This window comes from Papio anubis, chromosome 4 (assembly GCF_008728515.1).
Source record: "Papio anubis isolate 15944 chromosome 4, Panubis1.0, whole genome shotgun sequence".
In the NCBI taxonomy this organism is placed as follows: domain Eukaryota; kingdom Metazoa; phylum Chordata; class Mammalia; order Primates; family Cercopithecidae; genus Papio; species Papio anubis.
In genome coordinates this window covers 128,066,250-128,130,004 of record NC_044979.1, presented here as the reverse complement: position 1 = coordinate 128,130,004, position 63,755 = coordinate 128,066,250, and the positions used below count along the sequence as shown (strand labels likewise).

The following is a 63,755-nucleotide window of genomic DNA, read 5'->3' as shown; positions in this document are numbered from 1 at the left end:
ATAACCATATACCATACCTGGATATAGACACACATAAAGATTTCTTTGTCAAAACTGGGGGCTCAAACTATGTGTATGTTCTGCAACTTCCTTTATTCATGTGACCTGTCATGAGCATATTTCCATGGCGTCACTTATTTTGAATCCCAATGTTTATATTAAATCACATTTTAAACTGTGTTTACTGTATTCTTCTAAGACATTTATGCTATTTTAATGTACTGGTATTTATTTATTTATTTATTTATTTATTTATTTATTTATTTAGCGATAGAGTCTTTCTCTGTCACCAGGCTGGAGTGCAGTGGCATGATCTCGGCTCACTGCAACCTCCGCCTCCTGGGTTCAAGTGATTCCCCTGCCTCAGCCTCCCTAGTAGCTGAGACTACAGGTACGTGCCACCATGCCTGGCTGATTTTTTGTATTTTAGTAGAGATGGGGTTTTGCCATGTTGGCCAGGATTGGTCTCGATCTCCTGACATCGTGATCCACCTGCCGCAGCCTCCCGAAGTGCTGGGATTACAGGCATGAGCTACTGCACCCTGCCAGAAATGTATTGGTATTTAACATATTGATATGAAATATTACATTTGTTAGCAAATATTTTACACACACAGATACAAAAAGCGTCTGTACACCTACTGTCCTACTTAAAGGAACATCGTTATTATAATGCCGTTGATTAACTCTACATACCTTTTCTGAATCTCATTTCCTTCCTTCCTTTCAGAAGTAACTACTGAACTGAATTTTATGTTGGAAGTTATCATTTATGACATTAAATGATATTCTCTTTTTAAAGTTTCCAGTGGCGATTGGAGTACCACAGTAACTGAGAATGTTCACAGTATTGCTGTGAACATTCTTATATATGTGGCTCCTTGAATCATACAAGTTTCTTCTCTTTTTTTTTTGAGATGGAGTTTTGCTCTTGTTGCCCAGGTTGGAGTACAGTGGTGTGATCCCAGGTCACTGCAACCTTAGCCTCCTGGGTTCAAGTGATTCTCCTGCCTCAGCTTCCCAAGTAGCTGGGATTACAGGCCTATACCGATACACCTCGCTAATTTTATGTTTTTAGTAGAGACGGGGTTTCTCCATGTTGGTCAGGCTGGTCTCGAACTCCCGGCCTCAGGTGATCCTGACGCCTCAACCTCCCAAAGTGCTGGGATTACAGGTGTGAGCCACTGTTCCCAGCCTCTTTTTCTTTTTGAGACAGAGTCTCACTCTGTCACCCCGGCTGGAGTGCAGTGGTGTGATCTTAGCACAGCCTCAACCTCCCAAGCTCAAGCCATCCTCCCAACTCAGCCTCCCAAGTAGCTGGGACTTGAGGCATGTGCCACCATGTCCAGCTAATTTTGTTTATTTTTTGTAGAGAATAGGCCTCACTATGTTGCCCAGGGTGGTCTTGAACTCCTGGGGTCAAGATCCTCCCACCTAGGCCTCCCAAAGTACTGGGAATAGAAGCATGATCCACCCCACCCAGCCTACTCATGCAAGTTTCTCCTGAGTGTCTTCCTCAGGTGGGATTGCTGGGTCATAGAAATTGCATGTGTTCAATGTTACTGAATAAACCATATTGTTTTCCAGGGGGCTTGTTCCAATTTACTATACTTTAGAGGTATCAGCACAGAACCTTTTTTTAAAAGGTATGATTCTAACATAATTAGCCATTAGAAATTTGTGGCTGGGCATGGTGGCTCACTCCTGTAATCCCAGCACTTTGGGAGGCTGAGATGGGCAGATCACTTGAAGTCAGGAGTTTGAGACCAGTCCGGCCAACATGGTGAAACCCCATCTCACTAAAATACAAACTTGGCAGGCCCTTGTGGCTCAAGCCTGTAATCCCAGCACTTTGGGAGGCGAGGCGGAGTGGATCACGAGGTCAGGAGATGAGACCATCCCACAGCTAACTGCGGTGAAACCCGTCTCTACTAAAATACAAAAACTAGCCGAGGCGTGGTGGCGGTAGCCTGTAGTCCCAGCTACTTGGGAGGCTGAGAAGCGGGAGAATGGCGTGAACCCGGGGAGGCGGAGCTTGCAGTGAGCGAGGGTCAGCGCCCTGCACTCCAGCCTGGGGCGACGCCTGTGAGACTCGTCTCAAAAAAAAAATACAAAACTTAGCCAGGCATGGTGGTGCACAACTGTAATCCCAGCTACTCGGGAGGCTGAGGCAGGAGAATCGCTTGAACCTAGGAGGCAGAGGTTGCAAGATTGCTCCACTGCACTCCAGCCTGGGTGACAGAGAGCAAGAGCAAAATATATACAAGTTCTTGACTAGATTGTTATTATTTCAGACCCTGATTAGGCACCCCCCCCCCATGAATTGTATAATTTTTTTATCTCATTATTTCAAAATGTCAGAATTCATCCTCTGAATCCTTTATCAGAACCACGTCCCATAGACTTGGTGTTATGGTAAACTGAGGAACCGAGAGACTGATATGGGAAAAGAGAAGGATATTCATTTTAAGGTATGCACTGGCTCAGTGGATTCTCATCTAAAAAGCTGAGCACTGAACAAAGACAGAGCGGGGTTTTTATAAGTGGGCTTACAAAAGCAACACAAAGGCAGTTAATCATATAGTGCATAACTTGTGGCCTTGCATACCTGGTGACCTTGTAGCTGGGTCGAAAGAAAAACAAGAACTGGCCAAATACATTTGTAAAACATAGTCATGCTTAAGAAGCTAGGGAAAAGAATGGCTGGGCGCGGTGGCTCATGCCTGTAATCCCAGCACTTTGGGAGGCCAAGGAGGGTGGATCACATGCGGTCAGGAGTTCAAGACCAGCCTGGCCAACATGGTGAAACCCTGTTTCTACTAAAAAGTACAGAAAAATTAGCCAGGCATGGTGGCACACGCCTTTAATCCCAGCTACTCGGGAGGCTGAGGCAGGAGAATCGCTTGGACCCAGGAGGGAGAGGTTGCAGTGAGCCAAGATCACGCCATTGCCTTCCAGCCTGGGCGACAGAGTAAGACTGTCTCAAAAAAAAAAGAGCGGTGGCAGTGGCTCAAGCCTGTAATCCCAGCACTTTGGGAGGCCAAGGCAGGCTGGATCGCAGGAGTCAGGAGATCGAGACCATCCTGGCTAACTGCGGTGAAACCCTGTCTCTACTAAAAATACAAAAAAACTAGCTGAAGGGTGGTGAGAGCCTGTAGTCCCAACTACTCGAGGAAACTGTGAGGCAGGAGAATGGGAAATGCTTGCTTGGGAGGTGAAGCTTGCAGTGAGCGAGATCCGGCCACTGCCTCAACCTGGGCAACAGAGCCAGACTCCATCTCAAAAAAAAAAAAAAAAAAGAAGCTGGGAGAGGAGTAGCAGTAAAGGAATTTGTCTCTCCTCTCTCTCTCTCTTTTTCTCTTTCAACATTGCTCTAGAGCGGGAGAGGTGTCTAGGAGCCTATTCCCTTTGTGTGGCTTTTAGGACAGTGTTGTTTATAACTTTTCCTTTAAATTGAAGGAAAGCTTGTTTCTTTTCTTTTTAACCTTTGTCTTGCCTGTTACTTTTCTTGGAGTGAATGAATGCATATTTATTTTTAAATTTTCTGCCTCACTGGCAGATATTAAACTAGATGTCCCCAAAAACCTGCAACCATTTTCTTACTAATAAAATCTGGAAATATTATTTATTTAGTTAGTTTTATAATAAAGACAGGGCCTTGCTTTGTTGCCCAGGATGGTCTTGAATTCCTAGGCTTAAGCGATCCTCCTGCCTTGGTCTCCCAAAGTGCTGGGATTACAGGCGGGAACACCGAGCCTAGCCTCAAAATCTGAAAGTATTGAATTTAGGACACATCCAATCCAAGAGCATCAGGCCTCTTGTTACTGGATAGAATTGTGTTTTGGTGGCCAGGCATGTTGGCTCATGCCTATAATCCCAGCAGTTTGGGAGGCCAAGGTGGCTAGATCACTTGAGGTCAGGAGTTCGAGACCAGCCTGGCCAACATGGTGAAATGCTGTCTCTACTAAAAATACAAAAATTAGCTGGCTGTGGTGGCGTGCACTTGTAATCCCAGCTACTGGGGAGGCTGAGACAGGAGAATCACTTGAACCCGGGAGGCGAATGTTGCAGTCAGCTGAGATTGCACCATTGCACTCCAGCCTGGGTGACAGAGGGAGACTCGGTCTCAAAAAAAAAAAAAAAAATTGTGCTTTGGTGGGGAGGGTCCTGTAGCTAAGGGCAGGAACACTGTGACCAAGTGTCCTGCCCCACGGATTGCATCCTCTGCGTGGGTGAGGAACTTAGAGTGAGCCTGGAGTGCAGACTGTCAGCCTCTGAGGTTTCAGGTTGTGTTTTAGACTGGACCTCAATGCCCAGCTCCACCCAGCTAACTCCAGTGGTAAATGTTTGGCGGAAACACCTCTTATTTGTTGCAGTTAACATAGTTAACATACAAGGAGCTGGGCAAGTGACACGGGGGAATAAATTTTTTTTTTTTTTTTTTGAGACAGAGTCTCACTCTATGCCAGGAAACATTGTAGTGCAGTGGCATGATCTTGGTTCACTGCAACCTCCTCCTCCCAGGTTCAATCAATTCTCCTGCCTCAGCCTCCCAAGTAGCTGGGACTACAGGCATGCGCCACCATGCCCGGCTAATTTTTGTATTTTTGCTAGAGACAGAGTTTTGCCATGTTGTCCAGGCTGCTCACAAACTCCTGATCTCAGGTGATCCGCCTGCCTCGGCCTCCCAAAGTGCTGGGATTACAGGCTTGAGCCACCATGCTCGGCCGGAAAATTTTTTAAAAGAAAGAAATAGGCTGGTCGCGGTAGCTCACATCTGTAATCCCAACACTTTGGGAGGCCAAGGAGGGAGGATCACTTGAGCCCAGGAGTTCAACACAGCCTGGGAAACACAGTGAGACCCCCTCATCTCTATTTAAAAACATAAATAAAAAATAAATAAAATTAAAAATAAAAACAAGGTGCAAAGACTCATTTTGTTACTCATGGTTGCATTTTAATTAAGAATATAAGCAGTCTTTGAAGTTCTTTTCGGACCTACACTGCTACAAGCGCATAATGTCAAACGTAGATTTCAAAAGAGGCCCCCCACGGGGGGTTCATTAATTGCAAAATCAGAGCAGAGGTCCCTTGCTTCCCTCACCTACCCTTATCCTAAGTGGTGGTGGCAGCAGCGCGGAGCAGCTTCTGAAAGTCCGGGAGCTCTTTTATTCCTCCTCTGCAAAGCAAAGGTGTCACAGGGCGCGGCTTTGCCAGAAAGCGCACTCCAAACCTTGCACTTCTCAGTCTGCAGGCGCTGAGCCCCCGGAGGAGGAGGGGCGGGGCCAAGGCCTCCTCCCAGCCCGGCTTTGCAGAGCAGAGATCTGATGTCTGGAGTCTACAGAAGCACTTGCAGAACTGATCAGAAGCCACCCCGCTTATCGGCAGATCTTAGGAGAGTGTTCGGTGGAGGCCCTGCAGGTCTGCGCAGCTCACCTCCCTGGGAACTGCTCGCCTGAGCGTCGGAGCCGGCGCTGGCACCCTGCAGTCAGAAAGTTGCAGCCGCGGGAGCCCCGGATGCCTAGGACGCAAGGTAAGTCGCGGCCTTTTGCCTTCCCTGCGCCAACTTTCTGATTTCGCCGACTTTACTTTTCCTCTTCCAGGCTTGCTCTCTGAGTCTACATTTATTCTTAATCGCGTAGGCAAATCATTTCCTAGAATCTCCAGGCTTGCTTTCTATTGATTTATTTTTTGGGTAGCTTCACTGTCTAATCTTACAGCCGCTGCCTGTTTCCAAACAGCACGAATGAATGATACAGTCCTGCACAGGAGCACCCTCAGTGCAAGATTGGTGCAATCCCAATCTTGAAGTGGAAGTGAAGTGTCCGACTTTGTCGTCGTCTCCTTTCCCATTAGAATTAGAATTTTAAAATAAGTACCTACCAGGTACATTGTTATAACGATACAACTTCAAGTTGAGAATTAAATAAATCATGCTTTCGTTCATTAAATGTATTTACTATCTTTTCTTTTCTTTCTTTTTTGAGGCAGAGTCTCGCCCTGTCGCCCAGGCTGGAGTGCAGTGGCGCGATCTTGGCTCACTGCAACCTCCGTCTACTGCGTTCAAGGGATTCTCCTGCCTCAGCCTCCTGAGTAGCTGGGCACATGCCACCATGCCCAGATAATTTTTATATTTGTAGTACAGACAGGATTTCACCATGTTAGCCAGGCTTGTCTCAAACTCCTGGGCTCAAGCGATCCACCCGCCTCAGCCTCCCAAAGTGCTGGGATTACAGGCATGAGCCACCTGGCTGCTATATTTTCTTTATGTATGTTTGCATATTATTACTTTTTAAATATTTGATGACTGATAATTGGAATGAAAATCAGGGAGGAAAATAATGAAATCCAATATTCCTGTATTACAGTGCCAGGTAGGTTTTCAATATCATGACCATAGTCCTGTCACTTTCATGTTGGTGAAACAAAGTAGTCAGGACTTTAAAAATTTTCAAATGATTTAATATATGCCTGATGCCTACCTTCCTTTCCTTCCTTCTTTTCTTTGTTGTTTTAAGAGACAGGGTCTCACTTGGTCACCCAGGCTGGAGTGCAGCGGTGCAATCATAGCTTATTGCAATCTCAAACTCCTGAGCTCAAGTGATCCTCCTGCCTCAGTCTCCCAAGTAGCTGGGACTACAAGTATGCAACCACCATGCCTGGCTCATTTATTTTATTTTTTGTAGAGATGGCGTCTCACTATGTTGCCCAGGCTGGTCTTAAACACGTGGGCTCAAGCAATCCTCCCACCTCAGCCTCCCAAAGTACTGGGATTAGAGGGGTGAGCCCCCATGCCTGACCTTTTTTAATTTTATTTTTTAGAAAATACTTGGACTAGCTGGGCATGGTGGCTCGCGCCTGTAATCCCAGCACTTTGGGAGGCTGAGGCGGGTGGAACACCTGAGGTCAGGAGTTCGAGATCAGCCTGGCCAGAATTGTGAAACCCTGTCTCTACTAAAAATACAAAGTTAGCCAGGCATGGTGGTGCATGCCTGTAATCCCAACTCTCGGGAGGCTGAGGCAGGAGAATTGCTTGAACCTGGGAGGTGGAAACTGCAGTGAGCTGAGATTGCGTCATTGCACTCCAGCCTGGGCGACAAGAGTGAGACTCCATCTCAAAAAAAAAAAAAAAAAAAGAAAATATTTGGACTAGAATTAGGGTGAAAGGGATCCTCAAGTTTGCCTAGACCAGCCTGTTATCAGAGACTTTTTTAAAGCCAGTGTTTTATTGCTATATAACTAAATACAATAAAATGCACTTTTCAAGTGCACATTTTGATGAGTTTTGACAAATTTATTCATACTTGTAATCATCACCACAATAACATTTCCATCACCCAGAAGTTTCCTAGGGCCTCTTTCCAGTCAGCCCCCTGTTGCAACTCCTATCCCTACTGATCTGATCGTTGTCATTACAGCGTTTGTATTTTCTAGTGTTTCATATAACTCAAACAGTATGTGCTCTTGTGTCTGGCTCCTTTCCATCAGTATAATTTTTTTTTTTTTTTTTTTTTGAGATGGAGTTTCGCTCTTGTTGCCCAGGCTGGAGTGCAGTCTCAGCTCACTGCTGCTACCTCCGCCTTACAGGTTCAAGTGATTCTCCTGGCTCAGCCTCCTGAATAGCTGGGATTATAGGCAAGGGCCACCACACCGGCTAATTTTGTATTTTTAGTAGAGACGGGGTTTCACCATGTTGGTCAGGCTGGTCACTGCTGACCTTAGGTGATCTGCCCACCTTGGCCTCCCAAAGTACTGGGATTACAGGTGTGAGCCACTGTGCCTGGCCTTCCATTGGTATAATTGTTTGTTTTTTTTTAGACTGAGTCTCTCTGTGTCCCCCAGGCTGGAGTGCAGTGGCGCAATCGTGGCTCACTGCAACCTCTGCCTCCTGGGTTCAAGCGATTCTCCTGCCTCAGCCTCCCAAGTAGCTGGGACTACAGGCGTGTGCCACCATGCCCGGCTAATTTTTTGTATTTTTAGTATAGACGGGGTTTCACTGTGTTAGCTAGGATGGTCTCAATCTCCTGATCTCGTGATCCGCCCACCTCAGCCTCCCAAAGTGCTGGGATTATAGGCATGAGTCACCAGACCCAGCCCTATTGGTATAATTTTAAAAATATTTATCCATGTTGTAGCATGTATCAGTAATTCATTTTTATTACTGAGTAGTGTTCCATTGAAGGGATATACCACAATGTGTTTAGCTATTTATCTGTTGATGAACATTTGGATTTTTTTCTAGTGTCGGGCAGTCACAAATAAAGCTGCTATGGATATGTTTTCATTTCTTTCGAATAAAACTCCAAGATTGGGATTGCTGGGGTTTTTAAAAATTTTTATTTTTTGAGATGGAGTTTCACTCTTGTTGCCCAGGCTGGAGTGCAATGGCACAATCTTGGCTCACTGCAACCTCTGCCCTCTGGGTTCAAGCAATTCTCCTGCCTTAGCCTCCCTAGTAGCTGGGATTACAGGCATGTGCCATCATGCCTGGAAATTTTGTATTTTTAGTAGAGATGGGGTTTCACCATGTTGGTTAGGCTGGTTTTGAGCTCCTGACCTCAGGTGATCCACCTGCCTCAGCCTCTGAAAGTGCTGGGATTACAGTCATGAGCCACTGCGCCTGGCCTTGCTGGATCTTATGGTAAGTATATGTTTAACTTTATAAGAAACTGCGGGCCCAGTGTGGTGGCTCACGGCTGTCATCTCAGCACTTTGGGAGGCTGATATGGGAGGATCCCTTGAGGCCATGAGTTTAAGGTTAGCCTGGGCAACATAGTGAGACCCTGTTTCTACAAAAAAAAAAAAAAAATTAGCTGGACATAGTGGTGTGCATCTGTAGTCCCCGCTACTCAGGAGGCTGAGGCAGAAGGATTGTTTAAGCCCAGGAGTTCTAGGCTGCAGTGAGCTATGATTGCATGCTGCACTCCAGCCTGGGCGACAAAGACCGTGTCTCAGACGTGCGTGCGCGCACACACACACACACACACACACACAGCTGTTGTCTTTGCTCCCTTGTAATTGGGCAGCAGATCCTGTCTCTGATTCATCATGGAATGCTGTTGTCTCTGTCCCGTTTTTATTTATTTATTTATTTATTTATTTATTTTTGAGACGGAGTCTCGCTTTATCACCTAGGCTGCAGAGCAGAGGCACGATCTCGGCTCACTGCCAACTCCGCCTCTGGGATTCAAGCAATTCTCCTGCCTCAGCCTCCCAAGTAGCTGGCACCACAGGCATGTGCAACCATACCCAGTGAATTTTTTTTTTTTCTTTTCTTTTGAAACGGAGTGTCTCTCTGTTGCCCAGGCTGGAGTGCAATGGCGTGATCTGGGCTCACTGCAACCTCTACCCACTGGGTTCAGCGATTCTCCTGCCTCAGCCTCCCAAATAGTTGGGATTACTGGCATGTGCTGCTATCGCCTGGCTAATATTTTTGTATTTTTAGTAAAGATGGGGTTTCACCATGTTGGCCAGGCTGGTCTGGAACTCCTGACCTCAAGCGATCCACCAGCCTTGGCCTCCCAAAGTGCTGGGATTACATGCGTGAGCCACTGAGCCCTCCTGAGTCTGCTTCTTTGTCTATGCGTTTAGTTCTCCCAAGAGATTCTCTTTCCCTCTCCCTCTCCCTTGTCTTTGTACCCTGCTAATCAGGTATGTGTGATTTCCTGTCAGACCTGAACCTTGCAGAATTGAAGCTACAGAAAAGAATACGTTGACTCTGCAGTGCTTGAAGGGGGTAAAAGTAAAGCATTACCCAGAGGAAGCAGGGTTAGGAAATTTTGCCTCTGACCCTTTTTTGTGCCAGTCCCACCAGGAGAGAGTGAAGCCAGATAGTCTCCCTCTTTCCTGTTTTGTGTCTGGACTTTGATGTTCATTTCCTCATTCTTTCTAGGCTCTTGCTCTTGCAGAATCCACAGGTCTTTCTTGAAGAAATCTGTAGTCAGAACTTTGTGCTGCATTTTTATCTAGGGAAGGAACAGGACAAGAGTGTGGTCTCCTAGAAATCTAGCACTGGAGAAACGTGAGTCTGATTTGTCTTTTTTTGGTCTTGTTTTGTTTTTTTTTGCTGTCATTGTAATATTTTTATGCATTGGACTGTTATATGTTATACTGTTACACTATGTTGGCTAGACTGGTCTCGAACTCCTGACCTCGTGATCCACCCGCCTCAGCCTCTCAAAGTGCTAGGATTACAGACATGAGCCACCATGCCCAGCCTTGCCTCTTGGCTGTTACCAAAGGATGTTTGCTTCCAAAGAAGCTGGAAGATGCAGCCCCAGTGAGCCTTTGCAGGGGAGCAAGAGAGCCACAGGTAAGGACAACTGAGTTAGACAGGTGGGACAGGGCCTATGGGGAGGGCAGAGTGCATCACATTCCCCCACCCAGACTCACGGGCCACGGCATCATGGCCCCATTCAAGGCCCCACTCCTGTCTGTCTGATTGTGTGATTCCCAGTTATTCCCATTCCCCCAACAGATAAATACTCCAATGGGTTCAATGCATACACTTTTATTAAATCTCACTCTGTCACCCAGGCTGGAGTGCAGTGATGTGATCATAGCTCACTGCAGCCTCCAACTCCCAGGCTCAAGTGATCCTCCCATCTCAACCTTCTGAATAGATGTGATCACAGGTACACACCACCATACTCAGGTAAATTTTAATTTTTTTGTAGGGACAGGGTCTTGCTATGTTGTCCAGGCTTGTCTCGAATTCCTGACCTCAAGTGATCCTCCCACCTCAGCCTCCCACAATACTGCGATTACAGGGATGAGCCACTGCCTTTGGCCTAAATGTGCTCTTAAACACCTGTGTTGTTATTTTGTACGTGGGTATTTTAATGTACACAAATGGCAATGAGTTGTGGCCTTATGGCATTGCTTTCTGTTTTCAGGCAGCACTAAGCTTTTTTTTTCTTTTTTTTTTTTGAGATGGAGTCTCGCTCTGTTGCCTGGGCGGGAGTGCAGTGGCGTGATCTCGGCTCACTGCAACCTCTGCCTCACAGGTTCAAGCGATTCTCCTCAGCCTCCTGTGTAGCTGGGACTACAGGTATGCACCACCAGGCCCAGCTAATTTTTTTTTTGTATTTTTAGTAGAAACAGGGTTTCACCATGTTGGTCAGGCTGATCATGAACTCCTGACCTCAAATGATCCACCTGCCTTGGCCTCCCAAAGTGCTGGGATTACAGGCATGAGCCACTGCGTCCAGCCAACACTAAGCTTTTTAAATGACGCTGTGTGTGCATCTAGCCTGTCACGTCTCACTGCTATACCGCCTTCTGTGTTTCTACCCAGCTCACCTGCCCACTCTCCTGGTGAGGAACCCCCAGGGCACCTCCACCTCCCAGAGCACAAATGTCATTGAGATGAGCAGCTTGGGACATGGTATGGACCCATGCAGAGGTGACCCTAGGTAATGATGGCATCAGAGTGAGAGGCTGGACAACAGTGCGGCTGGGGGAGCTTCGAGGTGCTGTGATGTGTAAGAGATCATCAATTCCAGGATGTCACCCCGAGGAGAATATGCGTGGACCAAAGATGAGGGGTCCCCAGGAGGGTGCACCAATAGTGAGGCCCCCAGATTCCATCCCTAGTCAGGTTCCCTGCTAAGTGGCAATTAGAAAAATTCCTCTTTACAGAAAACAGAAGGCCAATTAGGTCCCCAACCACAAAGCCAGTCCTCTACCCTCTAGTGAAAGCTTCCAGTGGACAAGAAAAGCTTGGGAAAGCCAGAAGGAATAGGAACCACAGCTCAGGCCAGGCAGCGGCTTCATAAATCACAAGGATGATTCTTTTTTGTTGTTGTTGTTAAAGAGATAAGGTCTCACTGCATCACCAGGCTGATGTGCAGTGACCCAATCACGGCTCACTACAGCCTTGAACTTGTGGGCTCAAGTGATCCTCCCAGCTCAGCCTCCTGAGTAGCTGGGACCACAGGTGCACACCACCACGCCTTGCTAACTTTTATTTTTATTTTTATTTTTGAGAGGGAGTCTCGCTCTGTCACCCTGGCTGGAGTGCAATGGTGCATTCTTGGCTCACTGCAACCTCCACCTCCCAGGTTCAAGCGATCCTCCTGCTTTGGCCTCCCAAGTAGCTGGAATTACAGGTGCAAGCCACCAGGCCCAGCTAATTTTTGTATTTTTATAGAGACAGGGTTTCACCATGTTGCCAGACTGGTCTTGAACTCCTGACCTCAGGTGATCCGCCCACCTCAGCCTCCCAAAGTGCTGGGATTACAGGTGTGACCCACCGTACCTGGCCCCTTGCTAACTTTTAAACTTTTTTTGTAGAGATGGAGTCTCACTATGTTGCCCAGGCTGGTCTCAAGCTCCTGGCCTCAAGCAGTCCTCCCACCTCAGCCTCCCAAAGTGCTGGGATTATAGGCATGAGCCACTATGCCCAGCCCCAGAAGGGCAATTAGTACACAGTAACAGTGGAAGGAGCAGAGACACAGTCGGTGGGTGGTGGGAAGATAAGAACATTCACTCTGAGGGCTTCTAGTAATGTTGGAGAAGTGAGCATCAGCTGAGCAGAAGGGAGGGAGGGAAGGAAGCACAGGAGGTTTGAGGAGAGAGAGAGGAAGTATGAAATCGTTGTTTTAAACCTCCTGGGGAAATGTAGAAGAGTTGCCAGGCAGCCCACTTGAAGTCTGTGAATTTAAAGTGAAAGCCCAGCCAGGCTGGGCACTGTGGCTCATGCCTGTAATCCCAGCACTTTGAAGGCAATGACCACAGAGAGAGAGGATCATCTGAGGCCAGGAGTTCCAGACCAGCCTGGCCAACATGGTGAAACCCCATCTCTACTTAAAATATAAGAATTAAATGGGCATGGTTGTGGGCACCTATAATCCCAGCTACTCAGGAGGCTGAGGTGTGAGAATCACTTGAACCCAGGAGACAGAGGTTGCAGTGAGCTGAGATTGTACCACTGCACTCCAGCGTGGGCAACAAGAGCAAAACTCTGTCTCAAAAAAAAAAAAAAAAAAAAAAAGTGAAAGTACAGCCAGACATGGTGACTCACACCTACAATCCCAGCACTTTGGTGGTTGAGGTGAGGAGGATTGCTTGAGGCCAGGAGTTCAAGAGCAGCCTAGGCAACATGGTGAGACATCATCTCTACAGAAAATTAGAAAATTATCTGGGTGTGGTGTGGTATACATCTGTGATCCCAGCTCCCAGGGAGGCTGAGGAGGGAGGATCGTTTGAGCCCAGGAGATGGAGGCTGCAGTGAGCTCTGATCACACCACTGCACTCCAGCCTGGGCGACAGAGTGAGACCCTGTCACTAAAATAAATAAATAAGTAAATGAATAAATAGATGAATAAATAAAGTGAAAGTTCAGCTGAGTGCATGCTTTCTCAGTGAGACTTGACTGTCCAGGTGCAGATGCAAGAGATCCAGCCTGTTCATGTCACCCTCGCTCAGGGGAACAATGTCAGGAGACAAAGGAGTTGATTTTTTTTTCCTTCCTCTTTTTTTGAGACGGAGTCTCCCTCTGTTGCCCAGGCTAGAGTACAGTGGTGTGATCTTGGCTCACTGCAAACTTCACCTCCCAGATTCAAGCGATTCTCCTGCCTCAGCCTCCCTAGCAGCTGGGATTAGAGGCACCTGCCACCACACCCGGCTAATTTTTGTATTTTCGGTAGAGACAGGGGTTTCGCCATTTTGGGCAGGCTGGTCTCGAACTCCTGACCTCAAGTGATCCACCCACTTCGGCCTCCCAAAGTGCTGGGATTACAGGTGTGAACCACCTCACCCTGCAGGAGTTGATTTTAATTATGAACCATGATTAAGGAAGGCAATGACCGCAGAGAGAATAGCAGTGAGGTGGGGAGGCCAAGTGGAGAGTTCTGGAATGAGAGGAGAGGTCAGCGGGGAGCTGTCCGAAGCCTCCTCTCTGGGTGATGGAGGGTCCCAGGTGTGACTGCAGACAGGGAGGGGTAGCTGAGAGGCACATTGGAAAAGATCACTGGAGCTATAGCAGTCCTGGTGCCCAGAGAGATGGGGAGTAGCCTGGCCTGTCTACGTGGGTGATGACACCAACGTCTTGTATGAAATCACTGTTGCAGACCTCCTGGGGGAATGTAGAGGGGTTGCTGCTCTGCAAGATGGCAAGAAGGATGGAGAACACAGTCAACCAGGAGCCCAAGTCCTCAGTGGATGAGGAGGTGCAAGCGGAAGACCAGCAGACAGCAGTCACCGAGAGGGACAGCAAGTGACTCCGCTGCCTTTGAAAGAGAAAGGTCTTGGACACGACCACAGGAAGCATGGAGGATATAGACCCTACCTTAGATTCTACGGTATGTGGGGTATAGGAGAAAAAAGAGTCCCTGCACCAGACAGTGCCAGGGGATGTGGGGTCCTGAGGGGCCAGTGGGGTTGGAGGGAAGAGACCCTCCTGCAAGAGGCTGAGTGGAGGCTCCGGAGCCAATGATGTCATCAGAGGAGCTGGAGCAGGATGTAGGGTGAGGAGGAGGGTCCAGTCATGTTAGGCAATACACAGATCTGGGGGGAGGGCCCATGGCACAGAGGCTGTGTCCTTTGAGGGTGAGTGAACCAACAGGGGAAAGTGAGGCATGATGAAAACAGCCGTGGATGGCCGGCTGTGGTGGCTCACGCCTGTAATCCCAGCACTTTGGGAGGCCGAGGAGGGTGGATCATCAGAGGTCAGGAGTTCAAGACCAGCCTGGCCAACATGGGGAAGCCCATCTCTACTAAAAATACAAAATTAGCCAGGCATGATGGTGCGCACCTGTAATCCCAGCTACTTGGGAGGCTGAGGCAGGAGAATCACTTGAACCCAGGAGGCAGAGGTTGCAGTGAGCCGAGATCGCGCAAAACTCCATTGGGAAGGGGAGCAGGGGGAGGGGAGGGGAGAAGGAAGGAAGGATTGAAAGAAAGATAGAAAGAAATAAGGGAGAGGGAGAGAGAGAGAGAGAGAGAAAAAGGAAGGAAGGAAGGAAGGAAAAGAAAGAAAAAGAGAAAGGAAGGAAGGAGGGAGGGAGGAAGGAAGGCAGGGAAGGAAGGAAGGAAGGAGAAAGAAAAAGAAAGAAAATAACCGTGGATGAAAGGGAGGAAGGGAGGAAGGAAGGAAGGAAAGAAAAAGGAAGGAAGGAAGGAAGGAAAAGAAAGAAAAAGAGAAAGGAAGGAAGGAGGGAAAGAGGGAGGAAGGAAGGAGGGAAAGAGGGAGAAAGGAAGGGAAGGAAGGAAGGGAAGGGAAGGAAGGGAAGGGGAGGGAAGGAAGGAAGGAAGGAGGGGAAGGAGGGAAGGAAGGAAGGAAGGAGGGGAAGGAGGGAAGGAAGGAAGGAAGGAAGGAAGGAAGGAAGGAAGGAAGGAAGGGAGGGAGGGAGGGAGGGAGGGAGGGGAGAGAGAAAGGAAGGAAGGAAGGAAGAAAATAACCGTGGATGACCTCAGACAGCCAGGTGACATTTCAAGCTGTGAGTTTGGAGAGTGTGGACGCTCCAGGCAACTGTGAGGTGACTGCTCCCCCCTGGTGGTCATATATGACTAAAGCAAGTACAAGTCCAGAATCACACCTGGAGAACAGGTGCCATCGCCTGAAAGCAACAGTAGCCACGACAATAAGGCCAGGTGCAGAACCCAGGTCTCCCCCCTTTATTAGAACCTGTGGAGAGATCATGAACCTATTCCCCGATAAGTTCATTTTCAGAGGTAAAAAATCACAACAATCTCCCACAGTGTCACTTCTCCCAGGAACATGTGTATGTGAATGGCTTAAAAACTGTTGCCTTTGACAAAGAAATGTACCAGTTTCCAATGGTAGAATATTTAATTGAGGAAATGTCTCATTAACAGATGTTAAGTGTAGGGTCTCAGCATCAGAATTTCCCTTGAATGTTTCATTATAAAAACGTTTGAGGTGTGGGGCTTACACCTGTAATCCTAACACTTTGGGAGGCCGAGGTGGGAGGATCACTTGAGGACAAGAGTTTGAGACCAGCCTGGGTAATTAGCCAAGTGCGGTGGAGCACACTTGTAGTCCCAGCTTCCTGGGAGCTGAGAAGGGAGCGTCCCTTGAGCCCAGGAGTTCAAGGCTGCAGTGAGCTAGGATAACATCACTGCACTCCAGCCTGGGAAACAGAGCAAGACCCTGTCTCTAAAAAATAAATGAATTAATGTTTTTAAGAAATGTTCAAACTTAATGAAAAGTTGAAAGAATTTTGCAGTGAACATCCACACCCACCCCTGAAGTCTACAATTAACATTTCATTATGCTCAGTTTATCGTATAACCTATTCAACTATCCATCCCTCAAACCATTCTATTTGGAGGCATTTGAAAATGAATTGTGGCATTAGTACATTTCACCCCTAAACACTTCAGCACACATATTATAACAAGACTCTCATATTTATTTATAGTCCTTTTTTCTTTGGACATAAAATATGCATATAGGTCAGGTGCAGTGGCTCACGCCTGTAATCCCAGCACTTTGGGAGGCCGAAGTGGGCAGATCACTTGAGCTCAGGAGTTCAAGATCAGCCTGGGCAATGCCCGGGTGCAGTGGCTTGCGCCTGTAATCCCAGCACTTTGGGAAGCCAAGGCAGGTGGATCACGATGTCAGGAGATCGAGACCATCCCACAATAAGCAGCAGGAAACCCTGTCTCTACTAAAATACAAAAATTAGCCGGGTGTGGTGGCACGCACCTGTAGTCCCAGCTACTTGGGAGGCTGAGGCAAGAGAATCGCTTGAGCCTGGGAGGCGGAAGTTGCAGTGAGGTGAGATTGCACCACTGCATTCCAGCCTGGGCAAGGGAGTGAGACTCCATCTCAAAAAAAAAGGCCGGCTGCCGGTGGCTCAAGCCTGTAATCCCAGCACTTTGGGGAGGCCGAGACGGGCTGGATCACAAGGTCAGGAGATCGGTGACCATCCTGGCTAACACGGTGAAACCCCCGCCTCTACTAAAAAAATACAAAAACTAGCCGGGCGCAGTGGCGGGCGCCTCTGTAGTCCCAGCTACTCGGGAGGCTGAGGCAGGAGAATGTGAACCCGGAGGCTGGAGCCAGAGTGAGCTGAGATCCGCCACTGCACTCCAGCCTAAGGTAGATGAGACTGCCCCAAAAAAAAAAAAAAAAAAAAAAATAAAAATAAAAAATAAAATAAAAATAAAAAAAATAAAAAAAAAAAAATAAAAAAAAAAAAAATTCTGGTCTGGGTAATATAGTGAAACCCCATTTCTACTAAAAATACAAAAATTACCTGGGCATGGTGGCACATCCCTGTGATCCCAGCTACTCAAGAGGTTGAGGTATGAGACTCACTTGAACCCAGGAGGCAGAGGTTGCAGTGAGCCAAGATCACACCACTGCACTCCAGCCTGGATGACAGAGCAAGACCCTGTCTCAAAAAAAGAGAGAAAGCACATAAGTCTCTTCCTTTTTGCTTCAATGCGTTCCTGAGGATCACGTTGCAATGTAGATCATATTTTTCCAATGAATAAACTTGCATTCCAGACCAGAGACAGAGCATCATTTAAATCATGGCTTTAAATAATAACATAGCATGAAAGAAAAGAATCAATATTCTAGGCTGGGCATGATGGCTTAGGAAATCCCAGCACTTTGGGAAGCCAAGGTGGGAGCCCAGGAGTTCAAGACCAGCCTGGGCAACATAGTGAGATCCCCGTCTCTACAAAAAAAAAAAAAAAAATCTTAATGCATATAGTAAAATGTACAAATCTTACGTGTACCCCTCAATGAATTCTAACAAATCCATGCACCCATGTAACCCATATTGCCATCAAGACAGAACATCACTATCATCCCCAAAAACCTTCCCCTGTGTACCTTCTCAGTCGATCCACTCCCCACCCTCCAATCAGGCAACCATTGATCTGATCATTCCCGTTATAAATTAGTTTCAGCCTGTTCTACAACTTAATGTAAACTCAATCGTAAAGTATGGACTCTGGTGTAGCAGCATCAGAATTCAAAAAGCTACCCAGAGGCCAGGTGCAGTGGCTCATGCCTGTAATCCCAGCACTTTGGGAGGCCACGATGGGTGGATCGCTTGAGTCAGGAGTTCGAGACTAACCTGGTCAACGTGGTGAAACCCCATCTCTACTAAAAATACAAAAATTAGCCAGGTGTAATAGTGTGTGCCTGTAGTCTCAGCTACTCAGGAGGCTGACATGAGAGAATTACTTGAACCTAGGAGGCAGAGGTTGTGGTGAGCTGAGATCACACCACTGCACTTCAGCCTGGGTAACAGAATGAGACCCTGTCTCAAAATAAATAAGTAAATAGATAAATAAATAAATAAATAAATTAAAAAAAAAGACCCCCAGGTATTTCTAGGCTGGGAACTTTTGCTCAGACCCAGGCCTTTTCCCACATTCCAGAAGACAGCAATTTGGCTCTGTTCTGAGGTCACAGCTGATTGGCTACAGATCTGTGACTAGATCTCAGGTCTCCTTGCTGTTCACCCTCTGTTTACTGTACAACGGGGTTTCTTCCAGAACGGTGGTTCTCAATGTTAACATCCATTATAATCTCTGGAGGAACATACCTCTGGGATAGGGCTCAATAATCTGCATTTTTGGCCAGGCGCAGTGACTCACACTTGTAATCCCAGCACTTTGGGAGGCTGAGGTGGGAGGATTGCTTGAGCCCAGAAGTTTGAGACCAGCCTGGGCAACACGGTGAAACCCCATCTCAATTGAAAATACAAAATTAGCTGGACATGGTGGCGCACGCCTGTAATCCCAGCTACTTGGGAGGCTGAGGCAGGAGAATTGCTTGAACCCGGGAGGCAGAGGTTGCAGTGAGCTGAGATCATGCCTCTGTACTCCAGCCTGGATAACAGAGTGAGAGTCCGTCTCAAAAAAATAAAAATAAAAATAAAAGCCAATTGCAATTACTGTTGGATTTCTATTGGAATGACTGTTGGAAATCCACCTGTCATTTCTACGTCACAACAAGAAAGAATTGGGGTGAGCTATTTGCTAATGGTGACCATGTGACAGTGAGGTGTCCTCACCCCATGCTTTCTGAAGATATTTCTTAATGTCCCTGCTCAGCAATCATTCAACAAGAGCTCCTTGCATATGTTTCAGCAAAAGTATTCCCACCTCGCCTCATTTTCTTTTTTTTTTCTTTTTTGTTTTTGAGACGGAGCCTCGCTGTGTTGCCCAGGCTGGAGTGCAGTGGTGCAATCTCGGCTCACTGCAAGCTCTGCCTCCCGGGTTCACGCCATTCTCCTGCCTCAGCCTCCCGAGTAGCTGGGACTACAGGCGCCTGCCACCATGCCTGGCTAAGTTTTTGTATTTTTAGTAGAGACAGGGTTTCACAGTGTTCGCCAGTATGGTCTCAATCTCCTGACCTTGTGATCCACCTGCCTCGGCCTCCCAAAGTGCTGGGATTACAGGTGTGAGCCACCGTGCCCAGACTTCTCTTTTTTTAAAAATTTTTATTTATTTATTTTTTTGAGACGGAGTTTCACTCTTGTTGTCCAGGCTGGAGTGCAATGATGCGATCTCGGCTCACTGCAACCTCTGCCTCCTGGGTTCAAATGATTCTCCTGCCTTGGCCTCCCGAGTAGCTGGGATCACAGGCATGCGCAACCATGCCCGGCTAATTTTCTATTTTCAGTAGAAATGGGGTTTCTCCATGTTGGCCAGGCTGGTCATGAACTCCTGACCTCAGGTGATCCGCCTGGCTCCGCCTCCCAAAGTGCTGGGATTACAGGCGTGAGACACCAGACCCGGCCAGCCTCATTTTCTCTTTAACTGGGGGGAGTCTTCCTCCTCTCTCTGCTGACTCATTGACATGCGTATCTCACTGTGGCCAGATTTCCTCCTCCATTCAGCCTAGTTAATCTACTTCCAAGGGCTGGGAGCAGCCCAGTGCATACTTATCCCCCAGGACAGAGCCCCTCACCACTGTTCCATGGGCAACATGGAGTGAAAGAGATAGTTTTAGGGTAACACACTATACTCATTTATTTATTTTTTGAGTTGGAGTCTCGTTCTGTTGCCCAGGCTGGAGTGCGGTGGTGTGATCTCGGCTCACTGCAACCTCTGCCTCCTGAGTTCAAGTGATTCTCCCACCTCAGCCTCCAGAGTAGCTGGGACTATAGGCACACATCACCATGCCCGGCTAATGTTTGTATTTTTAGTAGAGACAGGGTTTCACCATGTTGGCCAGGCTAATATCGAACTCCTGACCTCAGGTGATCCTCCCACCTCAGCCTCCCAAAGTGCTGGGATTACAGGTGTGAGTTACCGCGCCCAGCCCCATACTATTTTTTTTTTTAAATACTTATGAACTGATTTTAGTGTACCTTAGGAAAATAGCAAACCCATGAATTCACACATACTATGTATTATTTAAGTTGTTTCCTCTCTAAATAAATAAATTTAAGTTGAAAAAAGAAATTGATTGGGAAGACCAGTATTGATGGACTTGTAAAAACAGTGGCCTGAGCTGGGCCCAGTTGCTCACACCTGTAATCTAAGGGCTCTGACAGGCTGAGACAGGAAGACTTCTTGAGGCCAGGAGTTTCAGACCAGCCTGGGCAACATAGCAAGACTCCGTTTCTTCCGAAAGACATAAAAAATATTAGCTGGGCATGGTGGCTATGTCTAGTCCCAGCTAGTTAGGAGGCTGAGGAGGGAGGATTCCTTGGGCCCAGGAGGTCGAGGCTGCAGTGGGTTATGATCGCACCACTTCACTCCAGCCTGGGCAACAGAGCAAGACCCTGTCTCAAAAACAACAACAACAACAAAAACAGAGACTTACAGGGATGTCAGAAAGTGAAAGGATAAGAGCTTGCCCATGATCTGAGAATTCCTGCTTCAGTGGATTCCAGGGAAAGGTGAACGTGGAGACTCAAAGAGTGGCGTCTCCTGTTAGGAAAACTCATGTTCTTTTCCTGCAACTTTAAGTCATTTCATGAAGACATAAAAGCAATTCTAGTTATTTTGCATTTGTATTTTGTGACTTCTTTTGCATATTATTCTTGATAACTCACAATAGCATACTTACTTGCCTTAAAATATGTGAATTTACATAGATGCTGCCATTTTAAAGTATAATTTTTATAACATTTTGGGACTAGAATTCTTTTTCCTGAAGGGACACATTTTCTGTTTTATAATGAAAGTCAGCTGGAACATAAGATTCTGCACATAATAGTTTACTTTAGAGACAAATTTTCAGTATCTTTTTGCTTATAAATGAGTTGTGTTGTTATTAAAAAGCAACTTTATTCAATTATGTTTATTTCTTTATTTTATACTCTGCCTCATTTCTTGTTGATCTGAGACAACTTACAGTGAGAATACATATGATAAAATAAAAATTAAAAAAACAAAAACTGGGAGTTAAAAGTAAGAAGTCAAGGTAAGGGGAAATGAAACGAACACAAACTGTCCAGACCCAAGCGGTTAAGCGTTGACTTTCAGGCCAGGGACAGTGGCTCATGCCTGTAATCCCAGCACTCTGGGAGGCCAAGTCGGGCGGATCAAGAGGTCAGGAGATTGAGACCATCCTGGCCAAGATGGTGAAACCTCATCTCTACTAAAAATACAAAAATTAGCTGGGCGTGGTGGTGCTTGCCTGTAATCCCAGCTACTAGGGAGGCTGAGGCAGGAGAATCGTTTGAACCCAGGAGTCAGAGGTTGTGGTGAGCCGAGATCGAACCACTGCACTGCAGCCTGGCTACAAAGCGAGACTCCATCTCAAAAAAAAAAAAAAAAAGAAAAAGAAAAAGAAAAAAAGAAAAAGTTTATCTGTATAAAGAGAACAATGGGGTTTTTGTTTTGTTTTGTTTTGTTTTGTTTGAGACAGAGTTTCGCTCTTGTTACCCAAGCTGGAGTGCAGTGGTGCGATCTGGTCTCGAATTCCTGACCTCATGATCTGCTCGCCTCAGTCTTCCAAAGTGTTGGGATGACAGGCATGAGCCACCGCACCCGGCCCCATCGGTATAATTTTGAAAATATTTATCCATGTTGTAGCATGTATCAGTAATTCATTTCTTTTTATTACTGAGTAGTGTTCCATTGTAGGGATATACCACAATTTGTTTAGCTATTTATCTGTTGATGAACATTTGGGTTTTTTCTAGTGTTGGGAAGTCACAAATAAAGCTGCTGTGATTATGTTTTCATTTCTCTTGGATAAAACTCCAAGATTGGGATTGCTGGGTCTTTTTTGTTTTTGTTTTTGTTTTGTTTTGTTTTGTTTTGAGATGGAGTTTCACTCTTGTTGCCCAGGCTAGAGTGCAATGGCACAATCTTGGCTCACTGCAACTTCTGCCTTCCGGGTTCAAGCCATTCTCCTGCCTCAGCCTCCCTAATAGCTGGGATTACAGGCATACGCGACCATGCCCAGCTAATTTTGTATTTTCAGTAGAGACAGGGTTACACTATGTTGGTCAGGCTGGTTTTGAACTCCTGACCTCAGGTGATCCGCCTGCCTCAGCCTCCCAAAATTTTGGGATTACAGGCATGAGCCACCACACCCAGCCTTATACGTATATGTTTAGCTTTATAAGAAACTGCAGGCCCAGTGTGGCGGCTCACAGCTGTCATCTCGGCACTTTGGGAGGCCTATCTGGGAGGATCCCTTGAGGCCATGAGTTCAAGGTTAGCCTGGGCAACATAGTGAGACCCTGTTTCTAGAAAAAATAAAAAATTAGCTAGACATGGTGGTGTGCATCTGTAGTCCCCACTACTCAGGAAGCTAAGGCTGGAGTGCAGTAGTGTGATCTTGGCTTACTGCAACCTCTACCTCCTGGGTTCAAGTGATTCTCCTGTCTCAGCCTCCTGAGTAGCTGGGATTACAGGTGCGGGCCACCACACCTGGCTAATTTTTGTATGTTTAGTAGAGACAGGGTTTTGCCACGTTGGCCAGGCTGGTCTTGAATTCCCGACCTCAGATAATCCACCTCAACCTCCCAAAGTGCTGGGTTTTCAGGCGTGAGACACCGTGCCTGGCCAGCAGTTTACTCCTCACCTTAATTTTAAAAATCAGTGTCAACTCTGTGGCATGCAGAAGATCTCAGCTTCCCAGAATAGCCAGTTATATTATATATCATTTCAATTTCAACTTCTACCTCAGCTTCAAGGAGTACGTGTGCAAGTTTGTTACATGGGTATATCACACGATGCTGAGGTTTGGGGTACGAGTGATGCCATCACCCAGGGTTTGAGCACAGTACCCAATAGGTAGTTTCTCAGTCCTTGCCCTCCTTCCCCTGCCTTCTTGTAGTCCTTAGTATCTTTTTTGTTTTGTTTTGTTGTTGTTGTTGTTTTTTTTTTTTTTTTTTTTTTTTAATGTGGAGTCTTGCTCTGTTGCTCAGGTTGGAGTGCAATGGTGTGATCTCGGCCTCTGCCTCCCGGGTTCGAGTGATTCTCCTGCCTCAGCCTCCTGAGTAGCTGGGATTACAGGTGCCTGCCACCATGCCTCACTAATTTTTGTATTTTTAGTAGAGACGGGGTTTTACCATGTTGACCAGGCTGGTCTTGAGCTCCTGATCTCAGGTGATTCACCTGCCTTGGCCTCCCAAACGCTGGGATTACAGGTGTGAGATACCGCATCTGGCCATTAGTGTCTGTTTTCAGAATCTACTATGTACTCTTTCAGTGCCTGGGGACCTGAACAAATTTATCCCTACTACCAAAGCAAGTAAGCTTGGTTCTCGCAACTATGTGTGATCTTCACAACCTCTGTACCAGCTTTTATTTTTTCTTACACAAGTGAAGACAAGAGGTCAGTTCTAACAAAAGGTGAAGGAAGCAAGGTGACCTTAGACGTCTCTTGAAAGATACAGAGATTGAGAAGTTGGGAAAGCGTTTGTTTGGGCAAGGAACTTTTTTTTTTTTTCCTCTTACCCAAAATCAGGCCTCCAAAGGCTGGTCCTGCAGGAAAACTTGCTTTTGTACTTTGGAACTAGGGGCGAGAAGGCCTTGTCAGCAGTAGTTTTTTTTTTTTTTCTAAAATCAGTTGTCCCTTTGCTTGCCCCACATGAACTAGCTGGAGCAAGCCAGGCAGAAGTTCTGTGTTCTGTTCTGAGCTGCAGAAGGCAGTGGTCCGGATGGGGCCTGGGAGCCGCTGTGTCTGAGAATCTGAGAATAGACCTACCCACCGGGATGTATTCTACCCCTGGCCCTGCCCTCTCCCTCCCTGTTAGAGCCAAATATGAAGAATCCAGAGTCCAGTCTCCGGCAATGATTTTTCCGTGTGTGGAATTCTAATGTACACAATTTACTTTGAAGCAACTGAACTTACTCAGCAGATTTTTTTCCACTACAGCCACAAGAATTTTAAATATGCAGGAATTGTGAGTCACTCCTGGTGGAGACAATGAAAAGAGGAGGAAATTGGCCAGGCGTGGTGGCTCACACCAGTCATTCCATCACTTTGGGAGGCCGAGGCAGGTGGATCACTTGAGGTCAGGAGTTTGAGACCAGCCTGGCCAACATGGTGAAGCCCTGGCTCTATTAAAAATACAAAAGAATTAGCCAGGTATGGTGGCAGGCGCCTGTAATCCCAGCTACTCGGGAGGTAGGAGAATCACTTGAACCTAGGAGGCAGAGGTTGCAGTGATCTAAGATCACATCACTGTACTCCAGCCTGGACGACAGAGTGAGACCCCGTCTCAAAATAAAAATAAAAATAGAAATAGAAATAAAAACGAGGAAATCAGAAGTGTACAGAGAAGTAAAGCATTTTGCAGAGCAGGATGGGAAGCGCAAAAAGGAGCTGTGGCTGAGTTTCCTGTGCTGCTCAATCAAACAGGGAGGGCGTTGATACTCTTGTAACCCAATAGGTGAAGGCCATCTCCCCTGGCCTGACCATTTCATGGGCAGAATTAAGGTCCTAAAATCCTGCTCGCTCTCCTAGGGAGGGTGTGGGAAAAGAATCAGCCTTCCAAGTAAATTCAATGTAAAGTGAGTCTCTAACATTCTATTTTGGCCAGCACGGTGGCTCACACTTGTAATCCCAGCACTTTGGGAAGCCGAGATGGGAGGATCACTTGAGGCCAGGAATTTAAGACCAGCCTGGGTAACATAGTAAGACCTCATCTCTATAATAATAATAATAACTTAGCTGGTGTGGTGGTGCATGCCTGTAGTCTCTGCTACTCAGTAGGCTGAGGCGGGAGGATCACTTCAGCCCAGGAGGTTGAGGCTGCAGGGAGCTATGATTAGACCATTGGCACTCCAGTATGGGTGATGAGTGAGACCTTGTCTCTAAAAAAGTCAAAAATATTCTGTTTTCTCTTTGAGACCACATTACAACCCAGGAGGCAGGTGTCAAGAATTCTGACTCGTAAATCAGGCCTAGTGTTCAGCTGGGGATGTGTAAATCAGTTCTCACCTTCACTGGAGGAAATGTACATTTCCTTTCAAATTCAAGGCTGATGGTCTTGTTTTTTTTTGTTTTTTTTTTTTTTTTTTTTTGAGGCAGGGTCTCACTCTGTCGCTGAAGTGCTGAGGCCTGATCTCAGCTCTCTGCACCTTTGAACTCCTGGGCTCAAGCTATCCTCCCACCTCAGGCTCTTGAGTGTCTGGGACCACAGACATGCACCACCATGCCCCACCAATTTTTTTTTTTTTTTAAGAGAAGGAATCTCACTATATTCCCCAGGCTGGTCTCAAACTCCTGGGCTCAAGCGATCCTTCTGTCTCAGCCTTCCAAAGTGAGACACACTTGTGGGATTATTACAAGTGTGAGCCACTGCACCTGGCCAATCTCATTGAATCTATGGCTAGTGTCAGTGGTTGGAAAGAGGTTCAAGTACCTGTTTTTTTTTTTTGTTTGTTTGTTTGTTTGTTTTGAGATGGAGTCTCACTCTTGTTGCCCAGGCTGGAGTGCAGTAGTGCAATCTCGGCTCACAGCAACCTCCGCCTCCCGGGTTCAAGCGATTCTCCTGCCTCAGCCTCCTCCTGAGTAGCTGGGATTACAGGCGCCTGGCTAATTTTTGTACTTGTAGTGGAGACAGGGTTTTTCCATGTTGGCCAGGCTGGTCTCGAACTCCTGACCGCCTCAGCCTCACAAAGTGATGGGATTACAGGTGTGAGCCACCACGTCCAGCCAAAGTACCTGGTTTTTCAAACATGTCCAGTAATTATTTGTCTGATCATCTCAACAAGACTGGAATCTTCTTGAAGTTGGTGCACATGCATTCCTCTCTCAGGTCTTTTGTCGGGGTTCCTGGGGACTGGTTTTGAGGTTCTGGTACCTTCAGTCATTGTCAGGAGCATTGCCCATTCTTAGTTATGTTGTGTTGCTTCATGCACCTTCTGTTTTTTGTTTTTTTTTTTAAATTTTTTTCCGAGACGGAGTTTTGCTCTTGTTGCCCAGGCTGAAGTGCAATAGCGCGATCTCGGCTCACTGCAAACTCCACTTCCCAGGTTCAAGTGATTCTCCTGCCTCAGCCTCCCAAGTAGCTGGGGTTACAGGCATGCACCACCATGTCCAGCTAATTTTGTATTTTTAGTAGAGACGGGGTTTCTCCCTGTTGGTCAGGCTTGTCTCAAACTCCTGACCGCAGGTGATCCACCCGCCTTGGCCTCCCTAAGTGCTGGGATTACAGGTGTGAGCCACCATGCCTGGCCTGCTCAGGCACTTTCTATTTATTTATTTATTTATTATTATTATTATACTTTAAGTTCTAGGGTACATGTGCATAACGTGCAGGTTTGTTACATATGTATACTTGTGCCATGTTGGTGTGCTGCACCCATCAACTCGTCAGCACCCATCAACTCATCATTTATATCAGGTATAACTCCAAATGCCATCCCTTCCCACTCTTGCCTCCCCATAATAGGCCCCAGTGTGTGATGTTCCCCTTCCAGAGTTCGAGTGATCTCATTGTTCAATTCCCACCTATGAGTGAGAACATGCGGTGTTTGGTTTTCTGTTCTTGTGATAGTTTGCTAAGAATGATGGTTTCCAGCTGCATCCATGTCCCTACAAAGGACACAAACTCATCCTTTTTTATGGCTGCATAGTATTCCATGGTGTATATGTGTCAGGCACTTTCTTAAAAAGTTCTTTAGCTTATCCCGCTTATCTCATTTTAGCTCCTCTTACACCATTTGTCTGTTTCTGACTTCCTCTTCACTAACTTGTGGTTCATTCTCCATACTTAGTGGAATTGCACTACAGTAAGCCCTGCATCTCTGCCGATAGACCTGCTGACTTCAAGCTCTTTGCAGCGAGCCTGCCTGTATGAATTAGCTTGATTCCTGCTGGACCAAAGTCAAATGAGTGGTTTATTTTATTTTTTTCTTTTTATTTTTAATCTTTTTTTTAATAGAGACAGGGTTTCACCATATTGGCCAGGCTGGTCTTGAATGCCTAGCCTTAAACAATCCCGTCTTGGCCTCCCAAAGTGCTGGGATTACAGTCATGAGCCACCACGCCGACCCTTTTTGAGTTTTTTTCTTTTTTCTTTTTCTTTTTTTTTTAGATGGAGGCTTGCTCTGTCACCCAGGCTGGAGTGCAGTGCAGTGGTACGATCTTGGCTCACTGCAACCTCCACCTCCCGGGTTTAAGCGATTCTCTCACCTCAGCCTCCTGAGTAGCTGAGACCAGCCTGGGCAACATGACAAAACACTGTCTCTACTAAAAATACAAAAAATTAGCTGGGCATCATGGTGCATGCCTATAGTCCCAACAGCTCAGGAGGCTGACGTGGGAGAGTCGCTTGAGCCAGGGAGGCAGAGGTTGCAGTGAGCTGAGATTATACCACTGTCCTCCAGCCTGGGTGACAGAATGAGGCCTTAACTCAAAAAAAAAAAAAAAAATGCATGTGTGTGCGTGTGATTAATGTGTGTGTATGTGTATTTGTAGGGAATGTGGTTGGTAAAATACATAGGCATAGGAGCCAAATCATGAAGGGCATAAATTGTGTAATAAAGACATTATGTTAATTGGCTGGGTGCAGTGGCTCTGGTGGGGCCCGGTGGCTCACATGGGTAATCCCAGCACTTTGGGAGGCTGAGGCAGGCAGATGACTTGAGGTCAGGAGTTCGAGACCAGCCTGGCCAACATGGTGAAACCCCATCTCTACTACAAATACAAAAATTAAATGGGCATGGTGGCAGGTGCCTGTAATCCCAGCTACTTGGGAGGCTGAGGCAGGAGAATTGCTTAAACCTGGGAGGCAGAAGTTGTAATGAGTCAAAATTGTGCCATTGCACTCCAGCCTGGGTGACAGAGCGAGACTCTTTCTCAAAAAAAAAAAAAAAATTTATTAGTAGACACTGAAATTTGAATTTCATTTTTATTTATTATTATTATTATTATTGCTTTTAAGACAGGGTCTCTCTGTCACCCAGGCTGGAGTGCGGTGTCATGGCTGTAGCTCACTGCAGTCTCAAACTCCTGTGCTCAAGCAATCCTTCTGACTAATCTTCCTTAGTCTCCTGAGTAGCTAGGTCTATAGGCGCATGCCACCACACCTGGCTAATTGAAAAAATACTTTTGTAGAGATGGGGTCTTGCTATGTTGCCAGATTGGTATTGAACTCCTGGCTTCAAGTAATCCTCCTGCCTCAGCCTCCCCAAGTGCTAGGGTACAGGTGTGAGCCACTGCGGTCAGCCTGAAATTTGAATTTCGTTAATTTTTACATGTTAAAAAATATTATTCTTCTATTGAGTTTTTTTCCCAACTGTTTAAAATGTAAAAGTCAGCCGGGCATGGTGGCCCACACCTGTAGTCCCAGCTACTTAGGAGGCCAAGATGGAAGTTTGAGGCTGCAGCGAGCTATGATGGCACCACTGCACTCCAGCTTGGGTGACAGAAAAAAAGAAGTAAAATAAAATGTAAAAATCATTATTACTTGTGAGCCATACAAAACCAGATGGCAGGGTGGATTTGGCCTACAAGCCATAGCTTGCTGACCCTTGACTTAAAAGATTTTTTTTTCCAGGTCGACTTTAAATGGCATTATTCTGCCAACTGCATTGGTTGGAAATCAGTTGAGCAGTGGGTTGGTCAGCTGCTTTGAGTCTGTTTTTAACCACAGTCTATTCTAAATATAGACTACTTACGTCGTCTGTGTAGCCTTGTATATGACATATTAGTCTCTGATGGGAGGCTGGTGTAGGCCACCTTGAGGATCCCTTTCGCCCTAATTCTAGTCCAAAGCTTTTCTAAAAAATAAAGGCCAGGCATGGGGGCTCATGCTTGTAATCCCAGCACTTTGGGAGACCTAGGTGGGAGGATTGCTTGAGTCCAGGAGTTCAAGACCAACATAGCAAGACCCCCATCTCTACAAAAAAAATTTTAAAAATTAGCTTGGTGTAGTGGTGTATGCCTGTAGTCCCAGCTACTTGGGAGGCTGAGGCAGGAAGACCACTTGAGCCCGGAAGTTGGAGGCTGCAATGAGTCATGATCGCACCACTGCACTCCAGCCTGGGTGACAGAGTGAGAACTTGTCTCAAAAAAAAATTCTTTTTGAATCTCTGTCCTCTGCACTCCAGCTTGGGTGACAGAGTGAGAACTTGTCCCAAAAAAAATTCTTTTTGAATCTCTGTCCTCTGCACTCCAGCCTGGGTGACAGAGTGAGAACTTGTCTCAAAAAAAAATTCTTTTTGAATCTCTGTCCTCTGCAGCTTGTGCAGCAGTGTGCCTCCCAGAATTTCTTCCTGTAACTTCACCGTTTTCCTTCTCCTGCCCGGGTTCAAATCAGGACGTAAAGGTGGTGGTCCTGTAGGCTCTGTCCTTAGCGCTCTTCTCTTCTCCCTCTCTCTATTCTCCCTGATCTTTATTTTTATTATTATTCTTTTTCTTTTTCTTTTTTTTTGAGATAGAGTCTCGCTCTGTCGCCCAGACAGGAGTACAGTGGCATGATATTGGCTGACTGCAAGCTTTGCCTCCCAGGTTAGGTGATTCTCCTGCCTCAGCCTCCCGAGTAGCTGGGACTATGGGCGCCCGCCACCACGCCCAGCTAATTTTTTGTATTTTTAGTAAAGATGGGATTTCACCGTGTTAGCCAGGATGGTTTCGATGTCCTGACTTCGTGATCTGCCCGCCTTGGCCTCCCAAAGTGCTGGGATTACAGGTGTGAGCCACCGTGCCTAGCCTATTTTTTATTATTTTTTATTTTCTTGAGACAGGGTCTCGCTCTGTCGCCCATGCTGGAGTGCAGTGGTATGATCTTGGCTCACTGCAATCTCTGCCTTCCAGGTTCAAGTGATTCTCCTGCCTCGGCCTCCCGAGTAGCTGGGACTACAGGTGCACACCACCCTGCCCGGCTAATTTTTGTATTTTTAGTAGAGATGGGGTTCTGTCATGTTGACCAAGCTGGTCTTGAACTCCTGTCCTCAAGTGATCTTCCCGCCTCAGCCTCCCAGAGTGCTGGGATTACAGGCGTGAGCCACTGTGCCTGGCCTCTCTCTGGACTTTAATCAGATCACATCTTCAACTAGCACCTCTACATTGGCAACATTGTGTATGTTTAGCCCTTACATTTAGCTCTGACCTTTCTTCTGAGGCTTAGAGCCTTTCCCGATATCTGGAAGTTAAAGTCTAAACTCCTTAGCCTGGCCCTAGGATCCGCCGAGTCTGAACTCCTGATGCACTGCCAGGCTCCTGGGCCAAGTCACAGGGTAGCTGCCAGCAGGTCATCTGCTTCTTCCTCCTCCTTGTCTTTGCTCACGCTCCTCCCTCTGCCATCACAAGCCTCTCTCCTTGTCTCCACCTCCCTCCCTCTCCTCCCAGTACACACCAAGTCGATGCCCTGCCCTTCGACAACCCACTCAGAGGACCACTTACCTGTCAGATTCAGCTCAAATATCTGTGCCTCCTTGAAGCCTTTTCTTTTTTCTCTGCTTTTATTTTCTTTTCCTTTTCTTTCCTTTCCTTTCCTTCTTTTCTATTCTCTTCTCTTCTCTCTTTTCTTTTCTTTTCTCTTCTTTTGTTAGAATCAGGGTCTTGCTGTGTTGCCTAGGCTGGAGTGCAGTGGCGTGATCTCAGCTCACTGCAGCCTCCACCTCCTGGGTTCAAGTGATTCTCCTGCCTCAGCCTCCCAAGTAGCTGGGATTACAGGCTTGCACCACCACCGCCAGCTAATTTTTTGCATTATTATTTTTAGTTGAGACTCGGTTTCTGTATGTTGCCCAGGCTGGTCTCGAACTCCTGGCCTCAAACAATCCTCCTGCCTTTGCCTCCCAAAGTGCTGGGATTACAGGCAAGAGACATCATGCCCAGTCTGAAGCCCTGTTTCATAGATAAGGCTAAACATTTTTCCTGTGTGCCCATAAAGCCTTATGCACACCTCCGCTTTAATGCTTGCTTTCTTGCTATAATTAGGTAAAAAATAATTGAATATTGGTTCAACATTATATATATATATATACACACACACACACACACACACACGTATATATGTGTGTGTGTGTGTGTGTGTGTGGTTTCTCTGCCTCTGCCTCCTGGTTTCCAGCGATTCTCCTGCCTCAGCCTCCCGGGTAGCTGGGATTACCGGCACATGCCACCACACCCGGCTAATTTTTACTTTTTTATTTTTAGTAGAGAAGGGGTTTCACCATGTTGGCCAAGCTGGTCTGGAACTCCTGACCTCAGGAGATCCACCTGCCTCAGCTTCCCAAAGTGCTGGGATTACAGGCATGAGCCACCGTGCCCGGCCTCAACATCAAATGTATTTAAAAGTTGGTACCAGCCAGGCACGGTGGTTCATGCCTATAATCCCAACATTTTGGGAGGCCAAGGTGGGCAGATCGCCTGAGGTCAGGAGTTTGAGACCAGCCTGGCCAACATGGTGAAACCCATCTCTACTAAAAATAAAAATAAAAAAATTAGCCGGGTGTGGTGGCACGTGCCTGTAATCCCAGCTACTCAGAAGGCTGAGGCACGAGAATCACTTAAACCTGGGAGGTGGAAGTTGCAGTAAGCTGAGATCATACCACTGCCCTCCAGCCTGGGCAACAGAGTAAGACTCCATCAAGAAAAAAAAAAGAAGAAGAAGAAAAAAGAAATTGGTGTCATGTGGGAAGTAAAAAAAAAAAAAAAGGAAAAAGAAATGAATGAATTCATGAGTACACTCTTATGTGGCCTGCACTGACTTTCACACAAATTAGATTGGCTTAGTAAGCAAGATGGGATATTTTCACAATTTTATTTGATGTATTTAAATGCATTTATCTTTTTTTTCTGTAGGAGGAAAATTCTTCCAAGGATGGTCTCCCACTCAGAGCTGAGGAAGCTTTTCTACTCAGCAGATGCAGTGTGTTTTGATGTTGACAGCACGGTCATCAGAGAAGAAGGAATCAGTGAGCTAGCCAAAATCTGTGGCATTGAGGACATGGTGTCAGAAATGTAGGGATAGCATTTATCCACTTTATGAAATGATAAAGAATTTCTGAAGAGTGATTGTTTTGGATGAAGTGCTAGACCCTGGCTATGGAACATGAACACTAGGCTTTTTCTTTCATTCCTTAGAGCTGAATTTGATATATTCATTCATTTATATAAATATTTATGGGAAATAAATATGGATAAGACATGTTCTTAGCTTGATCAGGGGAATGATGACCGTCACTAACCAAAGAAGATGGCTTGGGGGGCAGGGCCCAAGTGTCCAGCGGCTTTGTGTCATAGTTGAAAGTGTGGCCTTAGTGCTTCCCTGGAAAGGCTCAGAGCCTCTTGGTGGATCCTGGGTCAGAGGTCCTCCCTCTCTCCTGCCCTCCTGTCCTGCAGCTGGGCACCTCCCTCCACAGCCCCAGTCCCTCAGTCAGCACCGTGTCATTTTCTTTTCTTTTTATTTTTTTCTTTTTGAGATGGAGTGTCACTCTGTCACCAGGCTGGAGTGCAGTGGCGCAATCTCAGCTAACTGCAACCTCTGCCTCCCGGGTTCAAGCGATTATCCTGCCTCAGCCTCCTGAGTAGCTGGGACTACAGACGCCCGCCACCACACCCAGCTAATTTTTGTATTTTCAGTGGAGACAGGGTTTCACCAAGTTGGCCAGGATGGTCTCTATCTCCTAACTTCATGATCTGCCCATCTCAGCCTCCCAAAGTGTTGGGATTACAGGTATTAGCCACCATGCCTGGCCCTTTTTTTTTTTTTTTTTTTCCTGAGATAGTCTGGCTCTGTTGTCCAGGCTGGAATACAGCAGTGCAATCTTGGCTAACTGCAACCTCTGCCTCCTGGATTCAAACAATTAACCTGCCTCAGCCTCCTGAGTACTTGGGATTACAGGTGTGCACCACCACGCCCAGCTAATTTTTGTGTTTTTAGTAGAGATGGGGTTTCACCATGTTGCCAGGCTGGTCTCAAACTCCTGACCTCATGATCTGCCCACCTTGGCCTCCCAAAGTGCCGGGATTACAGGCATGAGCCAACGTGCCCGGCCAACATTTCATTCTCAGCTGCCTTTCGTGGAAGAACGTTTAGCTTTTGGTATCTTTCTGGATTTATGACAGCTCATGGCTTTCAAGAAAACTACCTATGGATAGGCTGTGTGACTTCTTTTTTTTTTTTTTTTTGAGATGGAGTCTCACTCTGTCATCCAGGCTGGGGTGCAGTGGCACGATCTCAGCTCACTGCAACCTCTGCCTCTCAGGTTCCAGCAATTCTCCTGTCTCAGCCTCCCAAGCAGCTGGGATTACAGGTGCGCACTACTACGCCCGGCTAATTTTTGCATTTTTTTAGTAGAGATGGGGTTTCGCCATATTGGCCAGGCTCGTCTCCAACTCCTGGCTTCAGGTGATCTGCCCACCTTAACTTCCCAAAGTTTTGGGATTATAAGCATGAGTCTCACTGCACCTGGCCTGTTAATGTTATTTTCTTTTCTTTTTTTTTTTTTTGAGACGGAGTCTCGCGCTGTGTCACCCAGGCTGGAGTGCAGTGGCGCGATCTCGGCTCACTGCAAGCTCCGCCTCCCAGGTTCAGGCCATTCTCCTGCCTCAGCCTCCCAGTAGCTGGGACTACAGGCGCCCGCCACCACGCCTGGCTAGTTTTTTGTATTTTTAGTAGAGACGGGGTTTCACCATGTTAGCCAGGATGGTCTCGATCTCCTGACCTCGTGATCCGCCCGCCTCGGCCTCCCAAAGTGCTGGGATTACAGGCTTGAGCCACCGCGCCCGGCCGTTAATGTTATTTTCAAGCAAACTTTCAAAAGTTTATTCCAAGGCCTTGCTCTCATAGCAGCAGAGCCTGTCTGTTGTACAGTGGCGCTCTTGGTAGCATCTTCCTTTTAGTGGATGTTATGCAGACCCGGGGCAGTAAAGCATGTTAACCTCGAGGACAGTGGACCTGGCTGCACTGACTGTTGGGTCTCCCTCCTAGGACACGGCCAGCCATGGGCAGGCAGTGCCTTTCAAAGCTGCTTTTATGGATCGCTTAGCCCTCACCCAGCCCTCCAGGGAGCAGGTGCAGAGACTCATAGCAGAGCACCTTCCACACCTGACCCCCGGCATAAGGTAAGTGGAGCCCCTGCTCCAGGTGTGTTTCAGCACCAGTGTTGGGGTGCACCTCCTCCTGAAAGCATTTAACTATTGCTTTAGAGCGCCCTCTGGGTGGTTTATTTATTTTCAATTTTATTTTTAAATTGTATTATTACTTTTAATTAATTAATTAATTAATTGGGTTTTTTTGGAGGCAGAGTCTCGCTCTGTCACCCAGGCTGGAGTGCAATAGTGTGATCTCAGCTCACTGCAACTTGCACCTCCCAGGTTTAAGCGATTCTCCTGCCTCAGCCTCCCGAGTAGTTGGGATTTCAGGTGCCCACCACCATGCCAGGCTAGTTTTTGTATTTTTAGTAGAGACGGGGTTTCACCATGTTGATCCAGCTGGTCTCAAACTCCTGACCTCAGGTGATCCTCCCACCTCAGCCTCCCAAAGTGCTGGGATCACAGTTGTGAGCCACTGCACCCAGCAAAATTTTATGTGTTTATTTTTTTTGAGACAGTCTCGCTCTGTTGTCCTGGCTGGAGTGCAGTGGTGCAGTCTCAGCTCACTGCAAGTTCTGCATCCTAGGTTCACGCAATTCTCCTGCCTCAGCCTCCGGACTACCTGGGATTACAGGCGCCCGCCACCACACCTGGCTAATTTTTGTATTTTTAGTAGAGACGGGTTTTGCCATGTTGTCCAGGCTGGTCTCGAACTGTTGACCTCAAGTGCTCCACCTGCCTCAGCCTCCCAAAGTGCTGGGATTACAGGTGTGAGCCACTGCACTCGGCCTATTATTATTTTTTTAGAGTCAGAGTCTCATTCTGTTGCCCAGGTTGGAGTACAGTGGTATAATCATGGCTCACTGCAGCCTCAAACTCCTGAGGTCAAGTGGCTCTCCCACCTTAGCCTCCTTAGTAGTGGGGACTACAGGTGCATGCCACCATGCCCAGCTAATTAAAAAAAAATTTTTTTGAGACAGGGTCTCACTTTGTCACCCAGGCTGGAGTGCAGTGGCATGAACACAGCTCACTGCAGCATCAAACTTCTAGGCTCAAGGGATCTTCCTGTCTCAGCTTCCTAAGTACCTGGGAGTACAGACATAGGCCACCATGCCAATTTTTTTTTTTTTTTAATTTATAGACACAGGATCTCACTGTGTCGCCCAGGCTGGTCTTGGACTTGTGACCTCAAGTGATCAATTTTCTCACCTCAGCCTCCCAAAGTGTTGGAATCATAGGTTTGAGCCACTATACCCAGCCTTTAAAACATTTTTTGTAGAGATGGGGTCTTGCTATATTGCCCAGGCTATTCTCAAGCTCCTGGCCTCAAGTGATTTTCTACCTCGGCCTCCCAAAGTGCTAGAATTAAAGGCGCAGTCTGTGTGGTTCTTTTGGCACTTACACATGGTGTTGTCTGGCCAGTTGTCTGGTCCTGTCCATTTCTACCTTTCCTCTTTCTCCAGGGAAAACCTAAGCTTTCCTTGTTTGTCCTCATCTTATGTTTTTCTGGGTCCACGGGCAGAGTAGAGTTGTGGAATTGTTTCCTAAAGGAGCCAAGCCCTACCCATTGATTTCTAAGTGCATATAGAAAAACACATATAAGGCCGGCCGTGGTGGCCTTAGCACTTGTAATCCCAGCACTTTGGGAGGCCGAGGTGGGCGGATCACGAGGTCAAGAGTTTGAGAGTAACCTGATGAACATGGTGAAACCCCGTCTCTACTAAAATACAAAAATTAGGCCGGGCACCGTGGCTCATGCCTGTAATCCCAACACTTTGGGAGGCCGAGGTGGGTGGATCACTTGAGGTCAGGAGTTTGAGACCAGCCTGACGAACATGGTGACACCCCAACTCTACTAAAAAAATACAAAAATTAGCCAGGCGTGGTGGTGGGTACTTGTAATCCCAGCAACTCAAGAGACTGAGGCAAGAGAATCGCTTGAACCCAGGTGGCAGAGGTTGCAGTGAGCTGAGATCGAGCCACTGCACTCCAGCCGGAGCAACAGAGTGAGACCCTGTCTCAAAAAAAAAAAAAAAAAAAAAAAATTCACTATCAGTCACTCCTTAATATAGGTGGAGATCTGAGATAATATAACAGCTGTGGCACCGTTATGGACCAGAGAGGGGACAGGAGGCTTCCACAAGGGCAGCTGTAGTTCAGTAATCCGTTAACAAAAGTCTCCCTTCTAAAGTCTCCATCTTTTTTTTTTTTTTTTAAGACAGAGTCTCACCCTGTCACCCAGGCTGGAAGTGCAGTGGTGTGATCTGGGCTCACTGCAGCCTCCACCTCCCAGCTTCAAGTGATTCTCCTGCCTCAGGCTCTCAAGTAGCTGGGACTACAGGAATGCACTGGCCTCCGAAAGTGCTGGGATTACAGGTATGAGCCACGGCGCTTGGCCAAGGGGGCTGATATTATTAAAACCAAATATTTTTTAAATGTAAATATGTTAATAGAACATTCTTGAATGGTCTAGAGATAGAGATCATTGAAAAAAGAAGTCAAGGCCAGGCACGTTGGCTCATGCCTGCAATCACAGCACTTTGGGAGGCCGAGGAAGGCAGATTGCCTGAGATAAGGAGTTCGAGATCAGCCTGGCCAACATAGTGAAACCCCGTCTCTATTAAAAATACAAAAATTAGCCAGGCATGGTGGCGGGCACTTGTAATCACAGCTACTCACGAGGCTGAGGCAGGAGAGTTGCTTAAACCTGGGAGGCAGAGGTTGCAGTGAGCCAAGATAGCGCCACTGCACTCCAGCCTGGGTGACAGAGTGAGACTGTCTCAAAAAAAAAAAAAAAAAGAAAAAGAAAAAAGAAGTCAAGACTGAGTGTGGTAATTACTGTAAGAATAGAAATAATTAACCAAAAATAAGCTGGATTTCCTCTTGGGTAACATTATATATTAACATTTTAAATTTAATATATTAAGGCTGGGCACTGTGGCTCACCTGTAATCCTGGAACTCTGGGAGGCTGAGGAGAGTGTATCACCTGAGGTCAGAAATTTGAGACCAGCCTGGCCAATGTGGTGAAACCTCATCTCTACTGAAAATACAAAACTTAGCCAGTGTGGTGGCATGTGCCTGTAATCCCAGCTACTGGGGAGGCTGAGACACAAGAATGGCTTGAACCTGGGAAGTGGAGGTTGCAGTGAGCCGAGATCACACCATTGCACTCCAGCCTGGGCAACAGAGCGAGACTCTGTCCCCAAAATAAATAAATAAATAAACAAATAAATAAATAAATTTTATGTATTACTATTTTATGATATTCTACCACCTCAACAAGGTTTGAGAATTACTGGAAGCTTAAAGGATACAACAAATTCACCCCTAGGTATTTATGACCTAATAGAGCCATCTCTACAATTGATATTTGTAATTTAAAGGCAAAGATTGGCTGGGTGTGGTGGCTCACACCCGTAATCCTAGTACTTTGGGAGGCCGAGGCAGGAGGATCACATGAGTCTAGGAGTTCCAGACCAACCTGGGCAACATATCAATACCCCATTTCTATAATCATAATCATAATATAAAAGGAAATAAAAGAAAAGCAAAGCTTGTTTATTCCCAGGAACAGGTATGGAGCTCCAGGCTGTGCGACTTTACCGAGAGCCATTTTTTGCCTTCTCAGTGACATATAAGTGAAGATATCATCTATGCAGAAAGCTGGCACTGGTAAGATACTTCTGTGGGTCTTTAACCCTGTTTTTACTGCTCTTTTAAGGTGGATATGCACGTTTTGATGACACGCAGCCAATAGCCAGATCTGGTGGAAAAGGAAAAGTGATTCGACTTTTAAAGGAAAAATTTCATTTTAAGAAAATAATCATGATTGGAGATGGAGCTGCAGACATGGAAACCCGTCCTCCTGCTGTATGAAGGGTACTAATTTTTTTTTTCAGGTTGTGCTTTTATTTATTTATTTATTTATTTATTTATTTATTTATTATTTCTTCATTTTTTTTGAGATGGAGTTTCACTCTTGTTGTCCAGGCTGGAGTACAATGGTGCCATCTCGGCTCACTGCAACCTCCGCCTCCTGGGTTTTTAAATGATTCTCGTGCCTTAGCCTCCCAAGTAGTTGGGATTATAGGCACCCACCACCACGCCTGGCTGATTTTTGTATTTTTAGTAGAAACAGCATTTCACCATGTTGACCAGGCTGGTCTCGAACTCCTGACCTCAGATCATCCGCCTTCCTCGGCCTCCCAAAGTGCTGTGATTACAGGCATGAGCCACCGTGCCAGCTGTATTTTTGTTTTAGACAGCAGATTTATCCTATAATCCTAGCACTTTGGGAGTTCGAGGCAGGAAGATCGCTTGAGCACAGGAGTTTCAGACCAGCCTGGGTAACATAGTGAGACCCCATCTCTACAAAATAAATAAAATAAAATAAAATAAAATAAAATAAAATAAAAAGCTGATTTAGAACTACGTAAGATTTAAAACAGGAGTTAAAAACAACTCTCATTACAAGATAAAAATGAAATAATAAAAACAAATTCAATCTTGTTATGTCAACTGACTTTGTGCAAACCCAAGAAAAGTTGTGAATGAGGAACTAAAAACCTTTTACAACTTTTTTTTTTTTTTTTTTTTTAAGAGATAGTCTCTCTCTGTCGCCAGGCTGGAGTGCAGTGGTGTGATCTCTGTTCACTACAACCTCCACCTCCTGGGTTCAAGCGATTCTCCTGCCTCAGCCTCCTAAGTAGTTGGGACTACTACAGGAGCATGCCACCATGCCCAGCTAATTTTTGTATTTTTAGTAGAGATGAGGTTTCACCATGTTGGCCAGAATGGTCTCAATCTCTTGACCTCACGATCTGCCCACCTCGGCCTCCTAAAGTGCTGGGATTACAGATGTGAGCCACTGCACCCAGCCTCTTTTAAAACTTTTAACAATGCCTTATCCCTGTAGGATGGGCACCACCTTTTAGCCTAGGTGCATGCTCAATAAGTTGGTTTCATTTCCCCAAATAATACCATCAACAACTCTTATAACTAAGATTTTAACATCATTTTATACTTTATATACTAGTTCCTCATACATTACGTCATTTAATCCCAATAACAGCCATACGAAGTCAAATATTATGTTTTGTTTGTTTGTTTGTTTGTTTGTTTTTGGCAGAGTCTCACTCTGTCACCCAGGCTGGAGTGCAGTGGTGAGATCACAGTGGTGAGCTCTGAACTTCTGGGCTCAGTCGATCCTCCCAGCTCAGCCTCCTGGGTAGCTGGGATTACAGGTGTGCACCACCGCATCCCACACCACCACAGCATTTTATTCCTCTGAATTAACGTCATTTTCTGAGAGTAGCAGAGGTTTTGTTTATTTTTTGAGACAGGGTCTTGCTCTGTCACCCAGGCCAGACTGCAGTGGCACAGTCTCAGCTCACTGCAGCCTTGACCTCCCAGACTCAAGAGATCTTCCCATCTCAGCCTCCTGAGTAGCTGGGACTACAGGCGCATGCCACCACACCCATCTAATTTTGTTTATTTTTTGTAGAGATGAGGTCTCACTATGTTGCCCAGGCTAATCTTGAACTCCTGGCTCAAGTGATCCTCCTGGCTTGACCTGCCAGAGTGCTGGGATTATAGGTGCAAACCAACATGCCCGGCCAGGGATTTTATTTCTAAGCATTTTAAAATCATTGCAGGAAGCAAATGCTATATAGCCAGTGTCGTAAATACCAAATGTGTCCATTTCACGTAGGGCTTAGCCTTTATCATGTCATTCTAATGTAAGAAAAACTACACCAAAAATATAGGGTGGCCAGGTGCGGTGGCTCACACCTGTAATCCCAGGACTTTGGGAGGCCGAGGCGGGCGGATCGCCTGAGGCCAGGAGTTTGAGACCTGTCTAGGCAACATGGTGAAACCCTGTCTCTACAAAAAATACAAAAAAATTAGCTGGGCATGGTGATAGGTGCCTATCATTGCAGCTACTCAGGAGGCTGAGGCACGAGAATCACTTGAACCTAGGAGGTGGAGGTTCCAGTGAGCCGAGATCATGCCACTGCATTCCAGCTTTGGTGACAGAACAAGACTCTGTCTCAAAAAAAAAATATATATATATATATAGTGCTGAAGTTTTTACCACCTAGTTTCCTGCGATCTAAAAATAGGGATTGTCAAAAAAAAAAAAAAAAAGATAGTCTTTGTGAATGATGAATGAAAAAGGATTAAAAGGAACCTTTTTTGGCTGAGCAGGAAGGTGACTCATACCTGTAATCCCAGCACTCTGGGAGGCAGAGACAGGCAGATCACCTAAGGTCAGGAGTTTGAGACCAGCCTGGTCAATATGGTGATACCTCGTCTCTACTAAAAATACAAAAATTAGCCAGGCTTGGTGGCAGGCACCTATAATCCCAGCTGCTCTGGAGGCTGAGGCATGGAAATTGCTTGAACCCAGGAGGTGGGAGGTTGCAGTGAGCTGAGATTGCACCTCTGCACTCCAGCCTGGGCATGACAGAGCGAGACTCCATCTCAAAAAAAAAAAAAGGTTCCAGCCAGGCTGGTCTCGAACTCCCGACCACAGGTGATCTGCCCACCTGGCCTCCCCAAGTGCTGGGATTATAGGCATGACCTACCACGCCCAGACTTTGAATCCTTTTTTTTTTTTTGACTGTGTCACCCTGTGGCCCAGGCTGGAGTGCAGTGGTACGATCTTGGCTCACTGCAACCTCCTCCTCCTGGGTTCAAGCGAGTCTCCTGCCTCAGCCTCCCAAGTAGCTGGGATTACAGGCACCCACCACCATGCCCAGCTAACTTTTGTATTTTTAGTAGAGATGGGGTTTCGCCATGTTGGACAGGCCGGTCTCGAACTCCTGACCTCATGTGATCCACCCGCCTTGGCCTCCCAAAGTGCTGGGGTTACAGGCGTGAGCCACTGCGCCCAGCTGCCTTTGAATTGTTAGCTTAGATAATTTATCGTTAGCTTAGATAATTTATAACCAATGTTGGGATTGGCTAAGCAGTGAACATTGGGCTAGTTTAATGAGGAACACATGCAAGGAAAATGAAGCGTTTTCTCAGGGAGCTCCCAATCTCATTTTCAAGACATGGCAAAATCAGCCAGAAGCGGCTCACGCCTGTGATCCCAGCACTTTGGGAAGCTGAGGCAGGAGGATTGCTTAAGCACAGAGGTTCAACATCGGCTGAGTAAAATGGCAAAACTCTGTCTCTACAAAAATTAGCCAGGGATTGTGGTGAGCACCTGTCATCCCAGCTACTCAGGAGGCTAAGGCAGGAGGATCACTCGAGCCTAGAAGTTCAAGGCTGCAGTGAGCCATGACTGTGCCACTACACCCCAGCCTGGGTGACAGGGTGAGACCCTGTCAAAAAAAAAAAAAAAAAAAAGGAACGACAAAATTGGTTGAGTGCAGTGGCATGTACCTGTAATCCCAGCACTTTGGAAGGCTGAGGCAGGAGGAGTTTGAGAGCAGCCTGGCAACACAGCAAGACCCTACAAAAAATAAAAAAAGTAGCCCGGCAAGGTGATGCACACCTGGAGTCTCAGCCACTCAGGAGGCTGAGGCATGGGAATCACTTGAACCCAGGAGGCAGAGCTTGCAGATAGCTGAGATTGTGCCACTGTACTCCAGTCTGGGCGACAGAGTGAGACTGTCTTTAAAAAAAAAAAAAAAAGTGAAGGGAAAAGACAAGTAACAGAATTGTGTACCTTCAAATGAGTATATGCAGTATTGTGTCTATATCCTGGCAGAAAAAAAGGAAATACCATTTTGAAAAATTGTTCACAAAAAGAGGGTATTGGTTAGTATGACTAATGAAATAATAATTTTTATAAACAATTTTTATTTGTTTATTGTTTTTTTCTTGAGACAGGGTCTTGCTCTGTCACCCGGGCTGGAGGTAAGTGGTGCAATCACAGCTCACTGCAACCTCAAACTCCCAGGCTCAAGTGATCCTTCTGCCTCAGCCTCCTCAGTACCTAGGACTGCAGGCATGAGCCACTACCCCCAGATAATTTTAAATTTTTTTTTTATGGAGATGGGAGTCTCACTATATTGCCCATTCTGGTCTCAAACTCTGGTCTCAAGCCATCCTCCCTCAGCCTCCCAAAGTGCTGGGATTAGAGGAGTGAGCTACTGCACATGGCCTATAAGCAATTTTAACTATGAAAAAGTAGAATATTTCAATCAATCAATCAGTCAATCACACACACACACACACAAAAGGTACGGTGTAGGTTGGGGGCAGTGGCTCACGCCTGTAATCCTAGCACTTTGGGAGGCCGAGGCGGGCAGATCACCTAAGATTGTTCAGAACAGTCTGGGCAACATGATGAAACCCCATCTCTACAAAAAACTACAAGAATTAGCTGGGCATAGTGACATAGGCCTGTAGTTTCAGCTACTTGGGAGGCTGAGGTGGGAGGATGACTTGAGCCCAGGAGGTGGAGGTTGCAGTGAGCTGAGATCGCAACATGCACTCCAGCCTGGGTGACAGAGCCAGACCGTCTCAAAAACAAGCAAACGAACAAAAAACATAGAGCACTGCCAGCAGTTCTCCCTCATCCCAGAATAGAAAATCCCCTACCATTTCTTGTGCACACACTGCTCCCTGGCAGGGCGGTGCCTGGTCTGGACCAGATCCCAGGTCCAAGGGGATTTCCTCTACACCGCAGATTTCTCTTTGATTTTCCCTTCTTTGAAATTACAGGGCATGGATGTAATTTCCATCCAGTATTTATTTATTTATTTATTTATTTATTTATTTATTTATTTACGAGATGGGGTCTCACTCTGCCACCTAGGCTGGAGTGCAGTGGTACAATCTCGACTCCCTGCAACCTCCGCCTCCTGGGTTCAAGTGATTCTCATGCCTCAGCCTCCCAAGTAACTGGGACCATAGGCATACACCACCATGCCCAGCTAATTTTTATTTTTATTTTTTGTAGAGATGGGGTCTCTTCATGTTTCCCAGGCTGGTCTCCAACTCCTGGCCTCAAACAATCCTCCTGCCTCAGCCTCCCAAAGTGCTGGGATTACAGGCGTGAGCCACCACACCTGGCCTAATTTTTTTTTTTTAAATAAAGATGAGGTCTCACCATGTTGTCCAGGCTAGTCACAGACTCCCTGGACTCAAGCAATCCTCCCGTCTCGGCCTCCCAAAGCGCTGGGATTACAGGGGTGAGCCACTGCGCCTGGCCTAACCACACAAATTTTGACTCCACTTGAGTTCTGGAGTCTCACACAGGTCCTTGCAGTTTGCTTCTGGAAAAGATACGTCTGTGCTGTCCCTGCAGAGAGAGGATAAGAAAGTGTGCATTTGACCTTCCAGCCTTCATGTGTTAATATCCTTTTTCCTGCTGTTCTTGTATCCTCCGCTGTAAGAAATCTCCACTTAGAGTAGAACTTGATCTGCAGTCACGTGGGTCCTTCCAGGGAATCTTCAAACTAGTTGTATGTGACCACGAAGACAAGAAATTGTTTTATTAAAACTATGAATTCAAGGCCAGGCATAGTGGTTCATGCCTGTAATCCTAACACTTTGGGAGGGTGAGGTGGGTGGATCACCTGAGGTCTGGAGTTTGAGACCAGCCTGGCCAATATAGTGAAACCCTGTCTCTACTAAAATTACAAAAAAAATTAGCCAGGCGTGGTGGTGGGCGCCTGTAGTCCCAGCTACTCAAGAGAATTGCTTGAACCCAGGAGGCGAAGGTTGCAGTGAGCTGAGATTGCGCCACTGCACTCCAGCCTGGGTGTCAGACCGAGACACCATCTCAAAACAGAACAAAACAAAGAAAAAGAATTCAACCGGCCTTAGTGGCTCATGTCTGTAATCTCAACACTTTGGGAGGCCAAGGCAGGTGGATTGCTTGAGCTCCAGGAGTTGGAGACCAGCCTGGGCAACTTGGCAAAACCCCGTCTCTACAAAAATAAAAAAATTAGCCAGGCATGGTGGCAGGTGCATGTAGTCCTAGCTATTCAGGAGGCTGAGGTTGGGGCATCACCTGAGCCCAGGAAGTCAAGGCTGCAGTGAGCCATGATTGTGCCACTGCACTCCAGTGTGGGTGACAGAGTGAGATGCAGTCTTGAAATAAAACAAAATAAAATAAAAAACCATGAATTCAATTTTTAAAATTGTTGCAAGATTTAAAAAATTATGTTTCATATTGAGTGTTTTTTGGTAGTTTGTAGTTTTCAAGGAATTGGTCCATTTCATCCAACTTGTTGGATTCATATAAGTAGAGTTGCTTAGTATTCCGTTACTATTCTTTTATTAGTTTTTGTTTGTTTGTTTGTTTGTTTTGAGATGGAGTCTCACTCTGTCGCCCAGGCTGGAGTGCAGTGGCACAATCTTAGCTCACTGCAACCTCTGCCTCCCTGGTTCAAGCAATTCTAGTGCCTTGGCCTCCTGAATATCTGGGATTACAGGCACCTGCCACCATGCCTGGCTACTTTTTTACTTTTTGTTTTTTGTTTGTTTCTTTTTCTTTCTTTTTTTTTTTTTGAGATGGAGTCTTGCTTTTGTCACCCAGGCTGGAGTGCAGTTACCTGATTTTGGCTTACTTGCAACCTCTACTTCTCGGATTCAAGTGAGTCTCCTGCCTCAGCCTCCTGAGTAGCTGGGACTACAGGCACCCACCACCACGCCCGGCTAAATATTTTGTATTTTTAGTAGAGACAGGGTTTCACCGTGTTAGCCAGGATGGTCTCGATCTCCTGACCTCATGATCTGCCTGCCTCGGCCTCCCAAAGTGCCAGAATTACTGGCATGACCCACCGCACTTGGCCTTGTTTTGTTGTTTTGTTTTGTTTTGTTTTGAGGCTTTGACACGGAGTTTCACTCTTGTTGCCCAGGCTGGAGTGCCCTGGCATGATCTCGGCTCACTGCAACCTCTCCCTCCCAGGTGCAAGCGATTCCCCTGCCTCAGCCTCCTAAGTAGATGGGATTACAGGCATGAGCCCCTGTGCCTGGCCATCTTTTTTTTAAGACAGGAGTCTCTGTTGCCCAGGCTGGTGTGCAGTGACACAATCTCAGCTCGCTGCAGCCTCTGCCTCCCAGACCCAAGTGATCCCCCCACCTCAGCCTCCCTAGTAGCTGGGACTAAAGGCGTGTACCATCATGCCTGGCTAATTTTTGTATTTTTATTTATTTATTTATTGTTGCACAAGGGCTACAGTAGTAGGTGGCAAGCCGCCATGCCTGAGTGAGGATGGGCAAATTGTTTTCCAATTGCCAACCTCAGTGGTACAACGCGAGATGGACATGGCAAGGTTATGATGTCACAGGCCTGTGACATTATGGCAGGATCCGGGGAAGGGAAGCAAAGCGAGGTAACGGACAGTGGACTGTAGCAAGAATAGGGAATGCATCACGAACTTGTGTGTCATCCTTGCGCAGGGGCCATGCTAATCTCTGTATTGTTCCAATTTTAGTATATGTGCTGCTGAAGTGAGCACAATTTTTGTATTTTTTGTAGAGACAGGGTGTTGTCATGTCACCCAGGCTGGTTGCAAACTCCTGAATTGAAGTCACTCGACTGCCTCGGCCTCCCAGAGTGCTGGGATTACAGGCATGAGCCACAGCACCAACCCTCAAATGGAAATTTTAAAACAAAAATTTTATAACAAAAATTTTAAACTCACTAGATGGACTCAATAACAATATGAAGAAGAGGAAGAGTCAGGAGACAAAGGTGGATTGATAGAAAGCACTCAAACTGGCCGGTCGTGGTGGCTCATGCCTGCAATCCCAGCACTTTGGGAGTCAGGGTGGGTGGATCATTTGAGGTCAGGAGTTCGAGACCAACCTGGCAAACATGGCAAAACCCTGTCTCTACTAAAAATACAAAATTAGCCAGGCAGGGTGGCACATGCCTGTAATCCCAGCTACTCGGGAGGCTGAGGCAGGATAATTGTTTCAACCCGGGAGGTGGAGGTTGCGGTGAGCCAAGATCATGCTGTTGCACTCCAGCCTGGGCAAGGAAAGCAAAACTCCGTCTCAAAAAAAAAAAGTACCAAATTGAGGCCGGGCGCAGTGGCTCATATCTGTAATCCCAGCACTTTGGGAGGCAGAGGTGGGTGGATCACCTGAGGTCAGAAGTTTTAGACCAGCTTGGCCAACATGGTGAAACCCCATCTCTACTAAAAATACAAAAATGAGTCAGACTTGGTGGTGAGTGCCTGTAATTCCAGCTACTCGGAAGGCTGAGGCAGGAGAATCACTTGAACCTGGGAAGCGGAGGTTGCAGTGAGCCGAGATCATGCCACTGCACTCCAGCTGAAATGACAGAGCAAGACTGCGTCTCAAAAAAAAAAAAAAAAAAAAAAAAAAAAAAAAAAAAAAATCAGTGGGATTACTTGGCGTGTTTCTGTTTTGGCTAGAATACAGTGGCGTGATCTCGGCTCACTGCAACCTCCGCCTTCTGGTTTCAAACAATTCTTCTGCCTCAGCTTCCCGAGTAGCTGGGATTACAGGCAAGCACCATCATGCCTGGGTAGTTTTTGTATTTTTGTATTTTTGTATTTTTTTTTTTTTTTGAGACAGAGTCTTGCTCTGTAGCCCAGGCTGGAGTGCAGTGGCACGATCTTGACCTCGGCTCACTGCAAGCTCTGCCTCCCGGGTTCATGCCATTCTCCTGCCTCAGCCTCCTGAATAGCTGGGACTACAGGTGCCTGCCACCACGCCCAGCTAATTTTTTGTATTTTTAGTAGAGATGTGGTCCCTATCTCCTGACCTCATGATCCGCCCGCCTTGGCCTCCCAAAGTGCTGGGATTACAAGCGTGAGCCACCGCGCCCGGCCAGTTTTTGTATTTTTAGTAGAGACAAGGTTTCACCATGTTGGTCAGGCTGGTCTTGAACTCCTGACCTCAGGTGATTCACGTGCCTCGGCCTCCCAAAGTGCTGGGATTATAGGTGTGAGTCACCGCACCTGGCTATGTTTTTGTTTTTATGATGTATTTTTTAGAATTACAATTTGTTTGACGCTGCTTCAGGATATGAGTAATTATTCAAAGAAAATGTGACTTTTTAACAAAGCAGTTCCAGGAATACATTGTGGAGAGAAAAGATGACTGCTTAAAATATGGCTATTGCTGAAATGTTGTCTATATTAAGGAACCTTCGTGAGATCCCCGACATCATTGTGAACACAACCTTTTGTGGTTACCTGACATGAATTAACTTTCATATTTTTTCATTGTATCTAAGTTCTTGGCCACGCAGATACATCTGACAACACTTAACCCCTCTTGAAGACATTTTTCAATCTCTAAGTGACTACTAACTCCGACATATCTATCTTGTTTTTACCACAAGAATTTTGAAAAATCAGAGTAGGCTGGGCATGGTGGCTCACACCTGTAATCCCAGCACTTTTCGGGGCCAAGGCGGGCAGATCACCTGAGGTCACGAGTTCAAGACCAGCCTGGCCAACATGGTGTAACCCTGTCTCTATTAAAAATGCAAAAATTAGCCAGGCATGGTGGCAGGTGCCTATACTCCAGCTACTAGGGAGGCTGAGGCAGGATAATCCTTTGAACCCAGGAGGCGGATGTTGTGATGAACCGAGATCGCACCATTGTACTCCAGCCTGGGCAACAAGAGCAAAACTCCATCTCAAAAGAAAAAGAAAAAATACTTCTCGTGGGAGAACTTTCAGGCACTAATCAGGCTAATTCATCCCAGAGAAAAACCTTGATGACAAAGAAGGGGAAAAAGTCTTCCAATTTTTTTCCTTATCGGATTTCAGAGAATCCTCAGTGATATATAGGGAAACTTGCTGGAGGCATTCAGGGTTTATCAATGAAACTCTTTAATGCCATAGTCATCAGTGGATTTTGTGTGGCAGTCAGGAAGAACCCCTTGGGCCATTGCATATATGGGGACATTGTAGAGAACCATTTTAGGGACCCCATCCTATTGAGTGCCATGAATACAGAAAAAATCCATTATTCCATTTACATGTTTTAGAAGTGAGAGAAACTCCAAATAAGATACGGCCAAGTTGTGCAACAGAATTCAGAATTTATTCAATATTAGTGTTTGTATCACAGAGAACATCTGTCATTTATATAGACAGTTTTCCCTGGGACTCCCATGCTATTGAACACTGTAACGTTGATTTTGGAGAGAATCCCTGGGGATGGGGAGGCATCGTCAACATTCCAATGCAGCATCAGCTAATTGACATGCAACAAAGACTCTATCAATGCAGAAATGTGCAAGAGCTTTCGAGAAAGTACAGCTCATTCAACATCAGAGAATTCACAAAGGAGGAAAACTGTGTGTAATGTATGTAAAAATGCTTTGAGATGGTGCCCAGATCTAATCAGACATCTGGGATTTTGTAAGCAGAGAGGGGCCTTGTGAGTATAATGGAGGAGGAAGAACCTTCAGTCAGAGTTCCTTACTTAGACAGTATCAGCTAATTCAGGTGGGATTTAAAATGGTCATATGTAATGAAGGTGGAAAACTCGGGGAAGCATGGAGAATACGGAATGTGAGAGCATCCACACTGGAGAGAAGTCTTAGGAGTATAATTAGTGTGGAAAATCACTTGGGGACAAGCTTAGCTTTCTCATCATTGGAGAATTCACACACAAAAAAGGAATGAGCTTGGACAAATCGTGGGAGAACTTTCAGGCACTAATCAGGCTAATTCATCCCAGAGAAAAACCTTGATGACAAAGAAGGGGAAAAAGTCTTCCAATTTTTTTCCTTATTGGATTTCAGAGCATCCTCAGTGATATATAGGGAAACTTGCTGGAGGAATTCTGGGTTTATTAAGATTCACATTAAGTGCCTGGCACCGTGGCTCACACCTGTAATCCCAGCAATTTGGGAGGCCAAGGCAGGCGGATCACAAGGTCAGGAGTTCGATACCAGCCTGGCCCATATGGTGAAACCCCATCTCTACGAAAAATACAAAAATTAGCCGGGCGTGGTGGCGGGCACCTGTAGTCCCAGCTACTTGGGAGGCTGAGGCAGGAGAATCACTTGAACCCAGGAGGCGGAGGTTGCAGTTAGCCGAGATCATGCCGCTGCACTCCAGCCTGGGTCACAGAGTGAGACTCTGTCTCAAAAAAAAAAAAAAAAAAAAAAGATTCACATTAAAGCATTAATCCCATTAAAGTAGAGGTTTAAACTTTTTGCTTCTTTCACCCCAATCGAAGCTTTCATTCCTTACGTCTCTGTTGAGGGAACGAAGCAACAGGCAAAAATCAATGTTGCAGTGGCTTTGCCCTTCAAAACATCATACAATATGTGGGGTGCAGAAGGACAGGATTGAGAGGTGCTGGGCTTGGTGCCAGAATCTGGCAGTTGCAAATTCTAATATCACAACACACCATGGGTGGGCCCCATATATCTGATGAATTTGCAGGGCCACATCTCTACAAATGCTGGAGATTGTTTGGAGATGGGAAAATGGGGCTGGGGGTGGTTTTTCTCCAGGTCTGAGTAAAATGAAATAATGTGTATTTCTAAGATACATTAGGAGGATGCCAGTTTCTCTTTGTTTCATATTTTCAAAAATGGAGATTTAAAGAGGACGGGCTAGAGCTCTTGGGTTCAGCTTCTCATTCCATAAGGGAAGAATCAGGCATATTTCTTGTGTTGAAGCAACATACACGCACACACACACACACACACACACCATGTTTGATGAAAGACCAGAAGAAAGCTTTCTTTAGTCCTCATCAACTGATTGCTTCTCTCCTACCAACCTCGTTGCTTGGCCTTCAACCAGCATTCTAAGTCTTTCAAAATACATCCTTGTCTCTCCCTACAGTAACTCTCTCATTGAAATTTTTTTTTTTTTTCCCTGAGATGGAGTCTCACTCTGTTGCCCAGGCTGGAGTGCAGTGGCACAATCTCGGCTCACCACAACCTCTGCCTCCCGGGTTCAAGCAATTCTGCCTCAGCCTCCTGAGTAGCTGGGACTACAGGCATGCGTCACCACGCCAGGCTAATTTTTGTATTTTAGGTAAGACAGGGTTTCAGTACGTTGGCCAGCTGGTCTCGAACTCCTGACCTCGTGACCTACCCGCCTCAGCCTCCCAAAGTGCTGGGATTACAGGCATGAGCCATCACAGCTGGCCCATTGAGTTCTTAATAGAAGTGAGTTAGGTATTGTAGATTTCTGGCTCCTAGCTTTGCTTAGAGAAGCCAGAAAGAGGCGCAGTGGCTCACGCCTGTAATCTCAGCACTTTGGGAGACCGAGGCGGATGGATCATGAGGTCAGGAGTTCAAGACCAGCCTGACAAATATGGTGAAACCCAGTCTCTACTAAAATTACAAAATATTAGCTGGGCGAGGTGGTGGGCGCCCATAGTCCCAGCTACTCGGGAGGCTGAGGCAGGAGAATCGCTTGAACCCGGGAGGTGGAGGTTGCAGTGAGCCAAGATCGCACCATTGCACTCCAGCCTGGGTGACAGAGTGAGACTCCATCTCAAGGAAAAAGAAAAAAAAGAGAAGCCAGAAAGAAAATGTAGAAAAAAAGAGGAGAGGTGGGGGAGATAAGGAATGAATAAAGTTGCAGAGGGGGTGGGGGATGGTGGCTATGCACACAGAGAATGGCAACTGAGGACACCTTATTCCTGAGAATCTAAAACGGCACTAAAGTTTATGGCTGGACAGTAACCAAAAGGCCTGGTTTCCCAGTAGGCCAATTTAGTTCCGGCCGCCATCAACTTCTTCCAGTTAGTTCTCTTGCTCCTGCTCCAAATCTCAGGCATTAAAGCCCCACTGAATTGATACAATTCACCATTGAGCCCTGTTTTAGAAGATGTCTAAGGCCGGGCATGGTAGCCCACACCTGTTATCCCAGCACTTTGGGAGGCCGAGGCTGGTGGATCACAAGGTCAGGAGATCGAGACCATCCTGGCCAATATGGTGAAACCCCATTTCTACTAAAAATACAAAAAAAATGAAAAAATTTGCTGTGCGTGGTGGTGCTTACCTGTAATCCCTGCTACTCGGGAGGCTGAGGCAGGAGAATCACTTGAACCAGGGAGTCAGAGGTTGCAGTGAGCCGAGATCATGCCACTGCACTCCAGTCTGGTGACAGAGCAAGACTCCGTCTCAAAAAAAGTTGATGAAAACAGGAATTTTTTGGATTTTTATAGAATATTTATTTTTTTTTTTTTTTTTTTGAGACGGAGTCTCTCCTGCCTCAGCCTCCTGAGTAGCTGGGACTACAGGCGCCCGCCACCGCGCCCGGCTAATTTTTTTGTATTTTTAGTAGAGGCGGGGTTTCACCGAGGTCTCGATCTCCTGACCTTGTGATCCGCCCGCCTCGGCCTCCCAAAGTGCTGGGATTACAAGCGTGAGCCACCGCGCCCGGCCTGAATATCTCTTTCTTTCCTTGTCCATATCCCCTAGGCTTTGGGGCTAGGACTCAGAGCTGGGATTCCTCTGTAGGCTAGGACCAATCCTGATTCTTATTCCCTCTATATGAGCAATAATTTGATTTCTAATGTCTAAACTTAGGTTGATTTTCCATTGGGAGTTATAGCAAGAGTCATGGGGTTCTGAGAAGCGGTGAGGAATGCTTTAGGCTGCAGGTAGCAGAAATCTGCCTAGAAAATAAAGACACTGGCCGGGCGCGGTGGCTCAAGCCTGTAATCCCAGCACTTTGGGAGGCCGAGGCGGGTGGATCACGAGGTCAGGAGATCAAGACTATCCTGGCTAACATGGTGAAACCCCGTCTCCACTAAAAATACAAAAAACTAGCCGGGCGTGGTGGCGGGCGCCTGTAGTCTCAGCTACTTGGGAGGCTGAGGTGGGAGAATGGCGCGAACCCGGGAGGCGGAGCTTGCAGTGAGCCAAGATCACGCCACTGCACTCCAGCCTGGGAGCACAGCGAGACTCCATCTCAAAAAAAAAAAAAAAAAGAAAATAAAGACAGTGACTTACAGATCAGTGAAACTGGAAGTGGGGATTCCAGGATAGGTATGGTGGCTCAATGCTGTCATGGAGGACGTAGGCTCTGCCATCCTCAGTATGTGGGCTTTTCCCCTTGGTCTTGTTGCCTCATGGTCTCAAGATGGTCCCAGACATCTCCCCATACTTTTTTTTTTTTTTTTTTTTTTTAGACGGAGTCTCACTCTATCGCCCAGGCTGGAGTGCAGTGGCATGATCTTGGCTCACTGTAACCTCTGCTGCCTGGGTTCAAGTGATTCTCCTGCCACAGCCTCCTGAGTAGCTGGGATTATAGGCACCTGCCACTGCGCCCAACTAGTTTTTTTTTGTTTTTGGAGATAAGAGTCTTACTCTGTTGCCCAGGCTGGAGTGCAGTGGCGCGATCCCAGCTGACTGCAACCTCCGCCTCCTGGATTCAAGTGATTTTCCTGCCTTTTCCCACGAGTAGCTGGGATTACAGGTGTGTGCTACCATGCCCAGCTAGTTTTGTATATTTCATAGAGATGGGGTTTCACCATGTTAGCCAGACTGATCTGATCTTGACCTCAGGTGATCCATCCACCTCGGCCTCCCAAAGTGCTGGGATTACAGGCGTAAGCCATTGTGCCCAGTCCCCAATTTTTATATTTTTAGTAGAGATGGGGTTTTACCATCTTGGCCAGGCTGGCCTTGAACTCCTGACCTTGTGATTCACCTGCCTCATCCTCCAAAAGTGCTGGGATTACAGGCGTGAGCCACTGTACCTGGCAAATGGGAGAGCGTGCTGCATGGGCTGGAAATCCCCATATATTTTACCAGCACAGCTAAGTCACCCGCCCACTTCTAGGCCAACTGACAGGCGAGGGAATGAGTGGCAAACTGGCTGCAGTGATAGCCACGGCAGGAGGCAGCCTGGGCTGGCTTCTCTCGGCCCTTTGTGGAGTCCCAGCTCTGTTCTCGCCCTCTCCTTCTTTATCTTCTTGCCAAAACCAAGCTCATTTTTCCTCCACAACAAGGAGATTTTCTCCACGGCATAGCTCATTTTGGTTTTGCTTCCACCGCCAAGTTTCTTCTCCAGTGTAATTTTGGCCAGCACATTGGTCCAACCAGGCCCTACTTGCCTTCAGGACATCTTGTGGCTCACTGATTCTACTGTCTGGTTTTTCCGCTCCAATTTCCAAAACGGGCCATCTGACTGGCCTGGCTGGCTTTCCCTCCATTTTTGAGCCAGATGACTTCAAAATCATTGGCCAGCCTATATGGGATCCTGGTCCAGTGAACTGTATATTTGGGGGCTTGGGGGTGGCAGAGAGCCTGGTGTGACACAGCTACCTGGGCAGCAGTTTCCATGGAGGGGCCGGGGGTAGCACAGGTGATGGCACAATGGCATAGACCATCCATAGAGGGTTGCCACAGAGTAATGGCACAATGGTGAAGAGCATCTGTAGAGGGTTGCCATAGAGTTAATGGCACAACGGTGTAGAGCATCCATAGAGAGTTCTCAGAGCCCAACAACTGTACGAGATGACAAGGCTGCTCTGTCGGGGAGAGAGACCACATGGAAGAACATGAGGCATCAGTCACGTGACTGCAAAAGCTACTTTGGACATTTCAGCCCCAATAGCTGCTGCGAGGAGAGGAGGCCTCGGACATAGTGGAGCAGAAATAAACTGGAATCCAAGACTCATGGAACTGAGGGCATCATCACAGATTCCTGAGTCCCAGCGGCCTCAAGGCTTCCATGGCTCAAGAATGTCCCCCAGTTCCCACAGCAGAAACTCCAGTGGCTGAGGGTAGAAAGCTTGAGTTCTCTCATGAACAAGGCTTTAATAGGGATTGGAAGTGCTTCTTGCCTACTGGTCTTAGGATCTTGGGAAAGTTTTTGTGGCTTTGACAGGCTGAAGAAGGGACTGTGGAGGCAGGACTATTTCAAGATGGCCCTGTGACAGACAGAAAATGGGCTGGGTCTTCCAGCAAATGGAATTTAAAAATTCCTCAATGGAAAAATGAGAACGTTATTTAGCCTTTTTAAGTCTTTTTTTTTTTTCTTTCATTTGTAACAAGGATAGAAACACATCTCTTTCAAAGGGTTGCTGGGAGGACTAAATGAGATACTGCATGGGAAACAATTGGCACCACTGGCCCTGGACACACAATGGTGACTGTGATTGTGAGTCACTTACGCACTTGGCAAGTGAGGGCCAAAGGCCCAGTGAGAGACCCAGTTAGGGCTTCAGGGCGCTGGCTTGACTCTTCTGGACAAGGATCTGGTACCCTCCATAGTGGGGAGTGGGGATGGGGTAGGGGTATCTTTACAGCTCTCCATCTAGATCCAGTTTTTTGAGCAATTTCATAGAAGCCTCTCATTCTCCTTATCTATTTTGAGATGGAGTCTAGCTCTTGTCACCCAGGCTGGAGTGCAATGGCTTGATCATGGCTCACTGCAACCTCCACCTCCCAGGTTCAAGCAATTCTCCTGCCTTAGCCTCCCGAGTAGCTAGAATTACAGGCCTGTGCCACCACACCTGGCTAATTTTTGTATTTTTAGTAGAGACAGGGTTTCACCATGTTAGCCGGACTGGTCTCGAACTCCTGACCTCAAGTGATCCACCTGCCTTGACCTCCCAAAGTGCTGGGATTACAGGTGTAAGCCACTGTGCCTGGCCCTCTCATTCTCCTTAGAACAGTCTTTGCCACCCCCATGGGAGTGCCTAGTTTAGGGTGACCTTTCCCTCCAGTCCTTTGCTTCTCCAGTAGCCTTCACCTGGTCTTTCCTCCCCTCCCCTCCCCTCCCCTCCTCTCCTTCCTTTCCTTCCTTCTCCCTTTTCTTCCTTCTTGCTTTCCTTTCCTTTCCTTCCTTCCTTTTTTCTTTCTTCCTTTTTCTTTCTTTCCCCTTCCTTCCCTCCCTCTCTCCCTCCCTCCCTCCCTCCCTCCCTCCCTCCCTCCCTTCCTTCCTTCCTTCCTTCCTTCCTTCCTTCCTTCCTTCCTTCCTTCTTCCTTCCTTCCTCCCTCTTTCTTTCTCTCTCTCTCTCCTTTTCTTTTCTTACAGGGTCTTGCTCTGTCACCCAGGATGGAGTGCAGTAGTATCACAGCTCACTGCCACCTCGACCTCCTGGGCTCAAGCAATCCTCCTGCCTCAGCCTCCTGAGTAGGTGGGATTACAGGCATGCTCCACTGCACCTGGCTAATTTTTAAAAAAATATCATTTACAGAGACAGGGTCTTGCTATGTTGCCCAGGCTGGTCTGGAACTTCTGGACTTAAGTGATCCTCCCGCCTTGGCCTCCCAAAGTGCTGGGATTACAGGTATGAGCCACCATGCCCAGCCTGGTTGTTAATTTCAATCTCCTTCACCTCCACCTGTTTTTGTAATTTCTTATCTAATTTGGCTTGGGGATCATCATCAGAGGAGGGATTTGAAAGGGTATTCTTTTTTTTTGAGATCACGTCTCACTCTGTTGCTCAGACTGGAGTGCAGTGGTATGATCTTGGTTCAATGCAACCTCTGCTTTCTGGGTTCAAGCAATTCCCCTGCCTCCGCCTCCCAAGTAGCTGGAATTACAGGCGCACACCACCATGCCTGGCTTATTTTTGCGTTTTCATTAGAGACCAGGTTTCACCATGTTTCCCAGGCTGGTCTCAAACTCCTGGGCTCGAGCAATCTGCCTGCATTGGCCTCCCAAAGTGCTGGGATTACAGGTGTGAGCCATTGCACCCGGCCGAGGATATTCTGGAGGCTCACTGTAAATGGCATTCCAGCTATACAATTCCAGGACTGCAGCAATGAAGCCAGCAACTGGCTGTCTCCTCTGGCCTGGAGAGAACTGGGTAAATACATGGGTCTCTGGTAAGCAGATGCAGAGGCAGCTTCTTTCCTGAGTGCTTTCCTTCTCTCCTGAGTGCTCAGTGACCTGCTGACATGTTCACCAAGTCAAAGTTCAGCAGTGTGGAAGACTTGGCTTTCTAGGAAATGCAGTTCTCATAGGCAGTACCAACACTAAGAACTAGTTCTTACTATTTGTACCAAGATACCAAGAACATACTGAACTTACTAGGTTTTTTGTTTGTTTGTTTTGAGACAGAGTCTTGCTCTGTGGCCCGGGCTGGAGTGCAATGGCGTGATCTGGGTTCACTGCAACCTCTGCCTCCTGGGTTCAAGTGATTCTCTTGCCTCAGCCTCCCGCGTAGCTGGGATTACAGGTGCCCACCACCACGCCCAGCTAATTTTTGTATTTTCAGTAGAGACGGGGTTTCACCATGTTGGCCAGGCTGGTCTCGAACTGCTGACCTCATGATCCACCCGCCTCAGCCTCCCAAAGTGCTGGCATTACAGGTGTGAGCCACCGCGCCCAGCCGTTTTATTTTTTGAGACGGAGTCTTCCTCTGTCACCCAAGGCTGGAGTGCAGTGGCATTATCTCGGCTCATCGCAACCTCCACCTCCCAGGTTCAAGCAATTCTCCTGCCTTAGCTTCCCGAGTAGCTGGGATTACAGGCATGTAATGGCACACCCAGCTAATTTTTGTATTTTTAGTAGAGATGGGGTTTCACCATGTTGGCCAGGCTGGTGTCTAACTCCTGACTTCAGGTGATCCACCCGCCTCAGCCTCCCAAAGTGCTGGGATTACAGGCATGAGCCACTGCGCCCAGCTTGTAGCTTTTAAAGTTAGAAGAGAGCTCCAAGGCTATATAAAACTCTGGACTTGGCCGGGCGTGGTGGCTCACACCTGTAACCCCAGCACTTTGGGAGGCTGAGGCAGGCGGGGTCAGGAGTTTGAGACCAGCCTGGCCAACCTGATGAAACCCTGTCTATACTAAAAATACAAAAATTAGCTGGGTGTGGTGGCACTCGCCTGTAATCCCAGCTTACTCGTGAGGCTGAGTCAGGAGAACCTCTTGAACTGGGGGCGGAGGTTGCAGTGAGCTGAGATTGCGCCACTGCACTACAGCCTGGGAAACACAGCAAGACTCCATCTTGCAAAAAAAAAAAAACAGAACAAAACAAAAAAACCAACAAAACAGAACAAAAAAACCCAGGTCTGGACTTGGACAGAAATTTGTTCCCTTTTCTTCAGGGGAGATTGACATTTCACCACCAACAAAAGGCGAGGGACCTTTTCTGTCCTGTGTCCTTGAGACCCAGAACTTAGCCATATACCAATGGGACGATGTCCTCCCCAGGGGCAGGAGCAGACCCAGGTGGGACATTTCAGTACAGTCCTTAAGGTCTGTTCTCCTCGCTACCACCACGAACTCCTTGGCTGCCTGGGAACCAGAGTGCAATGTTCATTCAGCAGATACTGAATGCACACCTACTATGAGCCAGATGCTAAGCTGGGCACTGTGAACACAGAGACAGGCCTAAGGCGTAGCCTTCCCTTCAGAGAGCCCCAAGTTCACATCGAGGGTGGTCCCTGAGCTGGTCATACTTAACTAGGACTGTGAATGCACAGCTCCACAGCAACGGTGATTTCTTTTTTTTTTTTTTTTGAGACAGTCTTTCTCTGTCGCCCAGGCTGGAGTGCAGTCGAATGCCCTCGGCTCACTGCAACCTCCGCCTCCTGGGTCCAAGCGATTCTAGTGCTTCAGACTTCTGAGTAGCTGGGACTACAGGTGTGCGCCACCATGCCTGGCTATTTTTTGTATTTTTACTGGAGATGGGGTTTCACCATGCTGCCAGGCTGGTCTTGAACCCTTGACCTCTGGTGATCTACAGAACTTGGCCTCCCAAAGTGCTGGGATTATAGGTGTGAGCTACCACTGCGCCTGACCAGCAACACTGACTTCTTGCTTGTTCCTTGCCTGCCCATCCCCAAAATCACTCCCAGGGCTAGTGCAATGCAGGGCAACTAGCAACACCTCCCAGGCAGAGCTGAGACTGCAGAGACGACGCATCGGCCACCTCGGCTAATGCCGCTGGCCTGCCTGCGGCTGGAGGTTGGGAGGGGAGGAAGAGGTGGCAGTAAGTATAAGATCACCTTCCTCCCTGTGTGACCTTCAAGGGACAATCACCCTGAAGAAGGCGGGCTATGTCTTCAGTGGAAGGTTAACGCCCTGAACTACAAACCCGTCTGCCTAGACGACATTGTCACAGTTATAAGCAGTCTGCTTGTCCACACAGTCCACCAAGCCACCCTGAGTGTCTCGGGGTTCAGAGGAGTCTTGGCACATCCAGAGGACAAGAGGCAGCCCCTCTTCAAATATCTTTCAGTCTGCTCAGGAAGAAAAAGTCATCAAAAATTAACGAAAGGCTAAGTGTGGCATGAGTGTTAAACGGTTTTTGCAGGCAGTGAATTATCATTAAGGGAAGCAGGGGAGCAGGGCTTCAGGCTCACAGCATCCCAGGAAGGCTTCAGGGAACAAGTGGGTTTTGGGCCAGGCTTAAAGGATGGGCAGAATGCGGAGTGGTGGGGGTGGGCACCCCACTGCATTCCAGGGGGTGCTGACCATCAGCAATGACCATGGCACTCAGAATAAAGTTTGGGCTGAGCACGGTGGCTCATGCCTGTACTCCCAGTACTTTGGGAGGCCGAGACAGAAGGATCGCTTGAGCCTGGGTGTTCGAGACTAGCCGGGGCAACACAGTGAGACCTCATCTCTATAAAAAATTTAAAAACCAGCCAGGAACGGTGGTGTGTGCCTGTAGTCCCAGCTACTCAGAAAGCTGAGGTGGGAGGATCACTTGAGCCCAGGAAGTCAAGGCTGCAGTGAGCTATAATCATGCCACTGTATTCCAGCCTGGACAACAGAGCAAGACCCCATCTCTTAAAAAAATAAAAAGGTACCCTTTGGGAAAATTGCAGACTCTAAGCCTAAACTCTACTGGTCTGATACACATGACAAAACACTTGGGCAGGATTTCCAGTAGAATGTCAAAGAACTCACAGGGCAGAGGAAAGCTTCAAATATTATGAATGAGGGAAAATTTCCATTCATCTCATAATTCATACTAGAGAGACTCCCGATCAATGGCACCAGCGGAGGAAAATCCTCAGATGGAGGCAAGCTGTTATCAGAGATGCAAAAATCACAGGGGAGGACACAGCACTGAAGCGTGTGAAACCCCCATCACAGCTTGCACCCGAGAGCATCACACGGGAGAGAGCTTGTGTCCACAATGAACGGTGTTCCAAAAAAGCACAGCCGCACCAAGCATCAGATAAGCCATTCTGAGCTCAGTCTTTGCAATGTAATGAATTGGGGGTGGAGATCATTTGAGAAGAAATCTGCCCTTATTCATCAGTCGATGGTTCTGACTGGAGAGACGGTGGGTGCTCATCACAGATGATGAAGCTCTAGGGGTGCTCCGATCACATATAACACAGGAGGGTGCAGAGGGGCCCTGAGGAGGGCTGTCAAGGGGGCCTCGGGATACACGTGATATAAAATGTTCACAAGAGGAAGCATAATGAAATTTAGAAAGTGATTTCAGGCCTAGCACAGTGGCTCGCACGTGTAATCTCAGCACTATGGGAGGATGAGGTGGGATTGGGGAGGGGAATAACTTGAGGCCAGCAGTACAAGACAAGCCTGGGCAACATAGTGAGACCCCATCTCTACCAAAAATAAAAAATAAATCAATAAAAACATTTTTAAAGCCTTTTTTGAAACTTGTTCTCTTAGAACCAGCAATGGCTGTGGGGAATGCAGACATCCTTCGGAGGGGTTTGCTCAGATGACAGAGTCGCGTGGGTGTGATCCTTATGGCGACTTGCAGGGGTGCCCTAATGTTATGCACAAGAATCCAGGCCCAGCAGTTCTCGAAGTTTCCTTTTCCCGCAGGGCTATACATTTTCTTCATCTTCCCTCCTCCTTCCTCTTTGTTCTCTGGTAAAGTCCAGTGTCAATTTTTCTGTTTCTTGTCCTTGCCTTGAAAAGATGTCCTGGCACCTGTGTGTTCACAGGTGCTCTGTCTGGCCTGCCTATCAAGAGGCTGGTGGCAGGCCAGATGCAGTGGCTCACGCCTGTAATGCCAGCAATTTGGGAGGCCGAGTCAAGCGGATCGCCTGAGGTCAGGAGTTCAAGACCAGCCTGGCCAACATGGTGAAACCCCTATCTCTTACTAAAAATACAGAAATTCAAGTCAGGCGCGGTGGCTCATACTTGTAATCCCAGCACTTTGGGAAGCCAAGGCAGGCAGATCACAAGGTCAGGAGATCGAGACCATCCTGGCCAACGTGGTGAAACTCTATCTCTACTAAAAATACAAAAGTTAGCTGGGTGTAGTGGTGGTTGCCTGTAATCCCAGCTACTTGGGAGGCTGAGACAGGAGAATCACTTGAATCCAGGAGGCAGAGGCAGAGGTTGCAGTGAGCTGAGATCACACCACTGCACTCCAGTCTGGGTGACAGAGTAAGACTCTGTCTCAAAAAAAAGAAAAAAAAAAAAGGAGGCTGGTGTCTACTGGACAACACGCCCCAGGGGAGACTGCAGTGGCTGCTTCATTCACTCCTTCATTCTTTTCATATCTTTGGAGCATCTATTCTATGTCTGTCACTATTCTCTGTGGGGGGATAGAGCACAGGGTAACCTGGGGGAGGACAGAGGTGGGTCAGGGTAGTAGCGGCTGCTACTTGAGATTACAGGGGTGTGTGTGTCCCAAGGCTCCAGAGGGGAGGGAGCTTAGGCTGGGGCAGTGGGAAAGTGGGAGGAAGACCCTGATCTAATGACTGCCTACCACGTGTCAGGCTGGCAAGCGCTGCCTCACAGCAACCCTGCAAGTTTGGTCCTGTTTTCCTCACTTTGCAAATGGAGAAAACAAAGTACATGGCCGGCCGTGGTGGCTCACGCCTGTAATCCCAGTACTTTGGGAGGCCGAGGAGGGTGGATCACGAGGTCAGGAGATGGAGACCATCCTGGCTAACATGGTGAAACCCCATCTCTACTAAAAATGCAAAAAATTAGGTGGGTGTGGTGGTGGGCATCTGCAGTCCCAGCTACTCGGGAGGCTGAGGCAGGAGAATGGCGTGAACAAGGGAAGCAGAGCTTGCAGTGAGCTGAGATCGTGCCACTGCACTCCAGCCTGGGTGACAGAGCAAGGCTCTGTCTCAAAAAAAAAAAAAAGAAAAGAAAAGTAAAAACAAAAGAAAATAAGATACATGCACAGCTGGTAAGTGGTAGAGCCAGTTCTGAGGCTGGGTCGGCCTCACTCCAAATCCCATTTCTTTTATTTATTGTTTTAATTTTTATTTTTTTTTCTGAGACGGAGTCTTGCTCTGTCACCCAGGCTGGGGTGCAGTGGCATGATCTCGGCTCGCTGCAACCTCCACCCACTGGGTTCATGCAATTCTCCTGCTTCAGTCTCCCAAGTAGCTGGAATTACAGGTGCGTACCACCGTGCCTGACTAATTTTTGTATTTTTAGTAGAGATGGGGTTTCGCCACGTTGGTGAGGCTGGCCTCGAACTCCTGACCTCAGGTGATCCACCTGCCTTGGCCTCCCAAAGTGCTGGAATTACAGGTGTGAGCCACTGTACCTGACTTTTTTTTTTTTTTTTAGAGACAGGGTCTCACTCTGTCACCCAGGCTGTAGTGCACTGGCGTGCTCATGGCTCACTGCAGCCCCAATCTTCTGGGCTCAAGCTATCTCCCTGCCTCAGCCTCCTGAGCAGCTGAGATTACAGGCATGCACCACCACAGCTGGCTAATCTTTGTTTTTTGTAGAAATGGGGTCTTACTGTGTTGTTCAGGCTGGACTCAAACTCCTGGCTTCAAACAATCCTCTCACCTCAGTCTCCCAAAGTGCTTGGAATACAGGTGTGAGCCACCACACCCGGCCTGAATCCCATTTCTTTCCACCATCACAAGGAACAGAACTAGTCCTTCAGCAGCATTGTTCTTTGGGATGTGTCTGCAGAGGCTTGGGAGACAATGAGGGGCACCCGGTGAGCAGGGAGGGAAGGGATGGAAGGAAGTGCACTGGCTTTTGCAGACCCTTCTCAGGGAACAGGGAAGAACACACTTATTCATTCCTTCATTCACACATTTAGTCAACTTTTTTTAGAGACAGAATCTCGTTCTGCCAGACTGGCTGGAGTTCAGTGGCACAATCATAGCTCACTGCACCCTTGAGCTCCTGGGTTCAAGCGCCTATCCCACCTTGGCCTCCTGAGTAGCTGGGACTACAGATGCATGCCACCATACCTGGCTGAGTGTTTAATATACTGGAGAGATGGGGTCTCACTATGTTGCCCAGGCTGGTCTCAAACTTCTGGCATCAAGCGATCCTCCTACCTTGGCCTCCCAAAGTGCTGAGATTATAGGTGCAAGCCACTGTACCTGGCCATATTTAGTAAAATCCTTACTGAGCCCTATGGGGTGCCAAGCACAGTGTCAAGGTGCTAGGAATATGCATGCATGAGGCTGACACATGCTCTCCCTCATGGAGCTTCCATCTCAGAAGGCAGGCAGACACTCCAGAGTGCTAAGTGGTGTGATGGGGGCTCACTGTGCCCCACAGAAGTTCAGATAATTACATAACACAGAATTGCAGGCTGGAGGGAGACTTCTGGGAAGAGGTAACTCCTTATGAAATACTGGGAAGGCCGGGTAAGGTGCTCACACACCTGTGCTCACAATCCCAACACATTGGGAGGCCGAAGTGGGCGGATCACGAGGTCAAGAGATCGAAACCATCCCGGCCAACATGGCTGAACCCTGTCTCTAGTAAAGATACAAAAATTAGCTGGGTGTGGTGGTGCGTGCTTGTAATCCCAGCAACTTGGGAGGCTGAGGCAGGAGAATCGCTTAAACCAGGGAGGTGGACGTTGCAATGAGCCGAGATCGTGCCAGTGCACTCCAGCCTGGGCCACAGCATGAGACTCCGTCTCAAAAACAAACAAACAAACAAACAAACCAAGAAATGCTGGGAAGAGCTTTCTGGAAAGTTACATACAGGAGGGTCAGCTGGTGGCAGAGCTGAGTGATTGCAATCACAGCTGACATGAGCCCAGTGCTGTCTGGTAACAGTATGTGGTGTGGTGGGTGGCAGGGAAAAAGGCTGGAAGCAGGGCCAGGGCATTGGGGCCTGACAGGCCTTATAAGAGGTTCAGACTGGGTCCAGGGCAATGAGGGGAAACCAGTAAAGCATGTGAAGTTGGGGGCGATGACCTACGAAGCCTGAGGCTGCAACACAGGGGAGAGCTGTCCAAAGGTTTGCCAAGTTCAGGCCAGGCATGATGGCTCACGCCTGTAATCCCAGCACTTTGGGAGGCCGAGGCGGGTGGATCACCTGAGGTCAGGAGTTCGAGACCAGCCTGGCCAACATGGTGAAACCGTGTATCTACTAAAAACACAAAAAAATTAGCCAGACATGTTGGTACGTGCCTGTAGTCCCAGCTACTTGGGAGGCTGAGGCACGAGAATTGCTTGAACCCGGGAGGCATAGGTTTCAAGGAGTCAAGATCTCACCATTGCACTCCAGCAGGGGCAACAGAGCAAGACTCTGTCTCAAACAAAAACAAAAACAAAAACAAAACAGCATGCCAGAAGGT

The 63,755-nt window shown here is 47.2% G+C and overlaps 1 long non-coding RNA gene and 1 other non-coding gene across 4 annotated transcripts; one reads left to right on the top strand and one right to left on the bottom strand.

Moving 5' to 3' along the window:
* Positions 1-4,851: 4,851 nt before the first annotated feature.
* Positions 4,852-32,816, top strand: LOC110742695. Of its 3 annotated transcripts, XR_004183040.1 has the most exons (6): positions 4,852-5,533; positions 9,893-10,021; positions 10,132-10,312; positions 11,297-11,483; positions 14,073-14,303; positions 32,162-32,816. It is a non-coding gene; the product is annotated as an uncharacterized LOC110742695 (long non-coding RNA). The 3 variants fall into 3 exon arrangements; XR_004183041.1 differs by having other exon boundaries at positions 9,893-10,312; positions 11,297-11,414; XR_002520698.2 differs by having other exon boundaries at positions 9,893-10,312.
* A 12,904-nt stretch (positions 32,817-45,720) lies between these two features.
* Positions 45,721-45,824, bottom strand: LOC116274689. Its single transcript, XR_004183473.1, has one exon. It is a non-coding gene; the product is annotated as a U6 spliceosomal RNA (small nuclear RNA).
* Positions 45,825-63,755: the final 17,931 nt, after the last annotated feature.